Raw genomic sequence first — 67,418 nt, 5'->3', positions numbered from 1 at the left:
CTATAGTAAGAACATAATACTCTGTAGCCACGTAACTCATAGTTCGATTTATGATTTAAAATTAGGGGTACTGAATCTGCTTGGAACTATAGCCGACTAACTATCAGCAAGATTAATTTAATAAGAATAAGATTAGAAATAAAGAGTGTTTTAAGCATCGTTCTAGATTAGCTAGGAAATGTATCTTAATAAAGATAGCATACCGCAAGGAGGTAATATAAGGTTTGCATCCCAATTTAAGCGCCGTAAGGCAAGGAGGGTTCTATTCTCGGGAGGTGTCATTCTCGAGAGAAGACCGTATTAAAAAGATTTTGTCATGAAAAGTCCAGTAAACCCAGAGAGGAGCGAAGATCCAATCCTGCGCCAATTCTCAGGATTCCAGAGTCCTGGGCTGGAAGGATAAGGGACAGGCAAAAGGACGTCTCGTAAAGGAAGACCCACTCTTTCAAACCAACAGAGAGGAAGACAAGACAGCGCCTCGCGAAGGAAGACCTACAATCTAAAGCAATATACATAAGTCTCAAGATGGGTGGCAAGGAGTCCAAGGCCTCCGACAACACAGCCAATGTGATCAACACCATGCAAGTAATCGACCACAAAGACGGTGTTATTGGTGTGTCAATATTGAAATTACTAAAGACCTACAAGCGATCAGTGCAGCGGCGTCGTGACCATCACGACTTACAAGGCTTGTATCCATTGTCACGTAGCCTCAATAATGTACAGCGTGAAAGGGGGAGTCCGCTGAGCATATAAGAGCCGTGTTCTGACAATAACAATCAGCTAATTAAACTTGCATGACTACGGCCGAGCATAATATAGACGGTAAAATAAACAAACAAAAAAAGTGAACCTGTGCATTTTTTGTAATGTCACCAGAAAAAAAAGTAATAATAAACAAAATAAATGCGGGATTCAAGTAATTTCAGATTCAGTGTGCCGCAAAGAAACATACATATAAAACTACACGTATATAAGATGTATGCCTAGATAAGCATAAACATAGATAAGCATAAGATAAACATAATACACATAAAAATATACGCAAAGGATACTTTTATTATGTTCTTGCTCAATCTACAAGTTATTTATGCACGTGCATTGGTGTATAGTCTTATCGGAATGTATAATATCCGATCCAACGCGTCGAGATCTCATCATAATTTTTAGCCTCTTTCAGGCAATGCATTTTTATACCCGTTACTCGTAGAGTAAAAGGGTATACTAGATTCGTTGAAAAGTATGTAACAGACAGAAAGAAGCGTTTCCGACCATATAAAGTATATATATTCTTTATCAGGATCAATAGCCAAGTCGATCTGTCCGTATGAACGTCGAGATCTCAGGAACTACAAAAACTAGAAAGTTCAGATTAAGCATACAGACTCCAGTGACATAGACGCAGCGCAAGTTTATTGATTCACGCCCACAAACCGCCCAAAACTGCCACGCCTACACTTTTGACAAATGTTTTAATATTTTTTCATTTTTGTATTTGTCTTCTAAATTTCTATCGATTTGCAAAAATCGATCTAACGCCCACAAACCGCCCAAAGCTGCCACGCCCACACTTTTGAAAAATATTTTGATATTTCTTCATTATACCCGTTACTCGTAGTGGAAAAGGGTATACTAGATTCGTTGAAAAGTATGTAACAGGCAGAAGGAAGCGTTTCCGAACATATAAAGTATATATATTCTTGATCAGGACCGTATGAACGCTGTGATCTCGGGAACTACAAAAGCTAAAAAGTTGAGATTAAGCATACAGACTCCAGAGACATAGACACAGCGCAAGTTTGTCGATTCACTCCCACTCTAACGCCCACAAACCGCCCAAAACTGCCACGCCCACACTTTTGAAAACTGTTTTGATACTTTTCCATTTTTGTGTTGGTCTTGTAAATTTCTATCGATTTGCCAAAAAACTTTCTGCCACGCCCACTATAACGCCCACTATAACGCCTACAAACCGCCAAACCTTCTCACTTCCACTAGCTGAGTAAGGGGTATCAGATAGTCGGGGAACTCGACTATAGCGTTTGTCTTGTTTTTACTTTATACCTTCGTATTTACCATTGTTATTCTTACTATTAGTTTTGGCTATACAAATTAAATTGTTTGATACTGAAAAATGAAACATTAAACGTAGAACGTAGATGGGAGTCGTGCAACGAATGAGAGAATGGGAATGCAGTAGTTGTCCGGAGGGTCCTGTTTGTCATGAAGATAGTAGTCAAAGCAGGTCAGCATCGTCGGAAAATCTTAGACCCCGCACTTCAAACTTTTGGATGTCGTCCGCTTCCTAATCTATGCAAACCAGATACCAAAGAAAGCGCGCTAAAAATGTAAGTTCGTTTAATGTGCACGATCCCGAAAACGCTAATTTATCCCAAGAGTCAGGAAGCCCTAAAGCAAACATGGCATCTCCCACTATGGCAGAATCTATCCAGCGGGCTATAGCTGAAAGTCTCAGAGTAGCATGTCCGAGCAAACCAATAGAGTTAAAGCTTTTTATGTTTTATGCAGCCAGTCCATAAATTTCTCTACACGATGGTGTATTTATATTCCTTTTCTAAAACATTACAAGCGAGATAATTGTTACCACGGAAGTACTTATTCAGATATATTTTGAGCCTGGTTTTTATATTCGACGGTTTTGAAATGATTTTTTCCCTAGCCTTTTTTTTTGTCGAGTAGACGAACTGATTTTGTTGATCTACTCACTACGAGATAAGTGCGGCTAGCTCAGAAAATTTCGTCTGTTTGTCCCACCATATTTATATTATTATTTATGTTTCTTTGATCTTTATTCTATACTATACTGTGATTTGATTATCCGGACGTGTCGGCTCTGCCGTCGTGGAACTGGACCCACGCCTGGTACTGCCGCGTCCACACGTGGTAGGTGGTGAGAAGAAAGGCTATGGGCTTAGGGAAGTGCCACCGTTCCCAGAGTAGGGTTAAAAACTGGCTCCCAAGACGTACGCCTCGCTAGCCGCAACCTCCTGTCTCTTGCTCTGTCCCGGCCGGTCCCGCCAGACGCCTGTTCCGTTTCTACCGACGCTCCGCACAATCGCTTGGTTTACAGGGACTGCCTGTAGCAAGACGCCCAGTGACAGACGAACGTTCCACCCTAACTTTTCTCTTTAGCTGGTGCGGACGGACCTGGGTGGTCAGCTTAGCGGCTTTGTTCTGCTGTCTCGCCGCTCTCGTCGTCCAGAGTGGTGCGGACCGTGTCGCTGGGTGCCCATCACGGGCTGAGGATTCTCGTCGTATGCGGACTCACGGTATCTATGGCAAACGCCAAGGCAAACGCCTGGTTGAACCAAAAGCACGCCAACCCTACGTCTGCTCTGACTACTCTGCTCGGACACACCAGCCAATCGCCGGGTTCACCTACGTAGTCTTCGACACAGTCGACCGGGCCTTCACCGCAATTCTTGCCGCCTCTTCGGTTTGGCCCCGCCTGTTGAATGCTTCCGGACTAACCGTGCTTTATCGTATTGGACCTCAGCTACCTGTGTCTTAATTCGGAGACTTTCCTCGTCCTAAACGTATCGACGTAGCGACCTTGTTCCTTGCTGACTATGGCGGCTGTAGCTCCCTTGCTGACTTCGTTGCTTTACGTTGACTCGTATCCTCGTTCTCCTTGACTGTCTAGCTTTCAGCGTTCGGCCTGTTTATATAGGCCTCTATTAACGGTGTAACCCTCTTGTCTACAGTCTCCGGATCCAAAGTCCACGGATTTTTCGTTGGGCCGGTCAAATGTCCAGCTTGGTATGGTCTAACGTCCAGCTGATACCGTTATTCTCCTGACCCTGGCGCGCCGACGCCTACTGTTGTCTTGCCGTCCTGCTTTTGATCGTGCCGACTCCCCGCTTTCCATGCTCTCTCCTCCCAACCGTCTGTTCTCCAATCTCTCTTCCTACCGGTTTTGTTTCTCCAAACTCTCTTTCTACCGGTTCAGTTTCTTCAAACTCTCTTTCTACAACTCCTCGGCTTCGCACTGCCGTTACTACGCGTTGACTTGTTGCGTAACTGGCAACAGCAGGCTCTCATCATGCAATCTACATTTGCATTTGTGCAGTGTTTTAACTCCTTACATGCGAATTCATTTGTTGTTTTGCAACGTAAGTTTGAATACATTAATAAGTTCTGTAACCACATTCGAAATCCTGGGCTTATTGTCACTGACATTCAAAGTGGGACTTCTCAGTTGCTTCATTTGGTTAAATCCTTGCAGACCAAAGAAATAGTACAGCCGTCTAGTTCATTTGCCCCGCTGTCACCCTTCATCACGCTCATACGCAATGTTTACATAATGGTCCTCACGCTCTTCTAAGCATAATTCGACCCCAATATTGGCCTCTTGAGCGGAGGAAAACCGTACACAAGGCAGTAAACATGTGTGGTGGCGTGCTTTTGAACGGAACCTCGCTTAACTGAGCACAAAATAGCGGCTTGATGAATCTCATGCGTTTGAAGTCACTGGCACTTCTGTGTACCATTATTTTACAAGCCTGAGACGTGCTCCTGTAAAATGCTTCGTGTGTGTTTTCATTTGCTTACAACCAAGGCGATACATTTGGAGCTCATCAAACGTTTCTCTACAGTTGCTTTTTTCCACGGCCTAGAACGGTTAATATTGGCCCGACAATGCAACTTATTATGTTGGCGCGATAAACAAGTTTCTTGAACTAAGACGAATATTTCTCAGCGACGACCACACTAAAGAGGTGTTGAATTTCTTCCTGGCAGAGGAAATCGAGGGGCGTTTCATTCCTCCTGTCGTAGACTTTCGGAGGCTGCAGTGAAGACAACAAAGCCGTGCTGTGGGCTTTTGTATTCTGAACTTCGATGAGCTGATAGCTTGGATAGCTGACAGCGCATCGCTTACCTGCAGAATACTTTCTGGTCCCAATGAAGGGAAGAGTATTAAACAGTTCGAAGTGGCGCACTCCCAAACCTGGGTTAGTTGTGGATGGAGATGGAGTCGCCCAATTTTCTGCACCGAGGACAGCAACAATATTGACGAAGCGGGAGGTAAAGCTGTGTCTGCATCACCATTTGGATGCTGTTGAATGTCACGATTGCAAGGGGGGGAGGATGTCGGGCCTCGCCACTGCCATCAGTTTCCAAATCGATGTGTTTTTTTTTGGCAGCATTAGAGGCACAATTAGTGTCTGCGGCACCCTGTTTCGTTATCTATGCAGAGAAGCTACGTGAGCATCTAAGCTCTCCGCTCTCGCACGCTCTCTCTTTTACTCTCACGTCTGCACCTTTGGCTTAGCGATAACCCATACCCCGCGAATCGATGACAAATTTTGCTCTAGCAACCATATAAAATATAGTCATAGGCATATTTAAACCGATCTTTCATTCGTAACTAAAAGAGAATTCTATATCAAAGGCCAGTTACTCAGCTAGTGGGAGTGAAAACGAGAAATTTAAACATTAGATGGAGCGTAGCAAAAAGATTTTAGGCAAATCAATAAAATTTCCTGAGGCTAACAAAAATATATAAACATTTTTTTCAAATATGTGGAAGTGGCGGTTTTCAGCAGCTTGTGGGCGTTGCAACAATTATTATATTCTTGCTCACTACGAATTGCAACGGCTGGCTCAGAGAGTTTTGTTCGTCCCACCAAAGCTATGATTTGTGTGATTGTCAGACCAAAGAGAGGACAGAGTTTCAGATTCAGATTTAGATTCAAGCCGGTCGGTTACATATTTTACCTTAAAATCGACCGCAAAGTCAGAATTTTCTACAACTTTGAACACGTGTAACTTCTAAAATTCTAAACCGATTTGAATTATTTTTTGGATTCAACCCTTTTGAACTATTACCTGTTGAATGCGATATATACGCAACGATCCGTTGCCATTAAATTTTGAATTAAATTAAGCAAATGTATCTAATGCGCCACTGTGCGTCGTCTGTTACCGTCGGTAATACAAACGAAGCAGGGTACACATGTTGAATGTGCGTTGCAAGTTTGGTAGCTCCGCCTTTATAGCTTCGAACCCATCCTTTTGCGTTAGTTCTTAACAGTGAGATAGTTTCTGCTGGTCTGATTAAGGTGCGGGGACAATATCGGCATCAGAGTTTACCCTTGGATTCAGTTCAAAGTCGATTTTCTGTATTTGACTACGTTTGCTCTCTTTGATGTTAATCTCTTAGTCTGCATTGTAGTATCAGGGCGTTGATGGACATTCAGGTTTAGCAGGACTGGCGAATGGTCAGATGATAGGTCCGGTACGGATTTGGAAACAATCATGAAAAATTTTGGTATTTGGTCGGTTGTTCTACCTGAAGAGACGTAGTCAAGCTTATTATATGTGTTTATTTATGTCATTACTTAACTGTTTTGCTTTAGGGGTGATGAGGCGTGAATGCCAGTGGGTGTGTGTGGCGTTGTATTCATAAATAAAGGTGTCCCTAGGGTGTTAAAGAAGTCAGGAAAGTTTTTAACGTCAATTGATTGTCATCAAGGAATTTAGTTTTCTTGAGTTTGTGACGCGGACCGCGGACAGAGAATAAATAATAACCAATAAAATAATAAAAGGAATAAATAAAAAACAAAAAAAAAATTAAAATTTATAAATAATAAAACAACAAATAATAAATAAATAATAAATAATAAATAATAAATAATAAATAATAAATAATAAATAATAAATAATAAATAATAAATAATAAATAATAAATAATAAATAATAAATAATAAATAATAAATAATAAATAATAAATAATACAGAATACAGAATACAGAATACAGAATACAGAATACAGAATACAGAATACAGAATACAGAATACAGAATACAGAATACAGAATACAGAATACAGAATACAGAATACAGAATACAGAATACAGAATACAGAATACAGAATACAGAATACAGAATACAGAATACAGAATACAGAATACAGAATACAGAATACAGAATACAGAATACAGAATACAGAATACAGAATACAGAATACAGAATACAGAATACAGAATACAGAATACAGAATACAGAATACAGAATACAGAATACAGAATACTGAATACTTAATTCATAATACCTAATACATAATACATCATACATAATAACCAACCCTAGTTCGAATTCGAGCAAGGTGCGCGCGTTAGCAAAAACGATCCACTAAACCAGAAACCCGGCCACACTTAATCGGGTAAATAGATAGCACAAGCAAAATCGATAGACCCAGCCAATCCCTATATAAAGCGGGCGGCCGGCCTCTGGGAACTCAGTCAGTGGCCGGCAGCGATCGGATGGAAGTCATCAACCAACAGCGACCAGCCAGCTCTACAGCATGATCTCCCAGTGATAAATATAATAAACCAGGATAGTAAGTGTTCATTCCTATTGCCTCTGCTGACTTAAGGGGCCAACAACAATTCTCTCTGCTGACTTAAGGGTCCAACAACAATTCTCTCTGCTGACTTCAGGGTCCAACAACAACTCTCTCTTCTGACTTCAGGGTCCAACTACAATAACAACTCCCTCTGCTGACTTCAGGGTCCAACACAAACAACAATTCTCCCCGCTGACTTTCGGGTCCGATAACAACAACAACCATACCTTCCCCATTGCTGACTTAAGGGTATGTTACCTATCTCTCCTACCCCCCGTAATCGCTGACTTCAGGGTCCCCCAGCGTTTCTATGTATTCCCAGGCATTGCACGACATCCAGGCACCGAACACGAGGGACCCGTTTACAGCCGGAGGATCCAGACGCGAGAAGCTCCACCCACGGATACCGGACCTCAGACGCGTGAAGCCCCACCGAGCAAGCCCCGCAGCCATACCATTCCCTTCCATATCATTCCGTGTAGAAATTAGAATAAATCATCTCTGTATAAGCCTAATTAAGGTTGAAACTTTGAGCGTTATCACTGGGACTCGGGTCGGGGATGCCTCAATAGCACCACTGTCCTTAAACAAATAAATTTCCTTTTCGACCCTGACCGTCCCGGACTACCCGAGGCACGACAGAACGTCACAAGTTATTTCTGAGGGTATATGTGTATTCTGTGTTCTCGGGTGTGAGTGCGTCTTTTGAGGTCTTTGTATATTGTACAGTTTGCTGTGTGGATACCGCCACAGTTTCCGCAATATTTTGGTACTGGGATCGCTTTTATCTGTCGTGTAATGAGCAAAGTCATCAACCTCTCTACAGACGACACAACCTAAACGCAGTGTGCCGTATGCTCTTTTGTTGCCGTATTCTAGGAAATTATTGCATTGGACGGGATATTTGCACTTGTGTGATTCATCAACGGTAACTCTACTATGAAAATGAAACTGTAGCTCGTAAATCGGGTGCATTTCGTTTTTTTTTGATAACATTAGTGTCAGGATCCAGTTCGACGGAAGAGTGGTTTTGGTTTTCTGTTTTGGTTTTTGTTCAGGATGTTAAGGAGTGTTTTCGCCTTGAAACCCCTATCATTTAATATCAGCAGGTATTACTTCAGGTTCTATACCCTTGAAAACGACTTGAAGGCCCTTGTTATTTTCGTTTAAATATTTTACAAGGCTCATAAAGCACTCTTTGGTTTTTACTTCGAATTTTGTTTCGTGAATGATGCTTTTTTTTGGGTATCATGTGGAAGTTGTCGTTTACAATAAGTTTAATTACTTTGTTGACAAGAGTATTCGAGCTTTTTCCTTGGTGCTTATATTATATTGGTGGAGCTTTGTCTTCATTATGTCCCCTTTATCAGTGCTGAGGGGTAGATTCGCACCGTTATTTGCCAATACTGCAATGTTCACCGACTTGGCTTGTTCCGGTTGATCTTTGTTTTGTTTCCCGCTCAGGAATTTTAAAAGCTCACTGTTTATATATTTATTACTTTTACTGCAGAATCGGCGTTGAGTTTGACTGACTCTTTCTATAAATTGCCTTAATACTATAAATACTTAATTCTCAATTGCCGTGCCTGCGGATCTAAGCACCACACTTTGCTTCATTTGGGAAACTTAGCCACGTGTTCGTCAAACGAAACATTTCAGCTTACTAAAACAGAGACCTCGGATTCATTTAATCATATCACAAAACCCTCAGCATGGCCTGGTTTACCTTCGGTTCTTGCTCATGATTAAGGCAGAGATGGTGTACTCCCAGCCACTGACACCGTGTTATTAAAAAACCGTTAGGAACCTTTGATCTATAAATCAATTAGGAAATCAGCCGGTATAGGTGACTCTTTTTTCGAGACAGATGGCTCGTCAATAAACTTAAGAATGCGATCTTGAACCTCTGAATTCTTGACCTTCATCACTGCTGTATTCCTTCCCATATAACCGAACATCAATCAGCGCATCTTTAACGTGTCAACATGAATAGACAAACATGCGCTTCGTCAATGTCTCTGGAGTTTGCATGCTGAATTTCTAGCTTTTATAGTTCCTGAGATCAAGACGTTCATACGGACAGACAGACAGACAGACAGACAGACGGACATGACTAGATCGACTCGGCTATTATTCCCGATCAAGAATATATTTACTTTATATGGGCGGAAACGCTTCCTTCTGCATGTCTTTACTTTACGATTAACGGGTATAAAAATATATATAATATATAATCGTAAGAAAACAAAGTTGGTACGAGATATTTGTATATATAGAATATATAAATATATAAATTTTTATATATAAATATATAAAATTCGAGAACTGTGTTCCGTCAAACTTACCCCACTTTAATCCTGAGCGAAAAGATCTCGACGCGTTGGTTCCTGAGTGTTACTATACATGCTGATTGGATTATAATTACATACATCGTGCACCAATAACTTGTAGATTAAATACTAATACGCATAAAAAAGTACACAAGGTAAAGATGGCCTTTCACGCTGTACATTATTGAGGATGCGAGATGCTGGATACAATCCTTTCCTTTTGTTTACTAAATTCAATAATGTTAGAAACACGAACAACAACTTGATGAAAACAAGTTTATGCTGTACGCCTAGGATCTCGTCTTTGTGGTCGATTACTTCCACGGTGTTGATCACATCTTGGGATTTTTGTATATTGCTTTATATTGTAGGTCTTCACGAAACGCCCCCTTACCTCCTGTCTGTTGGTTTGAAAGAGTGGGTCTTTCTTTACGAGGAGTCCTGTTGCCTACCCCTTATCCCTCCAGTCAAGGGGTTTCGGAATCCTAAGATTTTGGGCAGGATTGGATCTCCGCTCCTTTCTGTATTCACTGGACTCTTTTTGACAAAATCTTGACTTTTTACTTTGGACCGAAATCCTTTGTTCTTAATAAGATCTTATCCCGAGAATGATACCTCCCGAGAATAGGACCCTCCCGAGAAGGACTTCCTGAGAATGACCTTCCGAGAATTAAACCCTCCCTCCTCCCCTTTCGAGAATTAGCTGCTTTATCGGGAAGCTGATGTCTCTTTATACCAGCTTTGAGCTTTCTCTTAACTATTCCGGTCATCGATCTCATGGGACAAGTGTTCCAACCTAGGACTTATATTTCCCCTATCTTGGGAGTCAATACCCTGTTGATGAAGTGTGCCCGTTTCTGGACTAGAATTTTTATGTGATCATGGCCGCGGGACTGGTCATCGGACTCAACGAGATGGTTGTACCCCTTCACTTGCTTTAGATTCTGGCTGGTTTTATATGTAAACTTTAAAGTTTTTTGATTTTACAAATATGGTGTTCGTAACAAATCCAAATGGATTGTCTTGAGGTGCAGCTTCGGGAAATGGAGGGTTGCGCTGACACCGTTGTTTGTGCTAGAGGTTGTGGAAGAGCTTGAAGCTCATTTGCTAAATATTTTACTCGCTGGCCTACTGAGGATTATTTTGTTTGATTGCCCGCCAAGTTTAATACAGAGTTTTTGGGGGAGTCTTACCAGCAAGCTCTGTTTAGATTATTATCTCTTGAAAGAAAACTAGAGCATCGTTCATGTTTTTTTCGGTATTTGTGGCTTTATCATTGCGTCATGAAAAAGCATCATGAAAAGCACCACCACTAAGCTTTGCGTCGATTTTAAGGGGCTTCTTCGGTTTTTTTTTAACGATGATCCGATGGCCGGTCCAGAAATTCAGCCAAAACTATTATAGATTCTTTTTCGTCGACATCTGTAAAAGATACCGGGTTTCGCCTGAGGATAGCATATACAGTGAATTTTTTTGGACTGATTCTCCTAAAGAGTAACTGTGCATGTTTAACCCTTTCGCGCACAACGTTTTTTTTAAACAAATTCTATGATTTCAGAGCTAACTGTAAGCGTACCTTTTCTTTTTATCTGCTCATTCTTTATATGAAAAGCGAAAAACGCATTTGGAGATTACTTGCAGAAAATATTTACAATAAGAAGCACGCGCTTCTTAATAATTATGGTTTTGATATTAAGTGGAGGTTTTGAAATTAGTAACTTACTTTTATAGCTAATTATAATTATAATTTAAGCTTCGATTGGGATGTTTCTACTGACGAAGAAAGTGGTGATAAGATGGAAGACATTTCTGCGGTACTGGAGAAGAATTTAAGAGTAATTAGTAACTTACTCTAATAATTATTAAAATAATATTTTAAACTTCGATTAGGATGTTACTACTGATGAAGAAAGTGGTGATGAGAAGTCATTTCTCCGATACTGGAGAAGAATTTAGAAGGAATTCTTGAAAGGGGAGAAAGTATCGAGATTGGCCTTCTGGATAACACAGTGATTGAAGTATGTGAGCCTGACTCTTGCGTTGTTGTTGACAATTTCCTTAAAAAAATTAATCCTAAGACGCTAGAGCGGAGAACAAGATGACAAAACTTTTGATAAAGGATATAAAGACAACAGTGAAGTACTTTTACACATTTTACACATTTGATACTCAGCTAATTAATTTAATGGCAAGGCAAACTGATATAGTTTGGAAAGCACGGTATTTAACTTAAATGTACTGATGAGAAAATCAAACGCTACATTGGCATTTTATTATACTTGGGTATTTTAAAACTACCGCAACTCAAAATGGCATGGTCAAGAAATTAAAGCTTACCGCAATAACTGATTCATTGCCGTGGGAAGTTTGTTATTAATTATTTGTTTATTAATTATTTAAAACAAGAGAGAACGCTATAGTCGAGTTCCCCGACTATCTGATACCGGTTACTCAGCCAGTGGATGTGCGAAGAAGAAATTTCAACACTGACAGTTTTTGGCGGTTTGTGGGCGTTAGAGTGGGCGTGCCAAAAAGTTTTTTGGCAAATCGATAGAAATTTAAAAGACCAATACAGAAATGAAAAAATATCAAATTATTTTTCAAAAGTGTGGGCGTGACAGTATTAGGCGGTTTGTGGGCGTTAGAGCGGGCGTGGCAACATGAATCGACAAACTTGCGCTGCTTCTATGTCTCTGGAGTCGGTATGCTTAAGCTCAACTTTCTAGGTTTTGTAGTTCCTGAGATCTCGACGTTCATACGGACGGACAGACGGACGGACAGACGGACATGGCCAGATCGACTCGGCTATTGATCCTGATCAAGAATATATACTTTATATGGTCTGAAACGCTTCCTTCTGCCTGTTACATACTTTTCAACGAATCTAGTATACCCTTTTACTCTAGTAACGGGTATAACTATGCTATTAACTTAGCCGAAGGCCTCAGTAGCCATGGCTCCAAAAACTGTTCACTTAAACTTTCAAGCTTAAGTCAACTCTTCAAATAAAAAATAAAATGCTATTAACTACAACAAAATGAGTAGGTAAACATTTTCAAAAGGGGTGCTGACGCAAGAACAGAAGTATTCAAAAATAATTACGTAACGATTGACTGAAACACTGCCCGGGCCGAAACGTGTTCGCCTAGTATCTGATACCCGTTACACAACTAGTGGAAGTGCGAAGAAGAAATTTCAACGCTGACAGTTATTGGCGGTTTGTAAGCGTTAGAGTTGGTGTGGTAAAAAATTTTTTTTTGGGCGTGGTAGCATGAATCGAGAAACTTGAGCTGCGTCTATGTCTCTGGAGTCTGCATGCTGAATCTCAACTTTCAAGCTTTTAGAGTTCCTTAGACCCCAATGCTCATACAGACGGACAGACATGACCAGATCGACTCGACTTTCAATATTAAAACCCCAATAACACCGTCTTTGTGGTCGATTACTTCCACGGTGTTGATCACATTAGCTGTGTTGTCGGAGGCCTTGGACTCCTTGCCGCCCATCTTGAGACTTCTGTATGTTGCTTTAGATTGTAGGTCTTCTTTCGCGAGGCTCTGTCTTTTCTTCCTCTCTATTGGTTTGAATGAGTGGGTCTTCAATACCCTGTTCATGAAGTGTGCCCGTTACTGGAGTAGATTTTTACGATTTCGATTTGAAATCGTAAAATTGGTGCTCCGGCTTTCGAAATCGTAAGAATTTTTCGATTTGTAAAACGGGCACTTTTGTTTGGCCGAAATGAAAAGCAAATGTCTTTTTTTATATCAAATCAGATCTTATTTACTAAGGGAAAAAAATAGTTAACTCAGTGGTCTATTGATGTTAATTCCACATCCCCACGAAGTCATTCTGCCTCTTAGTTATTTTATAAAAAATATATTTCTGACCCCACCTCAGATTTGACAAACAAAATGTTGCCGTCAGCAACAACATTTTACGATTTGGTAAAGGGTTGATAAGTACGTCGCCAAAAGCTATCCCGAAGGTTGCCATACAGTTCCTGGAACGAAACAGGCAGTACTTATAAAATATAAAGGAATTCATTAATTAATTAAAAGGAGGGCCACACGTGTTCTTGGTAAATAATGCTATATAACTTAATTACTTAAATTGTCAAAGTGCAGTAAAAAAGTAATTGCGAACATCGGAATTAAAACTGTGAAAAAGGTGGGGCAGCTCAAGATTTCTTCAAACAACAATTTTACGAAAACCAGAGCACCTAAAAACGAAATCGTACGATTTGGCCCAAATCGAAATCGAAAAAAACTACCGATTACCGGAGCATGACTGAATAAAAGCTTTTGTTTTTTTTGTCTTTGTCTTCAGTTTACAGTCTTAGTGCTGTTTGTATGCACATAAACTGCGCTATGCAGCCGCTCTCCCACACAAAATCCAAAGTACAAAACGTGCTGACTGCGTTAACAGCTTTCTTGCAAATTTTGATATTGTGCCTCTGGTCTGAATTTTAAAAACATGGAAACATATGCCGTCAGGAAATAAGGTCTGAGCAGCAAGCAATTCCTAGTTAGCTGTGTGATACCGAGTAACTGTGCGAGTAACGGGTATAAAAAGTTGATTCCACAAGATCCCATTGCTTAGAATTCTCAAAGAATATTTTGGAAAACTACCTCAGGAAGAACATCAAAGTGTCGATGAGCCAATATTTGCATTCAAAGGTACGTTTTTTTTATACCCGTTACTCGTAGAGTAACAGGGTGTACTAGATTCGTTGAAAAGTATGTAACAGGCAGAAGGAAACGTTTCCGACCATTTAAAGTATATATATTCTTGATCAGGATCAATAGCCGAGTCGATCTGGCCATGTCCGTCTGTCCGTCTGTCCTGCTGTCCTTCTGTCCGTATGAACGTCGAGATCTCAGAAACTACAAAATTTAGAAAGTTGAGATTATGCATACAGACTCCAGAGACATAGACGCAGCGCAAGTTTGTTGTTTTGATATTTGATATTTTTGATATTTTTTTGATATTTTTTCATTTTTTTATTAGTCTTATAAATTTCTATCGATCTGCCAAAGCAATTTTTGCCACGCCCACTCTAACGCCCACAAACCGCCCAAAGCTGCCACGCCCACACTTTTAAAGAATGTTTTGATATTTTTTCATTTTTGTATTATTTTTATAAATTTTTATCCATTTGCCAAAAAAAACTTTTTACCACGCCCACTCTAACGCCCACAAACCGACCAAAACTGCCACGCCCACACTTTTGGAAAATAATTTGATATTTTTTCATTTTTTTATGTCTTGTAAATTTCTATCGATTTGCCAAAAAACTTTTTGCCACGCCCACTCCAGACAACCGCCAAAAACTGTCAGTGTTGAAGACTCTCCTTCGCACTTCCCATTGCTGAGTAACGGGTATCAGATAGTCGGGGAACTCGACTATAGCATTCTCTCTTGTTTTTTTTAAATTGGCTTTATTTATATTAAATTTTTTTCCAGGTCGTTCCACGTTTCAGCAATATAATCTAATCCAGCTAAGCCTCACATCCACGTTTCAGCAATATAATCCATTTTAAACTATATTTTAATAATTGGTTTACGTCAGTAAGCCTTCTGATTGTTCAAGAAAATAGGAATCTTTGTGATTAAATTTAAAGTGCAAGGTGGGCATGTCGGATAGATAAATAATTAATAAGAATGCACTGAGTGAAAACTATGCCAAGTGGCTAGGGGTAATGAAAATTAATAAAAACTTATGCCAAGTGGCTATAAATAATAAAATTGTAACTGAAACCTAATGCCGAGTGGCTACAAATTACGTCGGTGTATTCGTGCCTGTGTCCTGGGAAAGAACTCAGGCCGAGGGAGGGGCATCCGATGTTCAGGCACCAAGATGCCGGCGTAAGCTCGTCGATTTCGAGTCGTGGGATGTTGGTAAGCCCCTCACCTCTCCAACATAAAGAGAATAAATATAAGTAGTGCCTGAAAAAGTTCGTACCGTTCGTCAGTCAGCAGTCCTCACTGCACCACAAGCTGTAGCTTGATCGTAAAACGATCGGGCAATGTTTAGGCCACGTCCCCTTCCCTTCATGCATCCGCATGCCTGATGAATCGTCGCGGGCCGCGCAATTTATTTATTTAAAATAATATTGAACACAATATATTTAGCTCCTATTAATGAAATAAATTGCTTGGTGAGGCTAACAATAAGATATTTTTTCTTTACACCTGACATAAATGTTCTTATATTTACTAATGGTGTAAAAATAAAATGAACATAAAACTTGGGAACAGGGTTCCGTCAAACTTACCCCATTTGCATATATATAATGGGTGTTTTTTTTAGAGGTATAGAACTTTAAGTTGGCATTACTGTTCAAGATGGCGACCGATTTAACAGCTGTCAAGTGATTTATTCTCAGTTTGGTTTGGCAATTCGTCATGCGTGCTTACAAATTCCAACTCGTGCAAGAATTGAAACCAAACGATCATCAAGCAAGGCGTAGATTCGTCGAATGGGCCCAAAACGAGATTGCTGTTGTTCCCGATTTTTCATAAGCCTCCAAGATCTTGTGATTTAACACCGCTAGACTACTTTTTGTGGGGCTATGTAAAGTCATTGGTCTATGCGGATAAGCCACAAACGCTAAACCATTTGGAAGACAACATTCGCCGTGTTATTGCCGATATACGGCCAAATATTGGAAAAAGTCATTGCAAATTGGACGTCCAGATTGGACTACATCCGAGCCAGCCGTGGCGGTCATATGCCAGAAATCATATTTAAAATGTAATGCCACAAGATTATCTTTCATGTCAATAAAATTCATGTCAATCGAATAATCCATCGTTGTTTTATTGCAATTTAAAGTTCTATACCTCTAAAAAAAACACCCTATATAAAAGTATGAATGAGTTGGGTTTCTGTTCTTTTGTAGCACTCTTTGGCTGTTATTCGGCTCTCAGGTTACTTGAAGCAAGCACTTGCTGTTGTTTGTTTTTGCTGATGTTTACTTTAACGGCCATGCACCGGTTCACTTGTTCTTTTAATTGTTCTGCCGTTAGTATTTCTAATTAAGCACTTTGTGGGACACAGGATGCATTCCTGTCCAGGGCATGGTGATGGTCCCTCCTCCGCTGTACGGATCTCTTGTACATTTTTACGATCTTTAACAGAGTCAGGAAGATCAGTATACCATCGATGAATTCCAGGGTATGCTGTGCTTCTTCTATTTCCGGTTTGTGGTCGACAGCCTCCACGGTGTTTATCACATTCGCTGTGTTGTCGAAGGCCTTAGACTCCTTGCCGCCCATCCTGAGAATTTCGTGGACCTATGTTCTTCCTTCAAAGGGGATTCCTTGTTAGTCCTGTTATTTCTTTTAAAGGATGCTGGTGTCCTTGCTCCTTGATGTTTTTCTTCGAGACTGGAGTTATCCCTGAGTCCTCCCCTCGAAGGACAGAAGGATAATTGCCCGGGTATTTGATGTACGGATGACTATTTCTGGGTGTTGACTACGGATGTTTTCCCCGGGTACAGACGCACTACGGGAGTTTACCCGGGTACTGACTGCGGGTGTTTACCCGGGTACTAACTTCGGGTATTTTCCCCGGTACTGACTGACTTTTCATCGGTGAACCATGGTCTTTTTATACCGGCATAGAGCTTTATCTGGTCTATTGGTCTTCTATGCCAAGTGTTCCCACCTAGGAATCATATTTCTCGCTTTCCCCTATTTTGGGGAGTCAATACCCTTTCGGTGAAGTGGGCCCGGAACTGGTGTTGATTTTCTTTACTTTCTGCAATCTATTTCGTCCGCTGACCGGGTCATCGGAGACTCGGTTATTGTCGACTTGCATTTTCTTTGTCGCAATCCAACTGAGTCAACGGGGTGATAGTACCCCTTTCCCTGCTTTTTAGATTCTGGTTTTGAATCTTCAAAGTCATACGATCTCCCGAAAAGGGTGTACGCAACAGGCTCGAAGTGATCGATGCGGTTACGCATGGAATGACTTCGCAAAAAGAAAGACCGTACGCCATTTTCTTGTATTTTTGTTGTTTCTTTTTCCTTTTTCTGTGTTTGTAGACGGTTCTCATTATGCTCCCATTAACGTGTGGCTTCGACCCACCACACATGTAAAGTTAGATGTTATCGGTTGTGATCTGTTTTTTTTTCCTTCTAGAATGCTTCTGCTACTTTTCAAATACAACTCGTACTAGCAACACGTTGTTCTAGGTTCTTATGTGTTTGATAATTCGGCGTGAGCTTACGGTAATTTATGGGTATGACGAATTTCCCGATTTATCGTCCTTACCGGACTTCTGGCAAAAACGACAAGTGGACTCATGGAACCGAGACGTGCACGGATTCTTGTTGCCGGGGTGTTGGCGGTAGAAATCCACTCCGTATCCATACGTATAGCAAATCATATTGTGCAAAGAGTTTCCGCACCCAGTAGCTGTTCTGTTGGGCTCGCGGCTGTCTTCCGGTCTGCGTTGGAATTCTTCCACAAGAACACCATCGGGAATACGTCCTTGCCTCTCTAAGCGTTGGATCTCATTTACAGGTCTCGCATCGGTTTCCCATGGTTTCTTAACCACTCTGAGCCCCTCCTTTTTAAGCTCTGAGAGAGACCTTATTGGGGACGTCAACAGTAACCCACCCATCTGGGAGTTCAGGTTATCCTTCAAAAGCTCTACAAATTCACCCTCGGCGATCTTGTGTTTTAATTTAAAGTGTAAGTTGTGCATGTCGGCGACATAATCGCTGAAGGACTCGTTATACTCTTGTTTTCTATCCATCAACTCATTGATCTTCATTAGGTCACCTCCAGTTGAAGAAAAAGTGCGTTTTATTTCCCTGGTCAGCGAATAGTAATCAAAATCGTAATCCTCGGCTCGATCCTCCATGAGTTGCCAATACCACTTGCTGGCTGCGCCGATCAGCAGACTATGAAATTCTCTGTACACTTGCTGTCGACTTATTCCATATAATTCTTGTAGTCTTTCCACACGGAATAAAAAACTTTCAACGGTTATACCGCAGCTTGTTCCGTAAAATTTTAAGTTCCATTTATCTAGCCGAACACCCTTTTGTGCTGGCACTTGAAACGTGAGACTATGATCTAACTCGGGGTGCAGTTGGTGGCTGGTCTCTGGTATCTGCTGCGGAGTGGCCGTTCGTCTGGGCTCCCTTAACCGATGCATTTGGCTGTTAAAACATTCTTGCGACACTTGCTCTGGTGTTGGGGTATCTTGATGTCTTAAAAAGCTATCAAAAAGTTTTTTGGCAAATCGATAGAAATTTACAAGACTAATACAAAAATGAAAAAATATCAAAACATTTTTTAAAAGTGTGGGCGTGGCAGCTTTGGGCGGTTTGTGGGCGTTAAAGTGGGCGTGGCAATAAGTTTTTTGGGAAATCGATAGAAATTTACAAGACTAATACAAAAATGAAAAAATATCAAATTATTTTCAAAAAGTGTGGGCGTGGCAGTTTTGGGCGGTTAGTGGGCGTTAGAGTGGGCGTGGCAACATAAATCGACAAACTTGCGCTGAGTCTATGTCTCTGGAGTCTGAGATCTCGACGTTCATATGGACAGACGGACAGAAGGACAGACGGACGAACAGACGGACATGGCCAGATCGACTCGGCTATTGATCCTGATCAAGAATATATATACTTTATATGGTCGGAAACGATTCCTTCTGCCTGTTACATACTTTTCAACAACTTTTCAAAAAAAGACTTTCTGCAAAAATGTCAAACTTTTTGCCCATAGTGCACTGCTCCTATCTGCTCAGCGTACTCCGTTTTTCGCGCTATGCATTATTAGGATTGCGGGATGGTGGATATCATCATTACTGCAATGAAATCAAGTGTATGTTGTACGTCTAGGATCTCTTCTTAGTGGTCAATCACTTCCACAGTGTTGATCACATTGGCGGTATTGTCGGATGCTCCATCCTAGCCGCCCATCTTGAGACTTCTTGTACGGTTTTTGAGGAATTAATTACTGATTTGATTGCATCTGGTGGCAAGTTGGAGGAGATGGATAAAGTGAGCCACCTTCTATTGTCGCTTCCTTCTTCAGAAGCGTATGGGTGAACTTGGCAAAAGGTTATGTTTGTAAATCGGTAGAAATTTACAATTCTAAAAAAATGCTTTGGGCGGTTTGTGGGCGTGGTAAAAAGTTTTTTTTGGCAGATCGATAGAAATTTATGAAACTAAAAAAAAATGAAAAAATATCAAAACATTTTTCAAAATTGTGGGCATGGCAGCGTTGTGCGGTTTGTGGGCGTTAGAGTGGGTAACATGATTACTGTGTTTGTTGTTGTACATTTGTTTTTTTTTTTTTTTTAATTTGATGGTATAATTCTGTTTTTTTTAGGAAGCGTATGATTTTTTGTATGTTTTCTGGGTTGGGCTTGCTAAGAAGGTCTAGGGGGTTAGCGTTGCTAAATATGGCTTGCTTGGTTTGTATAAGGGATGGACATGAGTTCATTGTGTGGCTCTCCTTGGCAAAAAGGGCAAACTATTATTGGATTTGGATTTAGGTAGTGTTGGTGGGTTATGTTTGTGTGTCCTAGTCGAAGTCGTATTATTTTTATTTGGTCGAGTCTGGCCCAGTTTTGGTGAGATTGTTTAAGGTAATCGCAGGTATGTGTGTTGTTCATGTTAGGTGATTTGTACCATTGATTGCAGTTTATAATGTTTTCTTTTTGTTTTCTCACAGCTTTGGGTAAAAGCTGTTGTTATTCGGGTTTTTGATTGAGTCTATTGCTGATAGGGAGTTGGAGCAGATAATAAATTTACCTCTTCGGGTTTTAATTAGTTCTATTGCTTCTAGTATGGCAATTGTTTCGGAGGTTAGGACGGATGAGTATGGAGGCAGTATGCCTTGTTTCAAGATATTTGTGTCAGTTGTTATGGCGAATGTTATAATGCAGTTAATTTTTGAACCGTCGGTGAATATGAAACTATGTGGCTTTAGCTTGTTTTTTGTGTGTTCAAATAATTTTCTGTATGATTCTGGGGATGTTTCTTGTTTCTTGTGGCCTCTGAGTGATGTGTCTATTCGGTTGGGGAGGACCCATGGTGGCTTGTATTTATGGAGTTTTATTGGTTTGTAGGGTAGGTTAAGTTCTAGGCTGAGTTTGATTGTTTGGTCTATTATTGATGGTGTTTTCTTTTTACATTTTTTGTGCTTAACAAATTTGTGAATTGGCGTGTTTTTCGAAAAGATTAGGTTTTGGGATAGCTTGGCTATTTGAAGGTCTCGTTTCATTTCTAAAGGGGGAATATTTGATTCGTGGAGTAAATTATTTATTGGGGTAGAGCGATAGGCTCCGAGGGCTAGGCGGATTGCGGAGTTGAATGGTGTTTTTATTTTGTTTAGAATGCTTTTGGGAGCGTGGCCGTATAGAAACAGGCCATATTCTAATTTGGCGACGACCGTTGCCTTTGCTACATTAAGTAGTGTATACGTGTTGCTTATTGTAGAGTTTGGGTAAGAGTGAATTTATGTGTGTGTTTCATTTATATTTGTTGTTTATGGTTATACTTAGAATTTTTAGGGAAGTAACGGTAGGAATTTGGATGTTGTTGCAGCTTATCTTGTACAGTGATGTTTTTTACATATGTGGAGGGGTTGGCATTTTGATAGGGATAGCGATGCACTTGAGTAGGAGCCCCAAGTCCCTATATCATTTAATAGGTTGTCTAGGCTAATGTTTGTGTTTGTATTTTTATTTAAATTTATTATAAGGAAGAAGTCGTCGGCGTATGCGTTAAATTTTTATGATATTAGAAAATTTATTAAAAGCTATGAGAAAGAGTATTACGGATATGGGTGAACCTTGGGGGATTCCATTGGATAGGGGTAGTGGGCTTGATGTATGTGGGCCGACACGGACAATTATTTTCCTGTTAATCATAAAGTTTTTTATGTAGTTTATAATTTTTGGGCCTGTTTTCCATTCCAGCAGCTGGTGGATTATGGAGTGCACACCTACTCGATCGAAGGCTCTTGAAAAGTCAAGAGTGACGAGGGAGGTGTGCATTTTTGACTTCGTTATGAGATAGTCTACATAGAGTAGACAGTCCGAAGTCATTTTGCTTTTTTTAAATCCAAATTGGTTTTCGTTAAGTAGGTTGCTATGTGTCACCAACCACCAGAGTCTTTTAGCTATAATTTTATCTAGTGTTTTTGCTATACAACAGTTGAGAGAAATGGGTCGGTAAGACGTAGTTTTAGTTTTGTCGGTGTTAGGTTTGAGGATTGGGATGATTAGGCTTGTTTTGTAGGCTTGTGGTATGTGGCTATTAAATATTTCATTAAAAAGTTTTGTTATTCTGTGTTTTGTTGTGGGGGAGCTATTTTTTATCATTTGATATGAGATTCTATTGAGTCCTGGAGCTGATCCTTTTAATGTTTGTAGCGCTGAGATGAGTTCGAGATATGTTATGTTTTTTTCAATGGTTTGGGATATTGGAGAGGGGGTATTGTTGTGTAGGTTGTTTCTGTATTTATTGTTTCGGAACTCCTCTGAAATGTTCCAGTCGCCGGAGAGTTCAGAAAAGTGTTGTGCGAATATGTTAGCAATTTCGGTTCTAGCTAGTGTCGTTTCGTTGCTTTCTGGGCTGGATATGGCATGAATTTGTTTTATTGGGTTAAGTGCGCAGAAACGTCTTATATTGGTCCATATTTTGGATGAGGAGGTAGTGGGCTGGATGGTTGAAGTGAAAGAGCCGGAAGCTTCTTTTTTTCTTTTTTTTAATTCGTACTTAAATTTTGCGTTTTTGCGTCTATAGTCAATAATGTTTTCTAGGGTAATTGTACGGTTAAATTTATTCCAAGCAAGTTGTTTTTGCTTTCGTAGTTGGTCGAGGTGCTTGTTCCACCATGGGACCCTGTATGGATGAGCGTTTGGTGAGGTTTGTGGGATTGCGAGGTTTGCGCTATATAAAATAATTCTATTGATTTGGGCGGCTTCTTTGTTTACGTATTGGGAGGTAGGGTATTTCTCGTTTATTTGCTGTGTATGTGCGCTGTACTGGTCCCAGTTGGCTTCTTTCAGTTTAAAAAGGTTCTGTTGAATTTTTGTGTATTAGTCGATGGGAATAGGGTCGTGATTATAGGAAAATGGTCGTTTAGTATTTTCCAATTTGCGTGAGGGGCTACGATTGGAGAGCAGAGTGTTAGGTCGATATGTGAGTAAGTATTGTGTGTTGAAAAGTGTGGGAGATTTGTCGTTTGGTAGAATAAGGTGTGTATTGTCGATGAATCTTTGGGTTGTTTTCCCTCGTGTATTTGTTGTTGGGGAGCCCCAAGACGGGTGCCATCCATTAAAATCTCCCGTAATTAGAGATGGTGTTTGCTGAATGTTAAATGTGTTTTGGAGTGTCTGGTCAGAAATGTTTTTGGTCGGGGAGATGTATGTGGAAAATATGTTTAATTTTATTTTAGATTGTATGTTTATGGCTATTGCTTCTAGATCGTTTGTGATATTGAGGATAGTGTATTGGATTGACTTATGAACTAGTAGTGCCACGCCCCAAAATCTATTGGTGGCTATATTGGTTAATAGCTTATAGTTTATTGGAGTTGGAATGATATTAATGTACTGTATGTGGGTTTCTTGGAGGGAAATTATGTGTGGGGAGTATTTCTTAATGAGAAGAAGGAGTTGGCTATAGTTGTTTACATATCCTTTTAAGTTCCATTGGATTACAGTAAGAGATATTTGGGAGGAAATAAAAGCTTATAACTTAGTTTAAGGGTGGTGTTAACGGTTTAGTTTAAGTTCTGCATAAGGTCTAAGATTCTATATGGATTCGCTATCGCTATTGTTAGTGTGTTTCTTTTTGTTTAGAGCTTTGGTCTTTATTTTGGATGCTTTGAGGTTAGTAGATAGGTTGTTAGACTTATCTTGTGAGAAAATTTTTATTTTTAGGTCCTCTGTGTGTTGTGATGAGTATGGCGTAGATGTGGGGTGGTCAGTATCCATGTCTTCTAGTTTGTCGTAGCAGTGATAAACATGGTGTTGAAGCGGTTGGTTTGATAGTGGAGTTGTTTTGGTTGGTCCAATTGTTGTTGTCTTCGAAGAAGTGGTATGTGATGTTGATGTGGGTGTGGTGTACGAATCAGGGTTAGAGTTGGGGTTTTGTCGTTTCATTATTTTTGTTTTACTTCAGTTACTTTTTGTGGTTTTAACTCTTGTAGAATTGTGTCTTCGTCGATATATCTAAGGTCGTTGCAGTAAATAACTCCCTTAGAGAAGTTTAGTGTTTTATGTTCAGTTGGTGTTACTTCCACATCTGCGATTGTTGTTAGTTTAAGGAGTTTTCTGGCTTGTAGTTCATTTTTAGTTTTTATACCCGTTACTCGTAGAGTAAAAGGGTATACTAGATTCGTTGAAAAGTATGTAACAGGCAGAAGGAAGCGTTTCCGACCATATAAAGTATATATATTCTTGATCAGGATCAATAGTCGAGTCGATCTGGCCATGTCCGTCTGTCCGTCCGTCTGTCTGTCCGTCTGTCCGTCTGTCTGTCTGTCCGTCCGTATGAACGCTGAGATCTCAGGAGCTACAAAAGCTAGAAAGTTTAGATTGGGCATACAGACTCCAGAGACATAGACGCAGCGCAAGTTTGTCGATTCATGTTGCCACGCCCACTCTAACGCCCACAAACCGCCCAATACTGCCACGCCCACACTTTTGAAAAATGTTTTGATATTTTTTCATTTTTGTATTGGTCTTGTAAATTTCTATCAATTTGCCAAAAACCGTTTTGCCACGCCCACTCTAACGCCCACAAACCGCCCAAAGCTGCCACGCCCACACTTTTGAAAAATGTTTAGATATTTTTTCATTTTTGTATTAGTCGTCTAAATTTCTATCGATTTGCCAAAAAACTTTTTGCCACGCCCACTCTAACGCCCACAAACCTGCACTTCTACTAGCTGAGTAACGGGTATCAGATAGTCGGGGAACTCGACTATAGCGTTCTCTCTTGTTATTAATAGGCTGCCGTCTCTTGTTCGTTTGCATCCTTCAACTTCTCCTCCACAGGCAAAGTCCACAGATTTTTAATGATGAATGGTGATATTCTTTCAAACGAGTTGTTATCTTTCCTTTTAATAACAATAAATTTTGGGTTGCCTAATTGGGATTGGTAAGATTTTGAGGTGAATTTATGAATGTCTGGTGGGTCTGTCATGATTGTTAGTTAAGGGCTTCAGCCCGAGTTATAGGTCTTGGTGTTTTTGTTGTTGTGTTTTTTTGTTTTTCTTTGTGGTTGATATTTGTTTGTGCAAAATTTTTCTGATAAGAGTTTTGGGCTTGCGCGAAGCGAGGCTTTAAACTATAGTGGCACGACTTATCTCTTCGGAGGTTGAAGTGGTACTGTCTGGAGTCTGTATGCTTAATCTTAACTTTCTAGCTTTTGTAGTTCCTGAGATTTCGACGTTCATACGGACAGACGGACGGACAGGCGGACGGACAGACAGACATGGTCATATCGACTCGGCTATTGATCCTGATCAAGAATATATATACTTTATATGGTCGGAAACGCTTCCTTCTGCCTGTTACATACTTTTCAACGAATCTATCCTTTTACTCTAACGGGTATAATTAATGCCGAGCGGCTATGGGGTAATGAAAAATAATAAAAACTTATGCCAAGTGGCTATAAATAATAAAATTGTAACTGAAACCTTATGCCGAGTGGCTACAAATGGGAAGAATGAAAACAAACCTCCGAGGGAACCGCAACTAGGCTCTGCTCGGGTTACCTGAGGTTGTCCTTGTGGACCACCCTCCCTTTAATTAGGTTTCTTGTCAAATTTTGGGCGTTTTTGATTTTTTCGTGGACATCACTTTGTGGATACGTCCGGATCTGCCCCGCATGACCTCGGCCAGTTTCTTGGTGATGACAGAGTGGATGGACTTTGTTACGTCGGTGTATTCGTGCCTGTGTCCTGGGAAAGGACCCAGGCCGAGGGAGGGGCATCCGATGTTCAGGCACCAAGGTGCCGGCGTAAGCTCGTCGATTTCGAGTCGTGGGATGTTGGTAAGCCCCTCACCTCTTCAACATAACGAGAATAAATATTAGTAGTGCCTGAAAAAGTTCGTACCGTTCGTCAGTCAGCAGTCCTCACTGCCCCACAAGCTGTAGCTTGATCGTAAAACGATCGGGCAATGTTTCGGCCACGTCCCCTTCCCTTCATGCATCCGCATGCCTGATGGATCGTCGCGGGCCGCGCAATACGATCCCCTTTTGTCAAGGTTGTCCGTCAAGCGTTTTGTCATCGTTTTTGACCTACTCCACTTCTCGCGTCAGCACCCCTTCTGGAAATGTTTACGTACTCCTTTTGTTGTAGTTATTGTTGGCTAGTGCCATGTAATACAACGAATATAATTAAAAAGCTAGCATACAAAACTTATGATACGTTGGCTATAACTGTTTTTAGCGAGGAGTATCGAATCCATCACCAAGCAAAGGTGCCAACGTCATCAAAAATTGTTGGCTATTCACGACTACAAACGTCGCTCTGAGGGCTCTTGTTTTTGCATAACAAAAACAAGGTGGATTCTCGTCGCTGAAAAGTAATTTTTATACCCGTTACTCGTAGAGTAAAAGGGTATACTAGATTCGTTGAAAAGTATGTAACAGGCAGAAGGAAGCGTTTCCGACCATATAAAGTATATATATTCTTGATCAGGATCAATAGTCGAGTCGATCTGGCCATGTCCGTCTGTCCGTCCGTCTGTCTGTCCGTCTGTCCGTCTGTCCGTCTGTCTGTCTGTCCGTCCGTATGAACGCTGAGATCTCAGGAACTACAAAAGCTAGAAAGTTTAGATTGGGCATACAGACTCCAGAGACATAGACGCAGCGCAAGTTTGTCGATTCATGTTGCCACGCCCACTCTAACGCCCACAAACCGCCCAATACTGCCACGCCCACACTTTTGAAAAATGTTTTGATATTTTTTCATTTTTGTATTGGTCTTGTAAATTTCTATCAATTTGCCAAAAACCGTTTTGCCACGCCCACTCTAACGCCCACAAACCGCCCAAAGCTGCCACGCCCACACTTTTGAAAAATGTTTAGATATTTTTTCATTTTTGTATTAGTCGTCTAAATTTCTATCGATTTGCCAAAAAACTTTTTGCCACGCCCACTCTAACGCCCACAAACCTGCACTTTTACTAGCTGAGTAACGGGTATCAGATAGTCGGGGAACTCGACTATAGCGTTCTCTCTTGTTATTTATTTAAAACAATATTGAATACAATATATTTAACCCTTATTAATGAAATAAATTGCCTGGAAGAGGCTAACAATAAGATATTTTTTCCTTACACCTGACACAAATTTTCATATATTTACTAATGGTGTAAAAATAAAATGAGCACGAGAATATATGTACATAAAAAAACTTGGGAACAGGGTTCCGTCAAACTTACCCCATTTTAAACCGGAGCGATGAGTTCTCGACGCGTTGGATCCTGGGTGTTGCTATATATATAGTGATGGAGGTATACATACATATACTTTCGTGCACCAATTAATTGTAACCGAACACAAACACAAAATAAAAAAAAAAACAAGAGAGAACGCTATAGTCGAGTTCCCCGACTATCTGATACCCGTTACTCAGCTAGTGGAAGGGAGAAGGAGAGTCTTAAACACAATTTTTGGCGGTTTGTAGGCGTTATAGTGGGCGTGGCAGAAAGTTTTTTGACAAATCAGTAGAAATTTACAAGACCAATATAAAAATGAAAAAATATCAAAACATTTTTCAAAAGTGTGGGCGTAGCAGCTTTGGGCGGTTTGAGGGCGTTAGAGTGGGCGTGGCAAAAAGTTTTTTGGCAAATCGATAGAAATTTACAAGACTAATACAAAAATGAAAAAATTTCAAAACATTTTTCAAAAGTGTGGGCGTGGCAGTTTTGGGCGGTTTGTGAGCGTTAGAGTGGGCGTGGCAACATGAATCGACAAACTTGCGCTGCTTCTATGTCTCTGGAGTCTGTATGCTTAATCTCAACTTTCTAGCTTTTGTAGTTCCTGAGATCTCGACGTTCATACGGACGGACAGACGGACAGACGGACAGACGGACAGACGGACAGACGGACAGACGGACAGACGGACGGACAGACGGACATGGCCAGATCGACTCGGCTATTGATCCTGATCAAAAATATATATACTTTATATGGTCGGAAACGCTTCCTTCTGCCTGTTACATACTTTTCAACGAATCTAGTATACCCTTTTACTCTACGAGTAACGGGTATAAATACACTAAGTGGAGTATGCATATATATATAAAAGTATGAATGAGTTGGGTTTCTGTTCTTTTGTAGCACTCTTTGGCTGTTATTCGGCTCTCAGGTTACTTGAAGCGAGCACTTGCTGTTGTTTGTTTTTGCTGATGTTCACTTTAACGGCCATGCACCGGTACACTTGTTCTTTTGCCGTTAGTATTTCTAATTAAGCACTTTGTGGGGCACCGGATGCAATCCTGTCCAGGGCATGGATCTCTTGTACATTTTTACGATCTTTAACAGAGCCAAGAAGATCAGTATAGCAGCGATGAATTCCAGGGTATGCTGTGCTCCTTCTATTTCCTGTTTGTGGTCGACAACCTCCACGGTGTGTATAACATTTGCTGTGTTGTCGGAGGCCTTAGACGCCGCCCATCCTAAGAATTTCGTGGACCTATGTTCTTCCTTCAAAGGGGGTTCCTTGTTAGTCCTGTTATTTCTTTGTGGTTGATATTTGTTTGTGCAAAATTTTTCTGATAAGAGTTTTGGGCTTGCGCGAAGCGAGGCTTTAAACTATAGCGGCACGACTTATCTCTTCGGAGGTTGAAGTGGTACTGTCTGGAGTCTGTATGCTTAATCTTAACTTTCTAGCTTTTGTAGTTCCTGAGATTTCGACGTTCATACGGACAGACGGACGGACAGGCGGACGGACAGACAGACATGGTCATATCGACTCGGCTATTGATCCTGATCAAGAATATATATACTTTATATGGTCGGAAACGCTTCCTTCTGCCTGTTACATACTTTTCAACGAATCTATCCTTTTACTCTAACGGGTATAATTAATGCCGAGCGGCTATGGGGTAATGAAAAATAATAAAAACTTATGCCAAGTGGCTATAAATAATAAAATTGTAACTGAAACCTTATGCCGAGTGGCTACAAATGGGAAGAATGAAAACAAACCTCCGAGGGAACCGCAACTAGGCTCTGCTCGGGTTACCTGAGGTTGTCCTTGTGGACCACCCTCCCTTTAATTAGGTTTCTTGTCAAATTTTGGGCGTTTTTGATTTTTTCGTGGACATCACTTTGTGGATACGTCCGGATCTGCCCCGCATGACCTCGGCCAGTTTCTTGGTGATGACAGAGTGGATGGACTTTGTTACGTCGGTGTATTCGTGCCTGTGTCCTGGGAAAGGACCCAGGCCGAGGGAGGGGCATCCGATGTTCAGGCACCAAGGTGCCGGCGTAAGCTCGTCGATTTCGAGTCGTGGGATGTTGGTAAGCCCCTCACCTCTTCAACATAACGAGAATAAATATTAGTAGTGCCTGAAAAAGTTCGTACCGTTCGTCAGTCAGCAGTCCTCACTGCCCCACAAGCTGTAGCTTGATCGTAAAACGATCGGGCAATGTTTCGGCCACGTCCCCTTCCCTTCATGCATCCGCATGCCTGATGGATCGTCGCGGGCCGCGCAATACGATCCCCTTTTGTCAAGGTTGTCCGTCAAGCGTTTTGTCATCGTTTTTGACCTACTCCACTTCTCGCGTCAGCACCCCTTCTGGAAATGTTTACGTACTCCTTTTGTTGTAGTTATTGTTGGCTAGTGCCATGTAATACAACGAATATAATTAAAAAGCTAGCATACAAAACTTATGATACGTTGGCTATAACTGTTTTTAGCGAGGAGTATCGAATCCATCACCAAGCAAAGGTGCCAACGTCATCAAAAATTGTTGGCTATTCACGACTACAAACGTCGCTCTGAGGGCTCTTGTTTTTGCATAACAAAAACAAGGTGGATTCTCGTCGCTGAAAAGTAATTTTTATACCCGTTACTCGTAGAGTAAAAGGGTATACTAGATTCGTTGAAAAGTATGTAACAGGCAGAAGGAAGCGTTTCCGACCATATAAAGTATATATATTCTTGATCAGGATCAATAGTCGAGTCGATCTGGCCATGTCCGTCTGTCCGTCCGTCTGTCCGTCTGTCTGTCCGTCTGTCCGTCTGTCCGTCTGTCTGTCTGTCCGTCCGTATGAACGCTGAGATCTCAGGAACTACAAAAGCTAGAAAGTTTAGATTGGGCATACAGACTCCAGAGACATAGACGCAGCGCAAGTTTGTCGATTCATGTTGCCACGCCCACTCTAACGCCCACAAACCGCCCAATACTGCCACGCCCACACTTTTGAAAAATGTTTTGATATTTTTTCATTTTTGTATTGGTCTTGTAAATTTCTATCAATTTGCCAAAAACCGTTTTGCCACGCCCACTCTAACGCCCACAAACCGCCCAAAGCTGCCACGCCCACACTTTTGAAAAATGTTTAGATATTTTTTCATTTTTGTATTAGTCGTCTAAATTTCTATCGATTTGCCAAAAAACTTTTTGCCACGCCCACTCTAACGCCCACAAACCTGCACTTTTACTAGCTGAGTAACGGGTATCAGATAGTCGGGGAACTCGACTATAGCGTTCTCTCTTGTTATTTATTTAAAACAATATTGAATACAATATATTTAACCCTTATTAATGAAATAAATTGCCTGGAAGAGGCTAACAATAAGATATTTTTTCCTTACACCTGACACAAATTTTCATATATTTACTAATGGTGTAAAAATAAAATGAGCACGAGAATATATGTACATAAAAAAACTTGGGAACAGGGTTCCGTCAAACTTACCCCATTTTAAACCGGAGCGATGAGTTCTCGACGCGTTGGATCCTGGGTGTTGCTATATATATAGTGATGGAGGTATACATACATATACTTTCGTGCACCAATTAATTGTAACCGAACACAAACACAAAATAAAAAAAAAAAATACACTAAGTGGAGTATGCATATATATATAAAAGTATGAATGAGTTGGGTTTCTGTTCTTTTGTAGCACTCTTTGGCTGTTATTCGGCTCTCAGGTTACTTGAAGCGAGCACTTGCTGTTGTTTGTTTTTGCTGATGTTCACTTTAACGGCCATGCACCGGTACACTTGTTCTTTTGCCGTTAGTATTTCTAATTAAGCACTTTGTGGGGCACCGGATGCAATCCTGTCCAGGGCATGGATCTCTTGTACATTTTTACGATCTTTAACAGAGCCAAGAAGATCAGTATAGCAGCGATGAATTCCAGGGTATGCTGTGCTCCTTCTATTTCCTGTTTGTGGTCGACAACCTCCACGGTGTGTATAACATTTGCTGTGTTGTCGGAGGCCTTAGACGCCGCCCATCCTAAGAATTTCGTGGACCTATGTTCTTCCTTCAAAGGGGGTTCCTTGTTAGTCCTGTTATTTCTTTTAAAGGATGCTGGTGTCCTTGTTCCTTGATGTTTTTCTTCGAGACTGGAGTTATCCCTGAGTCCTTCCCTCGAAGGTCAGAAGGATAATTGCCCGGGTATTTGATGTACGGATGACTATTTCTGGGTGTTGACTACGGATGTTTTCCCCGGGTACCGACGCACTACGGGAGTTTACCCGGGTATTGACTACGGGTGTTTACCCGGTACTGACTGCGGGTGTTTTCCCCGGTACTGACTGACTTTTCATCGGTGAACCATGGTCTTTTTATACCGGCATAGAGCTTTATCTGGTCTATTGGTCTTCTATGCCAAGTGTTCCCACCTAGGAACCATATTTCTCGCTTTCCCCTATTTTGGGGAGTCAATACGCTTTCGGTGAAGCGAGGCTTTAAACTATAGTGGCACGACTTATCTCTTCGTTGAAGTGGTACTTTCTGGAGTCTGTATGCTTAATCTTAACTTTCTAGCTTTTGTAGTTCCTGAGATTTCGACGTTCATACGGACAGACGGACGGACAGACGGACATTGCCATATCGACTCGGCTATTGATCCTGATCAAGAATATATATACTTTATATGGTCGGAAACGCTTCCTTCTTCCTGTTACATACTTTTCAACGAATCTACCCTTTTACTCTAACGGGTATAATTAATGCCGAGCGGCTATAAGTAGTGAAAACTATGCCAAGTGGCTAGGGGTAATGAAAAGTAATAAAAACGTATGCCAAGTGGCAATAAATAATAAAATTGTAACTGAAACCTTATGCCGAGTGGCTACAAATGGGAAGAATGAAAACAAACCTCCGAGGGAACCGCAACTAGGCTCTGCTCGGGTTACCTGAGGTTGTCCAGAGGGTGTGGACCACCCTCCCTTAATTAGGACTGTGGTCCCCAAGTCTGCCTCGATGGTCTTCTCCTCACATAGAGGAATGAGTTTGTTGCCTAGTCGTCTGTTTGACTTTACTAGGACTTTGTCACCGACCTGGAACACTCTGTTCCGCCGAGAAGCGTTTTCTCGGTTTCTTGTCAAATTTTGGGCGTTTTTGATTTTTTCGTGGACATCACTTTGTGGATCGTCCGGATCTGCCCCGCATGACCTCGGCCGGTTTCTTGGTGATGACAGAGTGGATGGACTTTGTTACGTCGGTGTATTCGTGCCTGTGTCCTGGGAAAGGACTCAGGCCGAGGAAGGGGCATCCGATGTTCAGGCACCAAGATGCCGGCGTAAGCTCGTCGATTTCGAGTCGTGGGATGTTGGTAAGCCCCTCACCTCTTCAACATAACGAGAATAAATATTAGTAGTGCCTGAAAAAGTTCGTACCGTTCGTCAGTCAGCAGTCCTCACTGCCCCACAAGCTGTAGTTTGATCGTAAAACGATCGGGCAATGTTTCGGCCACGTCCCCTTCCCTTCATGCATCCGCATGCCTGATGGATCGTCGCGGGCCGCGCAATACGATCCCCTTTTGTCAAGGTTGTACGTCAAACGTTATGTCATCGTTTTTGACCTACTCCACTTCTCGCGTCATCACCCCTTCTGGAAATGTTTACCTACTCATTTTGTTGTAGTTATTGTTGGCTAGTGCCATGTAATACAAAGAATAGAATTAAAAAGCTAGCATACAAAACTTATGATACGTTGGCTATAACTGTTTTTAGCGAGGAGTATCGAATTCATCACCAAGCAAAGGTGCGCACGTCATCAAAAATTGTTGGCTATTCACGACTACAAACGTCGCTCTGAGGGCTCTTGTTTTTGCATAACAAAAACAAGGTGGATACTCGTCGCTGAAAAGTAATTTTTATTTATTTAAAACAATATTGAACACAATATATTTAACTCCTATTAATGAAATAAATGGCCTGGAAGAGGCTAACAATAAGATTTTTTTTCTTTGCACCTGACACAAATATTCTTATATTTACTAATGGTGTAAAAATAAAATGAGCACGAGAATATCTAATATATATAAATCTCGTGTCACCATGTTTGTCCTCAATGGACTCCTAAACCACTCAACCGATTACAATAAAATTCGCACACCATGTGCAGTTCGATCCAACTTGAGAGATAGGATAGTTTAAATCTCAAATTATAGTCACAATTATCTGTTAACTCCAAATGATTATAAGTTAGAATTTCTAACAGATGTTGATACCTTTCGACTGGGTTGAGTAAGTAATCAATAGATGGCGCTGCTATTGAAATCAACGAACGTGTCATATAAGCTACATTTTAACAGCATAATTATCACGTATTGTTGACGCTATAAAATTAATTAAATTCAGGCACAAGAATATCAAGAACAGTGTAACGAACGTCTTCAAGAGAATATCATGAGAACATGAGCAGCAGGAGAACGAGACATAGCCACAGTAGGAGTACAGGAACAATAATTTCAATTTATACACGTAAGTAATATCACATAGTTTTATCAAAGTTAATTAATATATCAATGAGAAAATGGCACAAAGCTCCCCACAATTTTTAAATAATTGTACAAAAATTTTATATTATTTTTATTTAACCTCCATTGAAAATTATTTTGCACTTATTATTTCAATGTGCTATGATAACCTGTTTTTCAGTTCCTCTTTCTAATATTTAAACGATTAAACGATTAAATTATTATTTTCAGTCAAAAATGCCACCGAAAAGATCTAACCTCAACAACGCGAGCAGCAAAGGGTCTCGACGCAAACGTGTTGAAAGAGCTCAGCAAATACCAGAACAAATCAAAACAAGAAATGCAGCTCAAAGAATCAGGACTGCAGAAAGTCGTGCACAAGAATCTCAAGAACGGCGTGACGAACGTCTGCAACAGAATATTACGAGAACAAGAGCGGCACGAGAACGAAACATAGCTACAGTACGAGTACTAGGTCGACAAAGGCAACGAATCAGCCGTTCATTAACACGTGCATCATTCGTTCGGCTTGCCTTTGAATATGCACCAGATATTAACTACTCAGCGCATTCAAAAATTGCTATCGGTGGAATGGATAAAGTATATCAATATTGTCAGGCATTGAAATTTCGGAATGAAGCAGCCGGCATGTGCTGCGCATCAGGAAAAGTTGTACTGTCACCTCTACCCGCTCCGCCGGAGCCTTTATTATCCCTTCTTACTGGCAATTCAGATGATTCCAAATTATTTTTGCGTAAGATACGCAAATTTAATTCTTGCTTCCAAATGACGTCATTTGGGGCAACTAAAATTTGCGATCGTGCATCCGATGGACGTAATTTTGAAACTACATTCAAAATTCAAGGCCAGGTGTACCATAAAATCGGATCCTTGATGCCAATGCCTGATAACCATCCGAAATTTCTTCAAATTTATTTTATGGGCGATCATGAAGAGCGCGTGACGACTCGGTGCCTGTATAATTTTATTGAACAAGCAGACGGAAGAGCAATTGTGATATTATTGGAAAATTTTTTAGAAGATCACAATCAACTAATTCAATTGATCAAAAGAGTTTCGCCACGACTGCAAAATGACAATTATTAAATCGTCATAAAAGCCGACAAAGTACCATTAGGTGAACATGCTGGTAGATTCAACGCTCCAACTGTTGATGAGGTTGCTGTTATCATGGTTGGTGATCCAGTTGACAAAAGATCTATAAAAATTACACGGCGAGACCACACTGTCAATACGATTTCGGATCTACACCGTTCATATGACGCACTACAGTATCCATTGATATTTTGGCAAGGACAAGATGAATATCACCTTAATATCAAACAGTATGATCCAAATACCGGTAAATTTGACAATCATCTCTTTATTTTCTTACTGTATGTATAGATTTTAATTTCGTATTGCATTTTATTTTTTAGGTGATTACAGTAATAAACAAGAGAGAACGCTATAGTCGAGTTCCCCGACTATCTGATACCCGTTACTCAGCTAGTGGAAGGGAGAAGGAGAGTCTTAAACACAATTTTTGGCGGTTTGTAGGCGTTATAGTGGGCGTGGCAGAAAGTTTTTTGGCAAATCGATAGAAATTTACAAGACCAATATAAAAATGAAAAAATATCAAAACATTTTCCAAAAGTGTGGGCGTGGCAGCTTTGGGCGGTTTGTGGGCGTTAGAGTGGGCGTGGCAAAAAGTTTTTTTGCAAATCGATAGAAATTTACAAGACTAATACAAAAATGAAAAAATTTCAAAACATTTTTCAAAAGTGTGGGTGTGGCAGCTTTGGGCGGTTTGTGGGCGTTAGAGTGGGCGTGGCAGCATGATTCGACAAACTTGCGCTGCGTCTATGTCCCTGGAGTCTGTATGTTTAATCTCAACTTTCTAGCTTTTGTAGTTCCTGAGATCTCGACGTTCATACGGACAGACAGACGGACAGACGGACAGACGGACGGACAGACGGACATGGCCAAATCGACTCGGCTATTGATCCTGATCAAGAATATATATACTTTATATGGTCGGAAACGCTTCCTTCTGCCTGTTACATACTTTTCAACGAATCTAGTATACCCTTTTACTCTACGAGTAACGGGTATAAAAAGTTAGCTCAATGAACTACTACGCACACCGAATAATGGTTAGACAACATCAAGACAATTATATCCTTCGATATCGTCAGCTGTTCCATCAATACATTGTTGATATGTATGCTAAGGTCGAAAGCGAACGCTTGCGATTCCTTCGATTCAACCAGGCAAAACTACGATCGGAAGAATATATTCACTTACGAGATGCTGTTGCTGGAAACATCGATGGAAATGTAAATATCAATGAAATCGGTAATGCTTTCATTTTACCTTCAAGCTACATCGGCAGTCCACGGAACATGCAGGAATACATACAAGATGCGATGACTTACGTACGTTATTACGGCCGACCGGATTTATTTATTACATTCACATGTAATCCAAATTGGGAAGAGATACAAACTTTACTATTGCCAGGACAACAAGCCATTCATCGCCATGATTTAACTGCACGTGTGGTTAAACAAAAATTGAAATCCTTAATTGATTTTATTGTTAAATATTCAATTTTTGGTATCACACGTTGTTGGCTGTATACGATAGAGTGGCAAAAGCGAGGTTTGCCTCATGCCCACATTTTGGTTTGGCTTAAAGATAGAATCCGTACTGAAGAAATCGATCAAATAATTTCAGTTGAAATTCCAGACCCATTAATTGATCAAGAATTATTTGATATTGTCACCAAACACATGATCCATGGGCCATGCGGTGCTTTCAACATGACGTCACCGTGCATGGAAAATGGAAAATGTAAAAAAAACTTCCCAAAGCCGCATACGAATGACACGATCACGGATATTGATGGTTATCCAATGTATCGCCGCAGAAGTAATGAGAATGGTGGCCACACATTTACAATGCGACTGCCGAACTTTCCAAATCAAGTTGAGTTTGATAATCAGTGGGTGGTACCATACTCACCACTACTTTCAAAAACTTACAAAGCTCATATAAATGTTGAGCTTTGCAGTTCTGTTAAATCAATTAAGTATATTTGTAAATATGTAAACAAAGGCAGTGATTTGGCCATATTTGAAGTACAAAACATAAATAAAAATGACGAAATAGCACGATACCAAATGGGCAGATACATTAGCAGCAATGAAGCTATTTGGCATATTCTCAGCTTTCCCATCCACGAAAGAGATCCTGCTGTCCAACATCTGGCTATACATCTTGAAAACGGTCAACGTGTATACTTCACTGAAAAAAATGTTCTCCAAAGAGCGTTCGAAGCTCCGAAAACGACTCTAACTGAATTTTTTACATTGTGTCAAAAACCTAAGACATTGGGGAGACTTTACACGGTACATTCAAAGCAACGTGAATGCTTCTATTTACGTTTGTTATTGGTGAATGTTCCCGGACCAACGTCTTTTGAATTTTTGCGAACAGTTAATGGTCGAGTATTCAATACATACCAGGATGCATGTCGTGAACTGCAATTGCTAGAAGACGATAACCATTGGGACTTAACGCTTGCCGATGCTGCGTTGACATCAACACCGAATAACATTCGTCAGTTGTTTGCAATTATTTTGACGACGTGTTATCCCTCGCAAGCACAAACTTTGTGGGAAAAATATAAAAATTGTATGACAGAAGACATCTTGCACCGAATGAGACAAACAAATCAATGCCAAAACATAGACATACAACAAAACATACATACACCAGAGATGTACAATGAAGCATTGGTCTTTATCGAGGACTTATGTGTTCTTATTTCAAATTTACCGCTTAATCATTATGGTATGCCATCACCTAATCGTCCAGCCACCTACTTAGTCAATACCGATAACGAGAAAAGCAATATGACCATGGAAGTTTAGCAACAATTATCATGAACAGTGAACCATTACTGACAGCAGAACAAAAAATTATTCATGATCGGATTATGCTGGCTGTTGCTGCTGAACAAGGTGGCTTTTTTTACTTGGATGCACCCGGTGGAACCGGTAAGACATTTTTAATATCGTTGATTCTTGCCAAAATACGGTCGCAACAAAAAATCGCATTAGCAGTAGCATCGTCAGGCATTGCGGCTACTTTACTGGATGGTGGGCGAACAGCACATTCAACATTCAAGCTGCCATTGGACGTTCATAATAAACCAGATGCAATGTGTAACATCAAAAAGAATAGTGGAATAGCTGCAGTGTTGCGGAAGAGTTCTATAATAATTTGGGATGAGTGCACAATGGCACACAAATATTCACTTGAAGCATTAAACAGAACTATGCAAGATTTAAACAGCAATAATAAACTGTTCGGTGGTGCTATCTTACTTTTGTCTGGTGACTTCCGGCAGACCTTACCGGTTATACCTCGCTCTACTTTCGCGGATGAGATTAATGCATGTTTGAAACAATCATTCTTATGGCGAAGTGTTGAAACACTTCGATTGACAATAAATATGCGAGTACAATTGCAAAATGATCAATCAGCACAAATATTTTCCGAACAACTACTAGATATTGGGAACGGTAAAATAGAACTGCAACCAAATACGCAATGCATTAAACTACCAGACAATTTTTGCACTGTTGTTCAGGATAAAAATGAATTGATTCAGAGTATTTTCCCGGATATACATAATAATTATTTGAATCATGAATGGCTCAGTCAACGGGCGATTTTGGCAGCCAAAAACGTTGATGTTGACGAAATTAACTTCCAGATACAACAGTTGTTACCAGGCGATCTGATGTCTTTTAAATCAATCGATACTGTTGTTGATGAAAATGAAAGTGTTAATTTTCCGATCGAATTTTTAAATTCATTAGATATCCCTGGAATGCCACCACATAATCTTCGATTAAAGATTGGTTCCCCTATTATTCTCCTCCGTAATTTGAATCCACCTCAATTATGTAACGGTACGCGTTTGGTCATCAAAGAGATCACCGGAAACATTCTTGAAGCAACCATTTTGGCTGGGAAGTTTAAAGGAAAAGTGGTCCTGCTGCCACGTATTTCGATGATACCATCAGATTCTACCATACCCTTCAAAAGGCTACAGTTTCCAATTCGTTTAGCTTTCGCCATGTCTATCAATAAATCTCAAGGTCAAACAATGTCCATTTGTGGTTTAGATTTGGAAAATCCATGTTTTTCTCATGGGCAACTATATGTTGCGTGTTCACGTGTTGGAAAACCATCGAATCTATTTGTTTTAGCTAAAGACAGGTTAACCAAAAACATTGTGCACCGATTGGTGTTAAATTAAATTGAAATTGAAAGTATTTATATTTTAAAAAATAGATATTAATGTTTAAAAGTTTAAGACTGTCTGCCTTGCCTACCTCATTCATGAGTTTGAGCGTCACATATTATTTGCTGTATTATACTGTAATATATATACTTATTTGTTATAAAATTAAATGGAAATACTCAATCTGATAAATGTTTATTTTGTATTGATTTCTGCTTAATATCAAGTGTAAGAACATTTTAATTAATTGTGTTAAACGTACTTCCCCTTCAAATCTTAATCCAGTGAATTTATATACCAACATCAACATTTTCGTCTTTAATATAACAAAAACTTTAGCCACAGAAACGCGTGGCCGGGTCAGCTTGTATGTATATATATATGAACATAAAAAGACTTGGGAACAGGGTTCCGTCAAACTTACCCCATTTTAATCCGGAGCGATGAGATCTCGACGCGTTGGATCCTGGGTGTTGCTATATATAGTGATGGAGGTATACATACATATACTTTCGTGCACCAATTAATTGTAACCGAACACAAACACAAAAAAAAAAAATACACTAAGTGGAGTATGCATATATATATAAAAGTATGAAAAAGTTGGGTTTCTGTTCGTTTCTAGCACTCTTTGGCTGTTACTCGGCTCTTCCTGTTGTTTGTTTTTGCTGATGTTCACTTTAACGGCTATGCACCGGTTCACTTGTTCTTTTAATTGGTTTGGCGTTAGTTTTTCTAATTAAGCACTTTGTGGGACACCGGATGCAATCCTGTCCAGGGCATGGTGATGGTCCCTCCTCCGCTGTACAGATCTCTTGTACATTTTTACGATCTTTAACAGAGCCTGGAAGATCAGTATAGCAGCGATGAATTCCAGGGTATGCTGTGCTCCTTCTATTTCCTGTTTGTCGTCGACAACCTCCACGGTGTTTATTATATTTGCTGTGTTGTCGGAGGCCTTAGACTCCTTGCCGCCCATCCTGAGATTTTCGTGGACCTATGTTCTTCCTTCAAAGGGGATTCCTTGTTAGTCCTGTTATTTCTTTTAAAGGATGCTGGTGTCCTTGTTCCTTGATGTTTTTCTTCGAGACTGGAGTTATCCCTGAGTCCTCCCCTCGAAGGACAGAAGGATAATTGCCCGGGTATTTGATGTACGGATGACTATTTCTGGGTGTTGACTACGGATGTTTTCCCCGGGTACCGACTCACTACGGGAGTTTACCCGGGTATTGACTACGGGTGTTTACCCGGTTCTGACTGCGGGTGTTATCCCCGGTACTGACTGACTTTTCATCGGTGAACCATGGTCTTTTTATACCGGCATAGAGCTTTATCTGGTCTATTGGTCTTCTATGCCAAGTGTTCCCACCTAGGAACCATATTTCTCGCTTTCCCCTATTTTGGGGAGTCAATACCCTTTCGGTGAAGCGAGGCTTTAAACTATAGTGGCACGACTTATCTCTTCGGAGGTTGAAGTGGTACTTTCTGGAGTCTGTATGCTTAATCTTAACTTTCTAGCTTTTGTAGTTCCTGAGATTTCGACGTTCATACGGACAGACGGACGGACAGACGGACATTGCCATATCGACTCGGCTATTGATCCTGATCAAGAATATATATACTTTATATGGTCGGAATCGCTTCCTTCTTCCTGTTACATACTTTTCAACGAATCTACCCTTTTACTCTAACGGGTATAATTAATGCCGAGCGGCTATAAGTAGTGAAAACTATGCCAAGTGGCTAGGGGTAATGAAAAATAATAAAAACTTATGCCAAGTGGCTATCAATAATAAAATTGTAACTGAAACCTTATGCCGAGTGGCTACAAATGGGAAGAATGAAAACAAACCTCCGAGGGAACCGCAACTATGCTCTGCTCGGGTTACCTGAGGTTGTCCTTGTGGACCACCCTCCCTTTAATTAGGACTGTGGTCCCCAAGTCTGCCTCGATGGTCTTCTCCTCACATAGAGGAATGAGTTTGTTGCCTAGTCGTCTGTTTGACTTTACTAGGACTTTGTCACCGACCTGGAACACTCTGTTCCGCCGAGAAGCGTTTTCTCGGTTTCTTGTCAAATTTTGGGCGTTTTTGATTTTTTCGTGGACATCACTTTGTGGATCGTCCGGATCTGCCCCGCATGACCTCGGCCGGTTTCTTGGTGATGACAGAGTGGATGGACTTTGTTACGTCGGTGTATTCGTGCCTGTGTCCTGGGAAAGGACTCAGGCCGAGGGAGGGGCATCCGATGTTCAGGCACCAAGATGCCGGCGTAAGCTCGTCGATTTCGAGTCGTGGGATGTTGGTAAGCCCCTCACCTCTTCAACATAACGAGAATAAATATTAGTAGTGCCTGAAAAAGTTCGTACCGTTCGTCAGTCAGAAGTCCTCACTGCCCCACAAGCGGTAGCTTGATCGAAAAACGATCGGGCAATGTTTCGGCCACGTCCCCTTTCCTTCATGCATCCGCATGCCTGATGGATCGTCGCGGGCCGCGCAATACGATCCCCTTTTGTCAAGGTTGTACGTCAAACGTTATGTCATCGTTTTTGACCTACTCCACTTCTCGCGTCATCACCCCTTCTGGAAATGTTTACCTACTCATTTTGTTGTAGTTATTGTTGGCTAGTGCCATGTAATACAAAGAATAGAATTAAAAAGCTAGCATACAAAACTTATGATACGTTGGCTATAACTGTTTTTAGCGAGGAGTATCGAATTCATCACCAAGCAAAGGTGCGCACGTCATCAAAAATTGTTGGCTATTCACGACTACAAACGTCGCTCTGAGGGCTCTTGTTTTTGCATAACAAAAACAAGGTGGATACTCGTCGCTGAAAAGTAATTTTTATTTATTTAAAACAATATTGAACACAATATATTTAACTCCTATCAATAAAATAAATGGCCAGGAAGAGGCTAACAATTGTGACGCAGCCGCGCACAATAATAAATAATAAATAATTTATAATAAATAATACAAAATAAATAATTTATAATACATGATACATAATAAATAAGGCCTAATACATAATAATAGATAATAGATAATAATAAATGATCATCATAAACAAAGTCAAATTCAAACAAGGCGCGCACGCGCGCCCAAATAACTAGAGGGGCACACTAACCCCGAAACCCGGCCACACAAAGTCGGGCAATTTGGACATACGGACGTACGGGCACACTAAGCCAAGGGCTATATAAAGCGGGCGGCTGGCCTCAGTAAGATCAGACGGTGGTCGGAGTCGACCGAGGTGGACGTCACCAGCGAGCGGGAAAGCAGCAAGATCAGGACCGGGATCAACAAGTGGTAACTATTGGAGAGTAAGATCAACCCCTACGTATATACCCCACCCTAGCTGACTTCAGGGTCCTGCTTACGTCTATACGCTGACTTCAGGGTCCGGCTTACGTCTATACGTTGACTTCTGGGTCCGACTTACGTATCTACGCTGACTTCAGGGTCCTACATCTAATTCTCTACGCTGACTTCAGGGTCCTATATATAATTCTCTACGCTGACTTCAGGGTCCTACATATAATTCTCTACGCTGACTCCAGGGTCCTATATAATTCTCTACGCTGACTTCAGGGTCCTACATCTAATTCTCTACGCTGACTTCAGGGTCCTATATATAATTCTCTACGCTGACTTCAGGGTCCTATATATAATTCTCTACGCTGACTTCAGGGTCCTATATATAATTCTCTACGCTGACTTCAGGGTCCTATATATAATTCTCTACGCTGACTTCAGGGTCCTACATATAATTCTCTACGCTGACTTCAGGGTCCTACATATAATTCTCTACGCTGACCTCAGGGTCCTACATATAATTCTCTACGCTGACCTCAGGGTCCTATATATAATTCTCTACGCTGACCTCAGGGTCCTACATATCATTCTCTACGCTGACTTCAGGGTCCCGTATAATTCTCCACGCCGACTTCAGGGTCCAACAGCATCTGCTTACGTTGATTCCAGGGTACTCGACAGAATTCGGAGCAGCCGCGTACGGAAGACCGCGTCTCGGACGAAGACGCGAGGTACGAAGAGCCTCGCTGTGGAAGACGGAAACTAGGCCGAGGGAGCCCCATACAGTTCTATATAATCATTGTAACCGAGAAAAGGAATGAATAAACTCTGCGTCTATATTTAAGCCTAGTTAAGGTTAACCCTGCGCGTTATCACTGGGACTCGGGTCGGGGATTCCTCTCTAGCACCACTGTCCTGAAACAAAGAAATTTCCTGGACGACCCTGGCCAGCCCTGACTACCCGAGGCTAAAGTGGTGATTAGAGGAAACCGACGCCGGGAGAGTGATGTCTAGTTGGGTGTATATGGCAACAAAACCCGAACTAGCAGAATACGCAAGTGAATTCGGATTGGATCCGTCAGGGAAAAGCGAGGATTTACGGAGAACATTGGCTGCTTTTTCGAAGAGGACAGACCACGCAGAAGCGACAAAGAAGAAGCTGACACTGCTGGCGGAGAAGTATAAGAAGGAGAAAAGCCCCACCCGACATCCAGAGATTGTGATAACAGAGACAAACACAAGGATGGACGACGGGAAGGAGACAAAGATGGAAGAAAAAATGGAAACGGGAACAATCGATAGAGTGCGGAATTGGGGGATCAGATACCAGGGGACGACAAACCCGCTGGAATTCCTCGAGAAAATGGAGCAGTGGGCCACCGGATACGGACTACGGCACGATCAGCTGGTCCAAACAATGCCGTTTATACTGGAGGGAATCGCCATAGATTGGTGGAACACGACACCAACAAAGATCGACTCGTGGGTTCAATTGAGAACGGAACTGTTAGAGTACTTCTTACCACCGAGGTACGAGGAGCAGTTGCTAACCCAAATAGCACAGTTGAGACAGAGAGAGAACGAGCCAGTAAGGGAATACGCGATGAACCTGAGGAAGCTCATGAGGTTCACGAGACTGTCGAAAGCTGAAAAGCTGGATTGGGTGTACAAGAACTGCAGGAGCAAGCTAAAACTGTACACAAGGAGGAACGGATTTACAACGCTAACGGAGTTCCTTAAGCTAGCCGAGGAAGTGGAGGAAATTGAGCAAACGGAAGCACAAACCGGACAAGCAGGACCACAGGCACTAAGGCCAGAGATATGCATGAGATGCGGAGGAACCGGTCATATGGCCCGCACATGCGGCAACCCACCAAGGCTGTTCTGCTGGGTGTGCGGAAGGAACGGAGTCAGGACAACGGAGTGTTGCTGAGCTAAGGCGGGAAACGGAGGAGGCCTGGGCCAGTAAAGCTGGCAGCTCAGGCAAGAAGAATAGGTCCAGCAACAGGCGATATGAGATGTGACGGCTACCAAATAGTAGCACAATTCGGAATAGGGTGTAGGAGTGCCAAGGGCATAATAGACACCGGAGCGACGAGAAGCGCAATAAGTAGGAACATGTTCCAGGATCTAAGAGGAGAGGGACAGTGGATCAGGATAAACGCGGAAATATCGCTGGCGGACGGATCACGGCGGAAGGCGATCGGAGGATTTGGAGCGAGAGTGGAGTTCGGGGGTCGGAGATTTGAAATAACATTCATGATCCTACCGAACGTCGATGGCGGAATCCTACTAGGGATGGACTTTCTGGCGGGAGCAGAAAGTACACTGAGATGTGGCGGATTAGAATTGGAGATTCGAGGGGTCAAAGACGAGAGGAGGAAGGAGGGGCCAAATAAAGGAGAGGCGACGACGCTACGAGAGCCATCCGAAGAGGAAATCGACACATTCCTGGAGGAGAACAAGCGCATATTTGAAAACATGGAGGATGATATAATCGTTATAGGACGAACCAAGGAAGAGCACCTAGCAAAACTGAAAGAAGTGTTCAGAAGATTGCAACGAGCGAACCTACGGATCAACCCAGACAAGTGCAAGTTTTTCCAAAAGGAATTAAAATATCTGGGACACGTAGTAAGCGACCAGGGCATACGAACGGACCCCGAAAAGGTGGAAGCAATCAGGGATCTACCAGCCCCTAAGACCACCAAAGAGGTACACAGCTTCCTCGGGATGGCGTCATGGTATAGGAGATTCATACCAAAGTTTACGGAGCAAGCAGGACCGCTACAGGAATTAATCCGAAAAGGGAAAGAGTTCGAGTGGAACGAACGCCACCAGGAATTCTTCGACAGCTTAAAGGAGAGCCTGACAAAAGCACCGGTATTGGTATGCCCGGACTTCAGCAGGCAGTTAAAGTTGCAGACAGATGCCAGCGACGTGGGGATCGGAGCCGTACTGACCCAGGAAACAGAGGACGGTGAACACGTCATATCATTTGCTAGCCGGAAACTGAGTAAGGCAGAGCAAAACTACAGCGCAACGGAAAAGGAATGCTTGGCAATCCATTGGGGCATCGGAAAGTTTAAGATGTACCTGGAAGGATACCACTTCATAGTAGTTACGGACCATATGGCGCTTAGATGGCTAAACTCGATCAAGAGTCCGGCAGGAAGGATAGCACGATGGGCACTAGGACTCCAGCCTTATCAGTTCGAGGTACAATATCGGAAAGGGAAACTGAATGTAGTAGCAAACACACTATCTAGAGCCCCACCGGCGGAACTAAAGGCGATTAGAAACACGGAAGGCTGGATAGACCGAAAGAATAGGGAGCTACAGGAGGATCCAGGAAACACAGAATTCCGGAGGGAAGGGAAACGTCTGTATAAACTGAGCAAAGATAGGAGGGACCAGCACCCATGGAAACTATGCGTGCCTGAAGAGGAGGTACAACAGATCCTCGCAGAGAACCACTGCCAGGCGGAAGCAGGGCACATGGGAATGTTCAAAACGGCGAGAAGAATAAGAAACAAGTACTTCTGGCCACAGTTAACAAAAGACGTGCGGAAGTTCGTGCGGAGCTGCGAGAGTTGCCAGCAGTACAAAGTGAAGCAACAAAAGGCAGCAGGGAAAATGCTGACCAGGGTCGCAGAAGCCCCCTGGGAAACAGTATGTGTCGACTTTGTAGGACCGTTACCACGGTCAAAACATGCGAACACGACACTACTCGTCATGGTGGATAAGTTCACAAAATGGGTGGAGCTCGCAGCCATCAGACAGGCGACGGCGGACTCATTCCTACGGGTCTTTCGAGAAAGAATAGTGACACGGTATGGAGCTCCAAAAATACTGATATCAGACAATGGGGTCCAATTCACCGGACGCAAAACAAAGAAAGAGATGGAGAGATGGGGAGTAAGACAGCAATTCACGGCCCCCTACACTCCGCAGGAAAACCCCACGGAAAGAACCAATAGGACCATAAAAACAATGATCGCCCAAATAACAGGCGAGGACCAGACAAACTGGGATGATAAAATACCAGAACTAATGCTGGCTTTCAATAGCAGCACGTCGGAGTCCACAAAATACAGCCCGGCACAGATAGTGCTGGGAAAGGAACTACGAATACCCAACACAGTGTTCGACAAGGAAACGGAGGGGTCCGGGTTGAAAGAGGAAAGCATGGAGGAAAGGTGGAAACGGATAGGAAACTTGAGGAAGGAAGCGGCAGGCCACATGGAAAAAGCAGCAGAACAACAGAGGCGGCACTACGACTTAAGAAAAAGGAAATGGAAACCAGCGAGAGGAGAACTAGTGTGGTGCAGAACACACCACTTATCCAACGCAGCGGAAAAATTCAACGCCTAGCTAGCCCCAAAATACGACGGACCATGGAAAGTGCTAGGGTTTGTGTCCCCGGTAATACTGTCAGTCAAGGACCCGAAAACGCGAAAGACAAAACGAGTATATATCGGAGACACCAAACCACACATAAGCACGGACAACCATCATAGAGGGTTCGAACAGGAGAATGATATATCGGTACAGAGGGACAAAACTCGATAGGCGATAAGAATACATATATCAGATCAGGAAAGCGAGAAAAAGGAACTCAAAACACACTATAAAGAGGGAAAAAGGAGAAGCAAAGGCAGGCACACTAAGGAAGGCCTATATAAGCAGAGTCAGGATCAGACGGAGTCACAGAAGGCGATCGGCAGAGCGATGGAGAAGTTCGAGTCCAGCATCAAACGGTTCAAGGAGAACCTCACCAGAGCAGCAGCAGCAACAAGCAGGACCAGGATGATCGAGCCAACCGCCTACGGTACAGTCCGGAAAAGGACGGCGCCATTAAAATTGGCACCTCCTCGGCGACCGACGAGGCACGACGCGACGACTCCCAAGCAGACGGATACCGTCCAGGAAGGCCGAAGCGGCGCAGGCAATCACTCCAGAACCGAGGGACCACCAGCCCGGAGGGGGGCGAGTCATCCCGCAAGGGCACCGACGCAGACGGGGATCGTCCAACCGGGCCCGAGCGGAGTGACCAACCACCCAACGGGAACAACTGGCGGAGGAGACCCGAGGCAGGCGAGCCAGGAAGGAAGGGCCCAGTCGATGACGGGGAACGTCCGGATGGGCCCGACCAGAGTGGCGCACCTCCCGAGGGCCGAAGGGGAACACCCGAGGAGAAGCCGGGAGCCAGGCGAACGGCGGGCGCTGAACCAACAAGCACAGGCCCGTACGACAACGACAACAGGCAAGATCAGGGTAGCAGCGGGCACTCCGCCAAAGGACAACGAGACGAGAGCCGTGGAATCTGCGTCGCCGGACAGGGATATCCTCGAGCTCCACACCGAGACCATCAACGAGTTGGGGTGGACGGTGCCAACCGGAGCCAGGATATCGGACGAAGTCATGGCAAAAATAAGGGCAAACCTGGTGCAAAAACCGAAAAGGACCCAACGGCGATGGCTGGAAAAAGACGGAGAAAGGTGGTGGCGCATCATATCGAACCGTGGCAATTATGTGACGGTGAAGCGTCACTTCCCAAAGGAGGGGGGAGTGTGACGCGGCCGCGCACAATAATAAATAATAAATAATTTATAATAAATAATACATAATAAATAAATAATAAATAATTTATAATACATGATACATAATTAATAAGGCCTAATACATAATAATAGATAGTAGATAATAATAAATGATCATCATAAACAAAGTCAAATTCAAACAAGGCGCGCACGCGCGCCCAAATAACTAGAGGGGCACACTAACCCCGAAACCCGGCCACACTAAGTCGGGCAATTCGGACATACGGACGTACGGGCACACTAAGCCAAGGGCTATATAAAGCGGGCGGCTGGCCTCAGTAAGATCAGTCGGTGGTCGGAGTCGACCGAGGTGGACGTCACCAGCGAGCGGGAAAGCAGCAAGATCAGGACCGGGATCAACAAGTGGTAACTATTGGAGAGTAAGATCAACCCCTACGTATATACCCCACCCTAGCTGACTTCAGGGTCCTGCTTACGTCTATACGCTGACTTCAGGGTCCGGCATACGTCTATACGTTGACTTCAGGGTCCGACTTACGTATCTACGCTGACTTCAGGGTCCGGCTTACGTCTCTACGCTGACTTCAGGGTCCTACATCTAATTCTCTACGCTGACTTCAGGGTCCTATATATAATTCTCTACGCTGACTTCAGGGTCCTACATATAATTCTCTACGCTGACTTCAGGGTCCTATATATAATTCTCTACGCTGACTTCAGGGTCCTATATATAATTCTCTACGCTGACTTCAGGGTCCTATATATAATTCTCTACGCTGACTTCAGGGTCCTATATATAATTCTCTACGCTGACTTCAGGGTCCTACATATAATTCTCTACGCTGACTTCAGGGTCCTACATATAATTCTCTACGCTGACCTCAGGGTCCTACATATAATTCTCTACGCTGACCTCAGGGTCCTATATATAATTCTCTACGCTGACCTCAGGGTCCTACATATCATTCTCTACGCTGACTTCAGGGTCCCGTATAATTCTCCACGCCGACTTCAGGGTCCAACAGCATCTGCTTACGTTGATTCCAGGGTACTCGACGGAATTCGGAGCAGCCGCGTACGGAAGACCGCGTCCCCGGACGAAGACGCGAGGAACGAAAAGCCTCGCTGTGGAAGACGGAAACTAGGCCGAGGGAGCCCCATACAGTTCTATATAATCATTGTAACCCTGCGCGTTATCACTGGGACTCGGGTCGGGGATTCCTCTCTAGCACCACTGTCCTGAAACAAAGAAATTTCCTGGACGACCCTGGCCAGCCCTGACTACCCGAGGCTAAAGTGGTGATTAGAGGAAACCGACGCCGGGAGAGTGATGTCTAGTTGGGTGTATATGGCAACAAAACCCGAACTAGCAGAATACGCAAGTGAATTCGGATTGGATCCGTCAGGGAAAAGCGAGGATTTACGGAGAACATTGGCTGCTTTTTCGAAGAGGACAGACCACGCAGAAGCGACAAAGAAGAAGCTGACACTGCTGGCGGAGAAGTATAAGAAGGAGAAAAGCCCCACCCGACATCCAGAGATTGTGATAACAGAGACAAACACAAGGATGGACGACGGGAAGGAGACAAAGATGGAAGAAAAAATGGAAACGGGAACAATCGATAGAGTGCGGAATTGGGGGATCAGATACCAGGGGACGACAAACCCGCTGGAATTCCTCGAGAAAATGGAGCAGTGGGCCACCGGATACGGACTACGGCACGATCAGCTGGTCCAAACAATGCCGTTTATACTGGAGGGAATCGCCATAGATTGGTGGAACACGACACCAACAAAGATCGACTCGTGGGTTCAATTGAGAACGGAACTGTTAGAGTACTTCTTACCACCGAGGTACGAGGAGCAGTTGCTAACCCAAATAGCACAGTTGAGACAGAGAGAGAACGAGCCAGTAAGGGAATACGCGATGAACCTGAGGAAGCTCATGAGGTTCACGAGACTGTCGAAAGCTGAAAAGCTGGATTGGGTGTACAAGAACTGCAGGAGCAAGCTAAAACTGTACACAAGGAGGAACGGATTTACAACGCTAACGGAGTTCCTTAAGCTAGCCGAGGAAGTGGAGGAAATTGAGCAAACGGAAGCACAAACCGGACAAGCAGGACCACAGGCACTAAGGCCAGAGATATGCATGAGATGCGGAGGAACCGGTCATATGGCCCGCACATGCGGCAACCCACCAAGGCTGTTCTGCTGGGTGTGCGGAGGGAACGGAGTCAGGACAACGGAGTGTTGCTGAGCTAAGGCGGGAAACGGAGGAGGCCTGGGCCAGTAAAGCTGGCAGCTCAGGCAAGAAGAATAGGTCCAGCAACAGGCGATATGAGATGTGACGGCTACCAAATAGTAGCACAATTCGGAATAGGGTGTAGGAGTGCCAAGGGCATAATAGACACCGGAGCGACGAGAAGCGCAATAAGTAGGAACATGTTCCAGGATCTAAGAGGAGAGGGACAGTGGATCAGGATAAACGCGGAAATATCGCTGGCGGACGGATCACGGCGGAAGGCGATCGGAGGATTTGGAGCGAGAGTGGAGTTCGGGGGTCGGAGATTTGAAATAACATTCATGATCCTACCGAACGTCGATGGCGGAATCCTACTAGGGATGGACTTTCTGGCGGGAGCAGAAAGTACACTGAGATGTGGCGGATTAGAATTGGAGATTCGAGGGGTCAAAGACGAGAGGAGGAAGGAGGGGCCAAATAAAGGAGAGGCGACGACGCTACGAGAGCCATCCGAAGAGGAAATCGACACATTCCTGGAGGAGAACAAGCGCATATTTGAAAACATGGAGGATGATATAATCGTTATAGGACGAACCAAGGAAGAGCACCTAGCAAAACTGAAAGAAGTGTTCAGAAGATTGCAACGAGCGAACCTACGGATCAACCCAGACAAGTGCAAGTTTTTCCAAAAGGAATTAAAATATCTGGGACACGTAGTAAGCGACCAGGGCATACGAACGGACCCCGAAAAGGTGGAAGCAATCAGGGATCTACCAGCCCCTAAGACCACCAAAGAGGTGCACAGCTTCCTCGGGATGGCGTCATGGTATAGGAGATTCATACCAAAGTTTACGGAGCAAGCAGGACCGCTACAGGAATTAATCCGAAAAGGGAAAGAGTTCGAGTGGAACGAACGCCACCAGGAATCCTTCGACAGCTTAAAGGAGAGCCTGACAAAAGCACCGGTATTGGTATGCCCGGACTTCAGCAGGCAGTTAAAGTTGCAGACAGATGCCAGCGACGTGGGGATCGGAGCCGTACTGACCCAGGAAACAGAGGACGGTGAACACGTCATATCATTTGCTAGCCGGAAACTGAGTAAGGCAGAGCAAAACTACAGCGCAACGGAAAAGGAATGCTTGGCAATCCATTGGGGCATCGGAAAGTTTAAGATGTACCTGGAAGGATACCACTTCATAGTAGTTACGGACCATATGGCGCTTAGATGGCTAAACTCGATCAAGAGTCCGGCAGGAAGGATAGCACGATGGGCACTAGGACTCCAGCCTTATCAGTTCGAGGTACAATATCGGAAAGGGAAACTGAATGTAGTAGCAAACACACTATCTAGAGCCCCACCGGCGGAACTAAAGGCGATTAGAAACACGGAAAGCTGGATAGACCGAAAGAATAGGGAGCTACAGGAGGATCCAGGAAACACAGAATTCCGGAGGGAAGGGAAACGTCTGTATAAACTGAGCAAAGATAGGAGGGACCAGCACCCATGGAAACTATGCGTGCCTGAAGAGGAGGTACAACAGATCCTCGCAGAGAACCACTGCCAGGCGGAAGCAGGGCACATGGGAATGTTCAAAACGGCGAGAAGAATAAGAAACAAGTACTTCTGGCCACAGTTAACAAAAGACGTGCGGAAGTTCGTGCGGAGCTGCGAGAGTTGCCAGCAGTACAAAGTGAAGCAACAAAAGGCAGCAGGGAAAATGCTGACCAGGGTCGCAGAAGCCCCCTGGGAAACAGTATGTGTCGACTTTGTAGGACCGTTACCACGGTCAAAACATGGGAACACGACACTACTCGTCATGGTGGATAAGTTCTCAAAATGGGTGGAGCTGGCAGCCATCAGACAGGCGACGGCGGACTCATTCCTACGGGTCTTTCGAGAAAGAATAGTGACATGGTATGGAGCTCCAAAAATACTGATATCAGACAATGGGGTCCAATTCACCAGACGCAAAACAAAGAAAGAGATGGAGAGATGGGGAGTAAGACAGCAATTCACGGCCCCCACGGAAAGAACCAATAGGACCATAAAAACAATGATCGCCCAAATAACAGGCGAGGACCAGACAAACTGGGATGATAAAATACCAGAACTAATGCTGGCTTTCAATAGCAGCACGTCAGAGTCCACAAAATACAGCCCGGCACAGATAGTGCTGGGAAAGGAACTACGAATACCCAACACAGTGTTCGACAAGGAAACGGAGGGGTCCGGGTTGAAAGAGGAAAGCATGGAGGAAAGGTGGAAACGGATAGGAAACTTGAGGAAGGAAGCGGCAGGCCACATGGAAAAAGCAGCAGAACAACAGAGGCGGCACTACGACTTAAGAAAAAGGAAATGGAAACCAGCGAGAGGAGAACTAGTGTGGTGCAGAACACACCACTTATCCAACGCAGCGGAAAAATTCAACGCCTAGCTAGCCCCAAAATACGACGGACCATGGAAAGTGCTAGCGTTTGTGTCCCCGGTAATACTGTCAGTCAAGGACCCGAAAACGCGAAAGACAAAACGAGTATATATCGGAGACACCAAACCACACATAAGCACGGACAACCATCATAGAGGGTTCGAACAGGAGAATGATATATCGGTACAGAGGGACAAAACTCGATAGGCGATAAGAATACATATATCAGATCAGGAAAGCGAGAAAAAGGAACTCAAAACACACTATAAAGAGGGAAAAAGGAGAAGCAAAGGCAGGCACACTAAGGAAGGCCTATATAAGCAGAGTCAGGATCAGACGGAGTCACAGAAGGCGATCGGCAGAGCGATGGAGAAGTTCGAGTCCAGCATCAAACGGTTCAAGGAGAACCTCACCAGAGCAGCAGCAGCAACAAGCAGGACCAGGATGATCGAGCCAACCGCCTACGGTACAGTCCGGAAAAGGACGGCGCCATTAAAATTGGCACCTCCTCGGCGACCGACGAGGCACGACGCGACGACTCCCAAGCAGACGGATACCGTCCAGGAAGGCCGAAGCGGCGCAGGCAATCACTCCAGAACCGAGGGACCACCAGCCCGGAGGGGGGCGAGTCATCCCGCAAGGGCACCGACGCAGACGGGGATCGTCCAACCGGGCCCGAGCGGAGTGACCAACCACCCAACGGGAACAACTGGCGGAGGAGACCCGAGGCAGGCGAGCCAGGAAGGAAGGGCCCAGTCGATGACGGGGAACGTCCGGATGGGCCCGACCAGAGTGGCGCACCTCCCGAGGGCCGAAGGGGAACACCCGAGGAGAAGCCGGGAGCCAGGCGAACGGCGGGCGCTGAACCAACAAGCACAGGCCCGTACGACAACGACAACAGGCAAGATCAGGGTAGCAGCGGGCACTCCGCCAAAGGACAACGAGACGAGAGCCGTGGAATCTGCGTCGCCGGACAGGGATATCCTCGAGCTCCACACCGAGACCATCAACGAGTTGGGGTGGACGGTGCCAACCGGAGCCAGGATATCGGACGAAGTCATGGCAAAAATAAGGGCAAACCTGGCGCAAAAACCGAAAAGGACCCAACGGCGATGGCTGGAAAAAGACGGAGAAAGGTGGTGGCGCATCATATCGAACCGTGGCAATTATGTGACGGTGAAGCGTCACTTCCCAAAGGAGGGGGGAGTGTGACGCGGCCGCGCACAATAATAAATAATAAATAATTTATAATAAATAATACATAATAAATAAATAATAAATAATTTATAATACATGATACATAATTAATAAGGCCTAATACATAATAATAGATAGTAGATAATAATAAATGATCATCATAAACAAAGTCAAATTCAAACAAGGCGCGCACGCGCGCCCAAATAACTAGAGGGGCACACTAACCCCGAAACCCGGCCACACTAAGTCGGGCAATTCGGACATACGGACGTACGGGCACACTAAGCCAAGGGCTATATAAAGCGGGCGGCTGGCCTCAGTAAGATCAGTCGGTGGTCGGAGTCGACCGAGGTGGACGTCACCAGCGAGCGGGAAAGCAGCAAGATCAGGACCGGGATCAACAAGTGGTAACTATTGGAGAGTAAGATCAACCCCTACGTATATACCCCACCCTAGCTGACTTCAGGGTCCGGCTTACGTCTCTACGCTGACTTCAGGGTCCTACATCTAATTCTCTACGCTGACTTCAGGGTCCTATATATAATTCTCTACGCTGACTTCAGGGTCCTAGATATAATTCTCTACGCTGACTTCAGGGTCCTATATAATTCTCTACGCTAACTTCAGGGTCCTATATATAATTCTCTACGCTGACTTCAGGGTCCTACATATAATTCTCTACGCTGACTTCAGGGTCATACATATAATTCTCTACGCTGACCTCAGGGTCCTACATATAATTCTCTACGCTGACCTCAGGGTCCTATATATAATTCTCTACGCTGACCTCAGGGTCCTACATATCATTCTCTACGCTGACTTCAGGGTCCCGTATAATTCTCCACGCCGACTTCAGGGTCCAACAGCATCTGCTTACGTTGATTCCAGGGTACTCGACGGAATTCGGAGCAGCCGCGTACGGAAGACCGCGTCCCCGGACGAAGACGCGAGGAACGAAAAGCCTCGCTGTGGAAGACGGAAACTAGGCCGAGGGAGCCCCATACAGTTCTATATAATCATTGTAACCCTGCGCGTTATCACTGGGACTCGGGTCGGGGATTCCTCTCTAGCACCACTGTCCTGAAACAAAGAAATTTCCTGGACGACCCTGGCCAGCCCTGACTACCCGAGGCACGGCTGAACGTCACACAATACGATATTTTTTCTTTACACCTCACACAAATATTCTTATATTTACTATAGTGTAAAAATAAAATTAGCACGAGAATATCTAATATATATAAATCTCGTGTCACTATGTTTGTCCTCAATGGACTCCTAAACCACTCAACCGATTACAATAAAATTCGCACACCATGTGCAGTTCGATCCAACTTGAGAGATAGGATAGTTTAAATCTCAAATTATAGTCACAATTATCTGTTAACTCCAAATAATTCTAAGTTAGAATTTCTAACAGATGTCAATACCTTTCGACTGGGTTGAGTAAGTAATCAATAGATGGCGCTGCTATTGAAATCAACGAACGTGTCATATAAGCTACATTTTAACAGCATAATTATCACGTATTGTTGACGCTATAAAATTAATTAAATTCAGGCACAAGAATATCAAGAACAGTGTAACGAACGTCTTCAAGAGAATGTCATGAGAAAATTAGCAGCAGGAGAACGAGACATAGCCACAGTAGGAGTACAGGAACAATAATTTCAATTTATACACGTAAGTAATATCACATAGTTTTATCAAAGTTAATTAATATATCAATGAGAAAATGGCACAAAGCTCCCCACAATTTTTAAATAATTGTACAAAAATTTTATATTATTTTTATTTAACCTCCATTGAAAATTATTTTGCACTTATTATTTCAATGTGCTATGATAACCTGTTTTTCAGTTCCTCTTTCTAATATTTAAACGATTAAACGATTAAATTATTATTTTCAGTCAAAAATGCCACCGAAAAGATCTAACCTCAACAACGCGAGCAGCAAAGGGTCACGACGCAAACGTGTTGAAAGAGCTCAGCAAATACCAGAACAAATCAAAACAAGAAATGCAGCTCAAAGAATCAGGACTGCAGAAAATCGTGCACAAGAATCTCAAGAACGGCGTGACGAACGTCTGCAACAGAATATTACGAGAACAAGAGCGGCACGAGAACGAAACATAGCTACAGTACGAGTACTAGGTCGACAAAGGCAACGAATCAGCCGTTCATTAACACGTGCATCATTCGTTCGGCTTGCCTTTGAATATGCACCAGATATTAACTACTCAGCGCATTCAAAAATTGCTATCGGTGGAATGGATAAAGTATATCAATATTGTCAGGCATTGAAATTTCGGAATGAAGCAGCCGGCATGTGCTGCGCATCAGGAAAAGTTGTACTGTCACCTCTACCCGCTCCGCCGGAGCCTTTATTATCCCTTCTTACTGGCAATTCAGATGATTCCAAATTATTTTTGCGTAAGATACGCAAATTTAATTCTTGCTTCCAAATGACGTCATTTGGGGCAACTAAAATTTGCGATCGTGCATCCGATGGACGTAATTTTGAAACTACATTCAAAATTCAAGGCCAGGTGTACCATAAAATCGGATCCTTGATGCCAATGCCTGATAACCATCCGAAATTTCTTCAAATTTATTTTATGGGCGATCATGAAGAGCGCGTGACGACTCGGTGCCTGTATAATTTTATTGAACAAGCAGACGGAAGAGCAATTGTGATATTATTGGAAAATTTTTTAGAAGATCACAATCAACTAATTCAATTGATCAAAAGAGTTTCGCCACGACTGCAAAATGACAATTATTAAATCGTCATAAAAGCCGACAAAGTACCATTAGGTGAACATGCTGGTAGATTCAACGCTCCAACTGTTGATGAGGTTGCTGTTATCATGGTTGGTGATCCAGTTGACAAAAGATCTATAAAAATTACACGGCGAGACCACACTGTCAATACGATTTCGGATCTACACCGTTCATATGACGCACTACAGTATCCATTGATATTTTGGCAAGGACAAGATGAATATCACCTTAATATCAAACAGTATGATCCAAATACCGGTAAATTTGACAATCATCTCTTTATTTTCTTACTGTATGTATAGATTTTAATTTCGTATTGCATTTTATTTTTTAGGTGATTACAGTAATAAACAAGAGAGAACGCTATAGTCGAGTTCCCGACTATCTGATACCGTTACTCAGCTAGTGGAAGGGAGAAGGAGAGTCTTAAACACAATTTTGGCGGTTTGTAGGCGTTATAGTGGGCGTGGCAGAAAGTTTTTGGCAAATCGATAGAAATTTACAAGACAATATAAAAATGAAAAATATCAAAACATTTTCCAAAAGTGTGGGCGTGGCAGCTTTGGGCGGTTTGTGGGCGTTAGAGTGGGCGTGGCAAAAGTTTTTTGCAAATCGATAGAAATTTACAAGACTAATACAAAAATGAAAAATTCAAAACATTTTCAAAAGTGTGGGTGTGGCAGCTTTGGGCGGTTTGTGGGCGTTAGAGTGGGCGTGGCAGCATGATTCGACAAACTTGCGCTGCGTCTATGTCCTGGAGTCTGTATGTTTAATCTCAACTTTCTAGCTTTTGTAGTTCCTGAGATCTCGACGTTCATACGGACAGACAGACGGACAGACGGACAGACGGACGGACAGACGGACATGGCCAAATCGACTCGGCTATTGATCCTGATCAAGAATATATATACTTTATATGGTCGGAAACGCTTCCTCTGCTGTTACATACTTTTCAACGAATCTAGTATACCCTTTTACTCTACGAGTAACGGGTATAAAAAGTTAGCTCAATGAACTACTACGCACACCGAATAATGGTTAGACAACATCAAGACAATTATATCCTTCGATATCGTCAGCTGTTCCATCAATACATTGTTGATATGTATGTTAAGGTCGAAAGCGAACGCTTGCGATTCCTTCGATTCAACCAGGCAAAACTACGATCGGAAGAATATATTAACTTACGAGATGCTGTTGCTGGAAACATCGATGGAAATGTAAATATCAATGAAATCGGTAATGCTTTCATTTTACCTTCAAGCTACATCGGCAGTCCACCGAACATGCAGGAATACATACAAGATGCGATGACTTACGTACGTTATTACGGCCGACCGGATTTATTTATTACATTCACATGTAATCCAAATTGGGAAGAGATACAAACTTTACTATTGCCAGGACAACAAGCCATTCATCGCCATGATTTAACTGCACGTGTGTTTAAACAAAAATTGAAATCCTTAATTGATTTTATTGTTAAATATTCAATTTTTGGTATCACACGTTGTTGGCTGTATACGATAGAGTGGCAAAAGCGAGGTTTGCCTCATGCCCACATTTTGGTTTGGCTTAAAGATAGAATCCGTACTGAAGAAATCGATCAAATAATTTCAGCCGAAATTCCAGACCCATTAATTGATCAAGAATTATTTGATATTGTCACCAAACACATGATCCATGGGCCATGCGGTGCTTTCAACATGACGTCACCGTGCATGGAAAATGGAAAATGTAAAAAAAACTTCCCAAAGCCGCATACGAATGACACGATCACGGATATTGATGGTTATCCAATGTATCGCCGCAGAAGTAATGAGAATGGTGGCCACACATTTACAATGCGACTGCCGAACTTTCCAAATCAAGTTGAGTTTGATAATCAGTGGGTGGTACCATACTCACCACTACTTTCAAAAACTTACAAAGCTCATATAAATGTTGAGCTTTGCAGTTCTGTTAAATCAATTAAGTATATTTGTAAATATGTAAACAAAGGCAGTGATTTGGCCATATTTGAAGTACAAAACATAAATAAAAATGACGAAATAGCACGATACCAAATGGGCAGATACATTAGCAGCAATGAAGCTATTTGGCATATTCTCAGCTTTCCCATCCACGAAAGAGATCCTGCTGTCCAACATCTGGCTATACATCTTGAAAACGGTCAACGTGTATACTTCACTGAAGAAAATGTTCTCCAAAGAGCGTTCGAAGCTCCGAAAACGACTCTAACTGAATTTTTTACATTGTGTCAAAAACCTAAGACATTGGGGAGACTTTACACGGTACATCCAAAGCAACGTGAATGCTTCTATTTACGTTTGTTATTGGTGAATGTTCCCGGACCAACGTCTTTTGAATTTTTGCGAACAGTTAATGGTAGAGTATTCAATACATACCAGGATGCATGTCGTGAACTGCAATTGCTAGAAGACGATAACCATTGGGACTTAACGCTTGCCGATGGTGCGTTGACATCAACACCGAATAACATTCGTCAGTTGTTTGCAATTATTTTGACGACGTGTTATCCCTCGCAAGCACAAACTTTGTGGGAAAAATATAAAAATTGTATGACAGAAGACATCTTGCACCGAATGAGACAAACAAATCAATGCCAAAACATAGACATACAACAAAACATACATACACCAGAGATGTACAATGAAGCATTGGTCTTTATCGAGGATTTATGTGTTCTTATTTCAAATTTACCGCTTAATCATTATGGTATGCCATCACCTAATCGTCCAGCCACCGACTTAGTCAATACCGATTTGCAACGAGAAAAGCAATTTGACCATGGAAGTTTAGCAACAATTATCATGAACAGTGAACCATTACTGACAGCAGAACAAAAAATTATTCATGATCGGATTATGCTGGCTGTTGCTGCTGAACAAGGCGGCTTTTTTTTCTTGGATGCACCCGGTGGAACCGGTAAGACATTTTTAATATCGTTGATTCTTGCCAAAATACGGTCGCAACAAAAAATCGCATAAGCAGTAGCATCGTCAGGCATTGCGGCTACTTTACTGGATGGTTCATAATAAACCAGATGCAATGTGTAACATCAAAAAGAATAGTGGAATAGCTGCAGTGTTGCGGAAGAGTTCTATAATAATTTGGGATGAGTGCACAATGGCACACAAATATTCACTTGAAGCATTAAACAGAACTATGCAAGATTTAAACAGCAATAATAAACTGTTCGGTGGTGCTATCTTACTTTTGTCTGGTGACTTCCGGCAGACCTTACCGGTTATACCTCGCTCTACTTTCGCGGATGAGATTAATGCATGTTTGAAACAATCATTCTTATGGCGAAGTGTTGAAACACTTCGATTGACAATAAATATGCGAGTACAATTGCAAAATGATCAATCAGCACAAATATTTTCCGAACAACTACTAGATATTGGGAACGGTAAAATAGAACTGCAACCAAATACGCAATGCATTAAACTACCAGACAATTTTTGCACTGTTGTTCAGGATAAAATGAATTGATTCAGAGTATTTTCCCGGATATACATAATAATTATTTGAATCATGAATGGCTCAGTCAACGGGCGATTTTGGCAGCCAAAAACGTTGATGTTGACGAAATTAACTTCCAGATACAACAGTTGTTACCAGGCGATCTGATGTCTTTTAAATCAATCGATACTGTTGTTGATGAAAATGAAAGTGTTAATTTTCCGATCGAATTTTTAAATTCATTAGATATCCCTGGAATGCCACCACATAATCTTCGATTAAAGATTGGTTCCCCTATTATTCTCCTCCGTAATTTGAATCCACCTCAATTATGTAACGGTACGCGTTTGGTCATCAAAAAGATCACCGGAAACATTCTTGAAGCAACCATTTTGGCTGGGAAGTTTAAAGGAAAAGTGGTCCTGCTGCCACGTATTTCGATGATACCATCAGATTCTACCATACCCTTCAAAAGGCTACAGTTTCCAATTCGTTTAGCTTTCGCCATGTCTATCAATAAATCTCAAGGTCAAACAATGTCCATTTGTGGTTTAGATTTGGAAAATCCATGTTTTTCTCATGGGCAACTATATGTTGCGTGTTCACGTGTTGGAAAACCATCGAATCTATTTGTTTTAGCTAAAGACAGGTTAACCAAAAACATTGTGCACCGATTGGTGTTAAATTAAATTGAAATTGAAAGTATTTATATTTTAAAAAATAGATATTAATGTTTAAAAGTTTAAGACTGTCTGCCTTGCCTACCTCATTCATGAGTTTGAGCGTCACATATTATTTGTTGTATTATACTGTAATATATACTTATTTGTTATAAAATTAAATGGAAATACTCAATCTGATAAATGTTAATTTTGTATTGATTTCTGCTTAATATCAAGTCTTTAATATAACAAAAACTTTAGCCACAAAAACGCGTGGCCGGGTCAGCTTGTATGTATATATATATGAACATAAAAAAACTTGGGAACAGGGTTCCGTCAAACTTACCCCATTTTAATCTGGAGCGATGAGATCTCGACGCGTTGGATCCTGGGTGTTGCTATATATATAGTGATGGAGGTATACATACATATACTTTCGTGCACCAATTAATTGTAACCGAACACAAACACAATCCTGTCCAGGGCATGGTGATGGTCCCTCCTCCGCTGTACAGATCTCTTGTACTTTTTTACGAACTTTAACAGAGCCAGGAAGATCAGTATAGCAGCGGTGAATTCCAGGGTATGCTGTGCTCCTTCTATTTCCTGTTTGAGGTCGACAACCTCCACGGTGTTTATCACATTTGCTGTGTTGTCCGAGGCCTTAGACTCCTTGCCGCCCATCCTGAGAATTTTGTGGACCTATGTTCTTCCTTCAAATGTGATGCGGTTCCTTGTTAGTCCTATTATTTCTTTTAAATGATGCTGGTGTGCTCCATGATGTCTTTCTTCGAGACTGGCGTTATCCCTGAGTCCTCCCCTCGAAGGACAGAAGGATAATTGCCCGGGTATTTGATGTACGGATGACTATTTCTGGGTGTTGACTACGGATGTTTTCCCCGGGTACCGATGCACTACGGGAGTTTACCAGGGTATTGACTGCGGGTGTTTACCCGGGTACTGACTGCGGGTGCTTACCCGGGTACTGACTTCGGGTGTTTTCCCCGGTACTGACTGACTTTTCATCGGTGAACCATGGTCTTTTTATACCGGCATAGAGCTTTATCTGGTCTATTGGTCTTCTATGCCAAGTGTTCCCACCTAGGAATCATATTTCTCGCTTTCCCCTATTTTGGGAGTCAACACCTCTTCGGTGAAGTGGGCCCGGAACTGGCCATACCGCGGCTTGTGCCGTCAAATTTTAAGTTCCATTTATCTAGCTGGCGCTTGAAACGTGAGACTATGATCTAACTCGGGGTGCAGTTGGTGGCTGGTCTCTGGTATCTGCTGCGGAGTGGCCGTTCGTCTGGGCTCCCTTAACCGATGCATTTGGCTGTTAAAACATTCTTGCGACACTTGCTCTGGTGTTGGGGTATCTTGATGTCTTAAAAAGCTATCAAAAAGTTTATTGGCAAATCGATAGAAATTTACAAGACTAATACATAAATGAAAAAATATCAAATTATTTTCAAAAAGTGTGGGCGTGGCAGTTTTGGGCGGTTTGTGGGCGTTAGAGTGGGCGTGGCAACATAAATCGACAAACTTGCGCTGAGTCTATGTCTTTGGAGTCTGAGATCTCGACGTTCATATGGACAGACGGACAGAAGGACAGACGAACAGACGGACATGGCCAGATCGACTCGGCTATTGATCCTGATCAAGAATATATATACTTTATATGGTCGGAAACGATTCCTTTTGCCTGTTACATACTTTTCAACAACTTTTAAAAAAAAGACTTTCTGCAAAAATGTCAAACTTTTTGCCCATAGTGCACTGCTTATATCTGCTCAGCAGGATCTCTTCATTGTGGTCAATCACTTCCACAGTGTTGATCACATTGGCGGTATTGTCGGATGCTCCATCCTAGACGCCCATCTTGAGACTTCTTTTACGGTTTTTGAGGAATTAATTACTGATTTGATTGCATCTGGTGGCAAGTTGGGTGAACTTGGCAAAAGGTTATGTTTGTAAATAGATAGAAATTTACAATTCTAATAAAAAACTGCTTTGGGCGGTTTGTGGGCCTAAGAGTGGGCGTGGCACATAAATCAACATCTATGTCTATGTTTCTGGAGTCTGTATGCTTAACCTACACTTTCTAGCTTTTGTAGTTCCTGAGATTTCGACGTTCATACGGACAGACGGACAGACAGACGGACATTCATTTCATGCATCCGCATGCCTGATGCATCATCGCGGGCCGCGCAATACGATCCCCTTTTGTCAAGGTTGTCCGTCAAACGTTATTTCATCGTATTTGACCTACTCCACTTCTCGCGTCAGCACCCCTTCTGGAAATGTTTACCTACTCATTTTGTTGTAGTTATTGTTGGCTAGTGCCATGTAATACAAAGAATAGAATTAAAAAGCTAGCATACAAAACTTATGATACGTTGGCTATAACTGTTTTTAGCGAGGAGTATCGAATCCATCACCAAGCAAAGGTGCCAACGTCATCAAAAATTGTTGGCTATTCACGACTACAAACGTCGCTCTGAGGGCTCTTGTTTTTGCATAACAAAAACAAGGTGGATTCTCGTCGCTGAAAAGTAATTTTTATTTATTTAAAACAATATTGAATACAATATATTTAACCCTTATTAATGAAATAAATTGCCTGGAAGAGGCTAACAATAAGATATTTTTTCCTTACACCTGACACAAATATTCTTATATTTACTAATGGTGTAAAAATAAAATGAGAACGAGAATATATGTACATAAAAAAACTTGGGAACAGGGTTCCGTCAAACTTACCCCATTTTAATCCGGAGCGATGAGTTCTCGACGCGTTGGAACCGAACACAAACACAAAATACAAATAAAAAAATACACTAAGTGGAGTATGCATATATAAATAAAAGTATGAAATAGTTGGGTTTCTGTTCTTTTGTAGCACTCTTTGGCTGTTATTCGGCTCTCAGGTTACTTGGAGCGAGCACTTGCTGTTGTTTGTTTTTGCTGATGTTCACTTTAACGGCCATGCACCGATTCACTTGTTCTTTTAATTGTTTTGCCGTTAGTATTTCTAATTAAGCACTTTGTGGGACACCGGATGCAATCCTGTCCAGTGTATGGTGATGGTCCCTCCTTCGCTGTACGGATCTCTTGTACATTTTTACGATCTTTAACAGAGCCAGGAAGATCAGTATAGCAGCGATGAATTCCAGGGTATGCTGTGCTCCTTCTATTTCCTGTTTGTGGTCGACAACCTCCACGGTGTTTATCACATTGGCTGTGTTGTCGGGGGCCTTAGACAAGGAGCCGCCCATCCTGAGAATTTCGTGGACCTATGTTCTTCCTTCAAAGGCGGTTCCTTGTTAGTCCTGTTATTTCTTTTAAATGATGCTGGTGTGCTCCATGATGCTTTTCTTCGAGACTGGCGTTATCCCTGAGTCCTCCCCTCGAAGGACAGAAGGATAATTGCCCGGGTATTTGATGTACGGATGACTATTTCTGGGTGTTGACTACGGATGTTTTCCCCGGGTACCGACGCACTACGGGAGTTTACCCGGGTACTGACTGCGGGTGTTTACCCGGGTACTGACTGCGGGTGCTTACCCGGGTACTGACTTCGGGTGTTTTCCCCGGTACTGACTGACTTTTCATCGGTGAACCATGGTCTTTTTTTACCGGCATAGAGCTTTATCTGGTCTATTGGTCTTCTATGCCAAGTGTTCCCACCTAGGAATCATATTTCTCGCTTTCCCCTATTTTGGGGAATCAATACCCCTTCGGTGAAGTGGGCCCGGAACTGGTGTTGATTTTCTTTACTTTCTGCAATCTATTTCGTCAGCTGACCGGGTCATCGGAGACTCGGTTATTGTCGACTTGCATTTTTTTTGTCGCAATCCAACTGAGTCAAAGGGGTGATAGTACCCCTTCAAATGCTTTTTAGGTTCTGGTTTTGAATCTTCAAAGTCTTACTATCTCCCGAAAAGGGTGTACGCAACAGGCTCGAAGTGATCGATGCGGTTACGCATGGAATGACTTCGCAAAATGAAAGACCGTACGCCATTTTCTTGTATTTTTGTTGTTTCTTTTTCCTTTTTCTTTGTTTGTAAATGGTTCTCATCATGCGCCCATTAACGTGTGGCTTCGACCCACTACACTCTGCTGACTGCGCTAGCCGGGCTATTATGTAAAGTTAGATGTTATCGGTTGTGATCTTTTTTTTTTTTCCTTCCAGAATGCTTCTGTTATTTTTCAAATACAACTCGTACTAGCCACTCGTTGTTCTAGGTTCTTATGTGTTTGATAATTCGGCGTGAGCTTACGGTAGATTATGGGTATGTTTATCGTCCTTACCGGACTTCTGGCAAAAACGACAAGTGGACTCATGGAACCGAGACGTGCACGGATTCTTGTTGCCGGGGTGTTGGCGGTAAAAATCCACTCCGTATCCACACGTATAGCAAATCCTATTGTGCAAAGAGTTTCCGCACCCAGTAGCTGTTCTGTTGGGCTCGCGGCTGTCTTCCGGTCTGCGTTGGAATTCTTCCACAAGAACACCATCGGGAATACGTCCTTGCCTCTCTAAGCGTTGGATCTCATTTACAGGTCTCGCATCGGTTTCCCATGGTTTCTTAACCACTCTGAGCCCCTCCTTTTTAAGCTCTGAGAGAGACCTTATTGGGGACGTCAACAGTAACCCACCCATCTGGGAGTTCAGGTTATCCTTCAAAAGCTCTACAAATTCACCCTCGGCGATCTTGTGTTTTAATTTAAAGTGTAAGTTGTGCATGTCGGCGACATAATCGCTGAAGGACTCGTTATACTCTTGTTTTCTATCCATCAACTCTTTGATCTTCATTAGGTCACCTCCAGTTGAAGAAAAAGTGCGTTTTATTTCCCTGGTCAGCGAATAGTAATCAAAATCGTAATCCTCGGCTCGATCCTCCATGAGTTGCCAATACCACTTGCTGGCTGCGCCGATCAGCAGACTATGAAATTCTCTGTACACTTGCTGTCGACTTATTCCATATAATTCTTGTAGTCTTTCCACACGGAATAAAAAACTTTCAACGGTTATACCGCAGCTTGTTCCGTAAAATTTTAAGTTCCATTTATCTAGCCGAACACCCTTTTGTGCTGGCACTTGAAACGTGAGACTATGATCTAACTCGGGGTGCAGTTGGTGGCTGGTCTCTGGTATCTGCTGCGGAGTGGCCGTTCGTCTGGGCTCCCTTAACCGATGCATTTGGCTGTTAACACATTCTTGCGACACTTGCTCTTCTTCAAAGCGTTTACGTGAGCGATCATCTCCAATTCTGCATCTCTACTCTGCTTCACAAAATCCATTAGTTCTCTTTCGCGCCTATCGGCAATCTCCGAACGGTCTTCGGAACTTGCTTGGTACCGTGGCAGCATGCTGGAGCGTCCTCTAGTCGGTCCTAGCGGAAAATTCATTCCTCCGGCTGCTTCATCCATCGTGCTTTCAATCTGCTCGGATAAGTGTCCTACCTCTTCCGGCTGGTTTTCAAAGTTTTAAAGACTCTCTTGATTTTGTGCCTCATATAGTCGGGGGGTGTCTCCCGCACTTGCACTTCGTGGTGCACGACCCTCTTCTTGTGTTCGCGATCGGGTTACTCTCCCGGTGGTGGGTTGAAACAACACTTTCTTCTTTGCCACCCTCATTTACGTATTTAGATTGCTCTATTTGATACTTGTTTTTTTTTTGTGTTCTGCTTGGTATGCAGCTAAATATATTACACGATCTACCGTAAAAATTTATGACTACAACTGTTAAAATAAGATAGGTAAACTGGGGTGCTGTTACGCCATTAATAAGTCTCTCCTCAGTCAAAAACCCGTCCGGTATTTAAGCCCCAAAAAAAAAAAACAAATAACTACCCGGAGATGTTGGTCGTTGCCTTGACATGGTTACACCCGGCCAACATGCTTTCGTCTTCCACTGCTTAGGGAACTTTTACTAGGTTTCGTACGTGAACTTTCCTGGGGAGCTTTTACTATGGTTCTGTACGTGGACTGGCCATTTTTTTTCCTGGTGAGCTTTTACGATGGTTCCATATGTGAGCTGGCTCACCTTCTCCTGGAGAGCTTTTACAATATCTCCATATGTGAACTGGTCCACCAGTGTATGTCCGAAAACCCCTCCCGCAAGTCGTCGGAAAAATCAGGCTGTTTAACCGATATTTGCGGACTCCACAACCGGCTGCTATTTGACCGTTACGTTCGGACTCCACAACAGTTTTCCTATTTCCCTGGCCACGTGCCTTAAAAACGACCTGGCTACTTGGCCTAGTACGCCGGCAGCGTGAACCAAAGAAACTAAAATCGTCCCCCGCCCAAAATTAGTCATGGAAAGCCGCAAAGAGTCGAGGCCCTCAAACGACCAGGCTCCTTAGCCTAGTACGTGGGCAGCGTCGATTTTACGTTTTCCGGTCAGTTCCCCCACCCCCTCTGTACTGGATCGTCAAATAAACGATATACCCGCACCGCACCGCTAAATGCGTTCCCATTATATCTGCGCTCCTATCTTCTTTTAACTAAAACTTCTCAAACGACCTGTCTACTTGGCCTAATACGTTGGAAGCGTGAGCCACCCTCAAATTATATTTACGTGATTTTCAAAAAAAGTCGATCGGCACTTAGTTGTTTGAATTATAACAAGGAAATCTCCCACATTTTTGAATTAAGGAATTTTTTCTAACCTATTTTTCTAATGACAAAACAAAGGACTTATGATTTAAAAAGGATAATAAGCAAAAGTGATCTCAAAGTCATGCCTCTATTCTGAACCATTT

At 42.5% G+C, this 67,418-nt stretch overlaps 2 protein-coding genes and 3 long non-coding RNA genes across 6 annotated transcripts; all 5 read left to right on the top strand.

Annotated features, from left to right (window-relative positions):
- Positions 1-6,991: 6,991 nt before the first annotated feature.
- On the top strand, positions 6,992-7,877 carry LOC120457858. Of its 2 annotated transcripts, none has more exons than XR_005617111.2 (3): positions 6,992-7,362; positions 7,431-7,617; positions 7,672-7,877. It is a non-coding gene; the product is annotated as an uncharacterized LOC120457858 (long non-coding RNA). The 2 variants fall into 2 exon arrangements; XR_005617110.2 differs by having other exon boundaries at positions 6,995-7,362; positions 7,463-7,617.
- Positions 7,878-33,386: 25,509 nt separating this feature from the next.
- Positions 33,387-35,126, top strand: LOC120457857. The gene is made up of 3 exons (XR_005617109.1): positions 33,387-33,650; positions 33,878-35,009; positions 35,086-35,126. It is a non-coding gene; the product is annotated as an uncharacterized LOC120457857 (long non-coding RNA).
- Positions 35,127-46,681: 11,555 nt separating this feature from the next.
- On the top strand, positions 46,682-48,993 carry LOC122756645 (translation initiation factor IF-2-like). The gene is made up of 3 exons (XM_044006863.1): positions 46,682-46,709; positions 46,974-47,825; positions 48,833-48,993. The coding sequence occupies exons 1-3, from the start codon at positions 46,682-46,684 to the stop codon at positions 48,991-48,993; spliced, it is 1,041 nt and encodes a 346-aa protein (XP_043862798.1).
- A 3,555-nt stretch (positions 48,994-52,548) lies between these two features.
- Positions 52,549-54,699, top strand: LOC122756644 (translation initiation factor IF-2-like). Its single transcript, XM_044006862.1, has 3 exons — positions 52,549-52,576; positions 52,841-53,692; positions 54,539-54,699. Exons 1-3 carry the CDS (start codon positions 52,549-52,551, stop codon positions 54,697-54,699), a joined length of 1,041 nt encoding a protein of 346 aa, XP_043862797.1.
- Positions 54,700-55,146: 447 nt separating this feature from the next.
- LOC120457855 lies at positions 55,147-56,861 on the top strand. Its single transcript, XR_005617108.1, has 3 exons — positions 55,147-55,396; positions 55,624-56,755; positions 56,832-56,861. It is a non-coding gene; the product is annotated as an uncharacterized LOC120457855 (long non-coding RNA).
- The last annotated feature ends 10,557 nt before the right edge of the window (positions 56,862-67,418 follow it).

Source organism: Drosophila santomea, unplaced genomic scaffold, assembly GCF_016746245.2.
Source record: "Drosophila santomea strain STO CAGO 1482 unplaced genomic scaffold, Prin_Dsan_1.1 Segkk85_quiver_pilon_scaf, whole genome shotgun sequence".
NCBI lineage: Eukaryota > Metazoa > Arthropoda > Insecta > Diptera > Drosophilidae > Drosophila > Drosophila santomea.
This window is presented reverse-complemented; position numbering and strand designations above follow the sequence as displayed.

Bases quoted from the DNA above. Each gene is read 5' to 3' on its own strand.
- LOC122756645 (XM_044006863.1), top strand. From the start codon at position 46,682: ATGGAAAGTGCTAGGGTTTGTGTCCCCG. The intron at 46,710-46,973 runs GTAATACTGTCA...CTATATAAGCAG, and splicing joins TGCTAGGGTTTGTGTCCCCG to AGTCAGGATCAGACGGAGTC. The intron at 47,826-48,832 runs GTGAAGCGTCAC...CGCTGACTTCAG, and splicing joins ACCGTGGCAATTATGTGACG to GGTCCCGTATAATTCTCCAC.
- LOC122756644 (XM_044006862.1), top strand. From the start codon at position 52,549: ATGGAAAGTGCTAGCGTTTGTGTCCCCG. The intron at 52,577-52,840 runs GTAATACTGTCA...CTATATAAGCAG, and splicing joins TGCTAGCGTTTGTGTCCCCG to AGTCAGGATCAGACGGAGTC. The intron at 53,693-54,538 runs GTGAAGCGTCAC...CGCTGACTTCAG, and splicing joins ACCGTGGCAATTATGTGACG to GGTCCCGTATAATTCTCCAC.